Raw genomic sequence first — 56,535 nt, 5'->3', positions numbered from 1 at the left:
TACAAAGAGAATGTATAGACACATTATAGCACGCTGAAAATTACATAATATTTTCGATGTACAATATTCCAATTAATTACTAATTTAAAATATATAATATTTTTTTTTCGTACTATATAATCTCAGGCAGACATACATCGACACTTAATGATGTTCATTTTCACACCTATTTTAAATGTTTCTCAATTTTGGATAGAATTATATCAGAACGGTCTTCAAAACTGCTTTAGATAGTTTAAGTGAGTGTTAATCTACATTTCTGGCGCAAATAATACGCTAATAGTCTCAATTAAAGTACATAAATTTCGGAAAACAGTTTTAAAAATTTCAAATTATTTTCTACATTACCCCCTTCAATGAGAATATATAGACACGTCATAGCACGCTGAACCTTACATATTTTCGATGTACAACTTACCAATTAATCGCTAATTTAAAATATATAATGCTTATTTTTCGTACTATATAATCTCAGGCAGACATACAAAGACACCTGTTGATGTTCATTTTCACACCTATTTTATATGTTTCTCAATTTTGGATAGAATTATATCAGAACGGTCTTCAAAACTGCTTTAGATAGTTTAAGTGAGTGTTAATCTACATTTCTGGCACAAATAATAGGCAAATATTGACGATTTAAGTACTTCAATTCCGGAAAACAGTTTTGAAAATTTCAAAAATATTTTCTAAATTATAATGTACAAAGGCAATATATTTAAAGATCAAACCTAGCTCAACCATTCATGTTTTCAGTGTTCAACGTACCGAAAAAAAAATTAATCAAAAATATATTTTATTTCTTACTATAATCTCAGGCAGACATACATCGACACTTAATGATGTTCATTTTCACACCTATTTTAAATGTTTCTCAATTTTTAGGTAGAATAATATCAGAACGGTCTTCAAAACTGCTTTAGATAGTTTAATTAGGTGCTTATTTACATTTCTGGAACAAAAAATTTGCTAATATAACCGATTTAAGTACTTAAACTTCGAAAAACCGTTTTAAAAATTTCAAAAATATTTTCTACATTACAACCTACAAAGAGAATATATAGACACGTCATAGCACGCTGAACCTTACATATTTTCGATGTACAACTTACCAATTAATCGCTAATTTAAAATATATAATATTTATTTTTCGTACTATATAATCTCAGGCAGACATATATAGACACTTGTTGATGGTCATTTTCAAATCTATTTTTAATGTTTCTCAATTTTTAGGTAGAATTATATCAGAACGGTCTTCAAAACTGCTTTAGATAGTTTAAGTGAGTGTTAATCTACATTTCTGGCACAAATAATAGGCAAATATTAACGATTTAAGTACTTCAATTTCGGAAAACAATTTTAACGGTCTTCAAAACTGCTTTAGATAGTTTAATTAGGTGCTTATCTACATTTCTGGACAAATAATTTGCTAATATTACCGATTTAAGTACTTAAACTTCGAAAAACAATTTTAAAAATTTCAAAAATATTTTCTATATTACAACCTACAAAGAGAATATATAGACACGTCATAGCACGCTGAACCTTACATATTTTCGATGTACAACTTACCAATTAATCGCTAATTTAAAATATATAATATTTTTTTTTCGTACTATATAATCTCAGGCAGACATACATCGACACTTAATGATGTTCATTTTCACACCTATTTTAAATGTTTCTCAATTTTTAGGTAGAATAATATCAGAACGGTCTTCAAAACTGCTTTAGATAGTTTAATTAGGTGCTTATCTACATTTCTGGAACAAATAATTTGCTAATATAACCGATTTAAGTACTTAAACTTCGAAAAACAGTTTTAAAAATTTCAAAAATATTTTCTATATTACAACCTACAAAGAGAATATATAGACACGTCATAGCACGCTGAACCTTACATATTTTCGATGTACAACTTACCAAATAATCGCTAATTTAAAATATATAATATTTATTTTTCGTACTATATAATCTCAGGCAGACATACATAGACACTTGTTGATGGTCATTTTCAAATCTATTTTTAATATTTCTCAATTTTGGATAGAATTATATCAGAACGGTCTTCAAAACTGCTTTAGATAGTTTAAGTGAGTGTTAATCTACATTTCTGGCGCAAATAATACGCTAATAGTCTCAATTAAAGTACATAAATTTCGGAAAACAGTTTTAAAAATTTCAAATTATTTTCTACATTACCCCCTTCAATGAGAATATATAGACACGTCATAGCACGCTGGACCTTACATATTTTCGATGTACAAAATTCCAATTAATTACTAATTTAAAATATATAATATTTTTTTTTCGTACTATATAATCTCAGGCAGACATACATAGACACTTAATGATGTTCATTTTCACACCTATTTTAAATGTTTCTCAATTTTCAGGTAGAATAATATCAGAACGGTCTTCAAAACTGCTTTAGATAGTTTAATTAGGTGCTTATTTACATTTCTGGAACAAATAATTTGCTAATATAACCGATTTAAGTACTTAAACTTCGAAAAACCGTTTTAAAAATTTCAAAAATATTTTCTCTACTACAACCTACAAAGAGAATATATAGACACATTATAGCACGCTGAAAATTACATAATATTTTCGATGTACAATATTCCAATTAATTACTAATTTAAAATATATAATATTTTTTTTTCGTACTATATAATCTCAGGCAGACATATATAGACACTTGTTGATGGTCATTTTCAAATCTATTTTTAATGTTTCTCAATTTTTAGGTAGAATTATATCAGAACGGTCTTCAAAACTGCTTTAGATAGTTTAAGTGAGTGTTATTCTACATTTCTGGCACAAATAATAGGCAAATATTGACGATTTAAGTACTTCAATTCCGGAAAACAGTTTTGAAAATTTCAAAAATATTTTCTAAATTATAATGTACAAAGGCAATATATTTAAAGATCAAACCTAGCTCAACCATTCATGTTTTCAGTGTTCAACGTACCGAAAAAAAAATTAATCAAAAATATATTTTATTTCTTACTATAATCTCAGGCAGACATACATCGACACTTAATGATGTTCATTTTCACACCTATTTTAAATGTTTCTCAATTTTTAGGTAGAATAATATCAGAACGGTCTTCAAAACTGCTTTAGATAGTTTAATTAGGTGCTTATTTACATTTCTGGAACAAAAAATTTGCTAATATAACCGATTTAAGTACTTAAACTTCGAAAAACCGTTTTAAAAATTTCAAAAATATATTCTACATTACAACCTACAAAGAGAATATATAGACACGTCATAGCACGCTGAACCTTACATATTTTCGATGTACAACTTACCAATTAATCGCTAATTTAAAATATATAATATTTATTTTTCGTACTATATAATCTCAGGCAGACATATATAGACACTTGTTGATGGTCATTTTCAAATCTATTTTTAATGTTTCTCAATTTTTAGGTAGAATTATATCAGAACGGTCTTCAAAACTGCTTTAGATAGTTTAAGTGAGTGTTAATCTACATTTCTGGCACAAATAATAGGCAAATATTAACGATTTAAGTACTTCAATTTCGGAAAACAATTTTAACGGTCTTCAAAACTGCTTTAGATAGTTCAATTAGGTGCTTATCTACATTTCTGGACAAATAATTTGCTAATATTACCGATTTAAGTACTTAAACTTCGAAAAACAATTTTAAAAATTTCAAAAATATTTTCTATATTACAACCTACAAAGAGAATATATAGACACGTCATAGCACGCTGAACCTTACATATTTTCGATGTACAACTTACCAATTAATCGCTAATTTAAAATATATAATGTTTATTTTTCGTACTATATAATCTCAGGCAGACATACATAGACACTTGTTGATGGTCATTTTCAAATCAATTTTTAATATTTCTCAATTTTGGATAGAATTATATCAGAACGGTCTTCAAAACTGCTTTAGATAGTTTAAGTGAGTGTTAATCTACATTTCTGGCACAAATAATAGGCAAATATTGACGATTTAAGTACATTAATTTTGGAAAATAGTTTTAAAAATTTCAAAAATATTTTCTCTATTACAACCTACAAATAGAATGTATAGACACATTATAGCACGCTGAAATTTACATAATATTTTCGATGTACAATATTCCAATTAATTACTAATTTAAAATATATAATATTTTTTTTTCGTACTATATAATCTCAGGCAGACATACATCGACACTTAATGATGTTCATTTTCACACCTATTTTAAATGTTTCTCAATTTTGGATAGAATTATATCAGAACGGTCTTCAAAACTGCTTTAGATAGTTTAAGTGAGTGTTAATCTACATTTCTGGCGCAAATAATACGCTAATAGTCTCAATTAAAGTACATAAATTTCGGAAAACAGTTTTAAAAATTTCAAATTATTTTCTACATTACCCCCTTCAATGAGAATATATAGACACGTCATAGCACGCTGAACCTTACATATTTTCGATGTACAACTTACCAATTAATCGCTAATTTAAAATATATAATGCTTATTTTTCGTACTATATAATCTCAGGCAGACATACAAAGACACCTGTTGATGTTCATTTTCACACCTATTTTATATGTTTCTCAATTTTGGATAGAATTATATCAGAACGGTCTTCAAAACTGCTTTAGATAGTTTAAGTGAGTGTTAATCTACATTTCTGGCACAAATAATAGGCAAATATTGACGATTTAAGTACTTCAATTCCGGAAAACAGTTTTGAAAATTTCAAAAATATTTTCTAAATTATAATGTACAAAGGCAATATATTTGCCCTATGTTTTCTTAATTTTCAGGTAGAATTATATCAGAACGGTGTTCAAAACTGCTTTAGATAGTTTAAGTGAGTGTTAATCTACATTTCTGGCACAAATAATAGGCAAATATTGACGATTTAAGTACTTCAATTCCGGAAAACAGTTTTAAAAATTTCAAAAATATTTTCTCTATTACAACCTACAAAGAGAATGTATAGACACATTATAGCACGCTGAAAATTACATAATATTTTCGATGTACAATATTCCAATTAATTACTAATTTAAAATATATAATATTTTTTTTTCGTACTATATAATCTCAGGCAGACATATATAGACACTTGTTGATGGTCATTTTCAAATCTATTTTTAATGTTTCTCAATTTTTAGGTAGAATTATATCAGAACGGTCTTCAAAACTGCTTTAGATAGTTTAAGTGAGTGTTAATCTACATTTCTGGCACAAGTAATAGGCAAATATTAACGATTTAAGTACTTCAATTTCGGAAAACAGTTTTAAAAATTTCAAAAATATTTTCTCTACTACAACCTACAAAGAGAATATATAGACACGTCATAGCACGCTGAATCTTACATATTTTCGATGTACAAAATTCCAATTAATTACTAATTTAAAATATATAATATTTTTTTTTCGTACTATATAATCTAAGACAGACATACATAAACACTAGTTGATGTTCATTTTCACACCTATTTTATATGTTTCTCAATTTTCAGGTAGAATTATATCAGAACGGTCTTCAAAACTGCTTTAGATAGTTTAATTAGGTGCTTATCTACATTTCTGGAACAAATAATTTGCTAATATAACCGATTTAAGTACTTAAACTTCGAAAAACAGTTTTAAAAATTTCAAAAATATTTTCTATATTACAACCTACAAAGAGAATATATAGACACGTCATAGCACGCTGAACCTTACATATTTTCGATGTACAAAATTCCAATTAACTACTTATTTAAAATATATAATATTTTTTTTTCGTACTATATAATTTAAGGCAGACATACATAGACACTTGTTGATGTTCATTTTCACACCTATTTTATATGTTTCTCAATTTTCAGGTAGAATTATATCAGAACGGTCTTCAAAACTGCTTTAGATAGTTTAATTAGGTGCTTATCTACATTTCTGGAACAAATAATTTGCTAATATTACCGATTTAAGTACTTAAACTTCGAAAAACAATTTTAAAAATTTCAAAAATATTTTCTATATTACAACCTACAAAGAGAATATATAGACACGTCATACCACGCTGAACCTTACATATTTTCGATGTACAACTTACCAATTAATCGCTAATTTAAAATATATAATGTTTATTTTTCGTACTATATAATCTCAGGCAGACATACATAGACACTTGTTGATGGTCATTTTCAAATCTATTTTTAATGTTTCTCAATTTTGGATAGAATTATATCAGAACGGTCTTCAAAACTGCTTTAGATAGTTTAAGTGAGTGTTAATCTACATTTCTGGCACAAATAATAGGCAAATATTGACGATTTAAGTACATTAATTTTGGAAAATAGTTTTAAAAATTTCAAAAATATTTTCTCTATTACAACCTACAAAGAGAATGTATAGACACATTATAGCACGCTGAAAATTACATAATATTTTCGATGTACAATATTCCAATTAATTACTAATTTAAAATATATAATATTTTTTTTTCGTACTATATAATCTCAGGCAGACATACATCGACACTTAATGATGTTCATTTTCACACCTATTTTAAATGTTTCTCAATTTTGGATAGAATTATATCAGAACGGTCTTCAAAACTGCTTTAGATAGTTTAAGTGAGTGTTAATCTACATTTCTGGCGCAAATAATACGCTAATAGTCTCAATTAAAGTACATAAATTTCGGAAAACAGTTTTAAAAATTTCAAATTATTTTCTACATTACCCCCTTCAATGAGAATATATAGACACGTCATAGCACGCTGAACCTTACATATTTTCGATGTACAACTTACCAATTAATCGCTAATTTAAAATATATAATGCTTATTTTTCGTACTATATAATCTCAGGCAGACATACAAAGACACCTGTTGATGTTCATTTTCACACCTATTTTATATGTTTCTCAATTTTGGATAGAATTATATCAGAACGGTCTTCAAAACTGCTTTAGATAGTTTAAGTGAGTGTTAATCTACATTTCTGGCACAAATAATAGGCAAATATTGACGATTTAAGTACTTCAATTCCGGAAAACAGTTTTGAAAATTTCAAAAATATTTTCTAAATTATAATGTACAAAGGCAATATATTTGCCCTATGTTTTCTTAATTTTCAGGTAGAATTATATCAGAACGGTGTTCAAAACTGCTTTAGATAGTATAATTAGGTGCTTATCTACATTCCCGGAACAAATCATTTGCTAATATAACCGATTTAAGTACATAAATTTTGGAAAATAGTTTTAAAAATTTCAAAAATATTTTCTCTATTACAACCTACAAAGAGAATGTATAGACACATTATAGCACGCTGAAAATTACATAATATTTTCGATGTACAATATTCCAATTAATTACTAATTTAAAATATATAATATTTTTTTTTCGTACTATATAATCTCAGGCAGACATATATAGACACTTGTTGATGGTCATTTTCAAATCTATTTTTAATGTTTCTCAATTTTTAGGTAGAATTATATCAGAACGGTCTTCAAAACTGCTTTAGATAGTTTAAGTGAGTGTTAATCTACATTTCTGGCACAAATAATAGGCAAATATTAACGATTTAAGTACTTCAATTTCGGAAAACAGTTTTAAAAATTTCAAAAATATTTTCTCTACTACAACCTACAAAGAGAATATATAGACACGTCATAGCACGCTGAATCTTACATATTTTCGATGTACAAAATTCCAATTAATTACTAATTTAAAATATATAATATTTTTTTTTCGTACTATATAATCTAAGGCAGACATACATAAACACTAGTTGATGTTCATTTTCACACCTATTTTATATGTTTCTCAATTTTCAGGTAGAATTATATCAGAACGGTCTTCAAAACTGCTTTAGATAGTTTAATTAGGTGCTTATCTACATTTCTGGAACAAATAATTTGCTAATATAACCGATTTAAGTACTTAAACTTCGAAAAACAGTTTTAAAAATTTCAAAAATATTTTCTATATTACAACCTACAAAGAGAATATATAGACACGTCATAGCACGCTGAACCTTACATATTTTCGATGTACAAAATTCCAATTAACTACTTATTTAAAATATATAATATTTTTTTTTCGTACTATATAATTTAAGGCAGACATACATAGACACTTGTTGATGTTCATTTTCACACCTATTTTATATGTTTCTCAATTTTCAGGTAGAATTATATCAGAACGGTCTTCAAAACTGCTTTAGATAGTTTAATTAGGTGCTTATCTACATTTCTGGAACAAATAATTTGCTAATATTACCGATTTAAGTACTTAAACTTCGAAAAACAATTTTAAAAATTTCAAAAATATTTTCTATATTACAACCTACAAAGAGAATATATAGACACGTCATACCACGCTGAACCTTACATATTTTCGATGTACAACTTACCAATTAATCGCTAATTTAAAATATATAATGTTTATTTTTCGTACTATATAATCTCAGGCAGACATACATAGACACTTGTTGATGGTCATTTTCAAATCTATTTTTAATGTTTCTCAATTTTGGATAGAATTATATCAGAACGGTCTTCAAAACTGCTTTAGATAGTTTAAGTGAGTGTTAATCTACATTTCTGGCACAAATAATAGGCAAATATTGACGATTTAAGTACATTAATTTTGGAAAATAGTTTTAAAAATTTCAAAAATATTTTCTCTATTACAACCTACAAAGAGAATGTATAGACACATTATAGCACGCTGAAAATTACATAATATTTTCGATGTACAATATTCCAATTAATTACTAATTTAAAATATATAATATTTTTTTTTCGTACTATATAATCTCAGGCAGACATACATCGACACTTAATGATGTTCATTTTCACACCTATTTTAAATGTTTCTCAATTTTGGATAGAATTATATCAGAACGGTCTTCAAAACTGCTTTAGATAGTTTAAGTGAGTGTTAATCTACATTTCTGGCGCAAATAATACGCTAATAGTCTCAATTAAAGTACATAAATTTCGGAAAACAGTTTTAAAAATTTCAAATTATTTTCTACATTACCCCCTTCAATGAGAATATATAGACACGTCATAGCACGCTGAACCTTACATATTTTCGATGTACAACTTACCAATTAATCGCTAATTTAAAATATATAATGCTTATTTTTCGTACTATATAATCTCAGGCAGACATACAAAGACACCTGTTGATGTTCATTTTCACACCTATTTTATATGTTTCTCAATTTTGGATAGAATTATATCAGAACGGTCTTCAAAACTGCTTTAGATAGTTTAAGTGAGTGTTAATCTACATTTCTGGCACAAATAATAGGCAAATATTGACGATTTAAGTACTTCAATTCCGGAAAACAGTTTTGAAAATTTCAAAAATATTTTCTAAATTATAATGTACAAAGGCAATATATTTGCCCTATGTTTTCTTAATTTTCAGGTAGAATTATATCAGAACGGTGTTCAAAACTGCTTTAGATAGTATAATTAGGTGCTTATCTACATTCCCGGAACAAATCATTTGCTAATATAACCGATTTAAGTACATAAATTTTGGAAAATAGTTTTAAAAATTTCAAAAATATTTTCTCTATTACAACCTACAAAGAGAATGTATAGACACATTATAGCACGCTGAAAATTACATAATATTTTCGATGTACAATATTCCAATTAATTACTAATTTAAAATATATAATATTTTTTTTTCGTACTATATAATCTCAGGCAGACATATATAGACACTTGTTGATGGTCATTTTCAAATCTATTTTTAATGTTTCTCAATTTTTAGGTAGAATTATATCAGAACGGTCTTCAAAACTGCTTTAGATAGTTTAAGTGAGTGTTAATCTACATTTCTGGCACAAATAATAGGCAAATATTAACGATTTAAGTACTTCAATTTCGGAAAACAGTTTTAAAAATTTCAAAAATATTTTCTCTACTACAACCTACAAAGAGAATATATAGACACGTCATAGCACGCTGAATCTTACATATTTTCGATGTACAAAATTCCAATTAATTACTAATTTAAAATATATAATATTTTTTTTTCGTACTATATAATCTAAGGCAGACATACATAAACACTAGTTGATGTTCATTTTCACACCTATTTTATATGTTTCTCAATTTTCAGGTAGAATTATATCAGAACGGTCTTCAAAACTGCTTTAGATAGTTTAATTAGGTGCTTATCTACATTTCTGGAACAAATAATTTGCTAATATAACCGATTTAAGTACTTAAACTTCGAAAAACAGTTTTAAAAATTTCAAAAATATTTTCTATATTACAACATACAAAGAGAATATATAGACACGTCATAGCACGCTGAACCTTACATATTTTCGATGTACAAAATTCCAATTAATTACTTATTTAAAATATATAAAATTTTTTTTTCGTACTATATAATTTAAGGCAGACATACATAGACACTTGTTGATGTTCATTTTCACACCTATTTTATATGTTTCTCAATTTTCAGGTAGAATTATATCAGAACGGTCTTCAAAACTGCTTTAGATAGTTTAATTAGGTGCTTATCTACATTTCTGGAACAAATAATTTGCTAATATTACCGATTTAAGTACTTAAACTTCGAAAAACAATTTTAAAAATTTCAAAAATATTTTCTATATTACAACCTACAAAGAGAATATATAGACACGTCATAGCACGCTGAACCTTACATATTTTCGATGTACAACTTACCAATTAATTACTAATTTAAAATATATAATATTTTTTTTTCGTACTATATAATCTCAGGCAGACATACATCGACACTTAATGATGTTCATTTTCACACCTATTTTAAATGTTTCTCAATTTTTAGGTAGAATAATATCAGAACGGTCTTCAAAACTGCTTTAGATAGTTTAATTAAGTGCTTATCTACATTTCTGGAACAAATAATTTGCTAATATAACCAATTGAATTACATACATTTTGGAAAACAATTTTAAAAATTTCAAAAATATTTTCTACATTTCAACGTACAAAGAGAATATATAGTCACGTCATATCACGCTGAACCTTATATATTTTCGATGTACAATATACCAATTAATAATAATTTAAAATATATAATATTTTTTTATCGTACTATATAATCTTATGCAGACATACATAGACACTTGTTGATGGTCATTTTCACACCTATTTTAAATGTTTCTCAATTTTCAGGTAGAATTAAATCAGAACGGTTTTCAAAACTGCTTTAGATAGTTTAAGTGAGTGTTAATCTACATTTCTGGCGCAAATAATACGCTAATAGTCTCAATTCAAGTACATAAATTTCGGAAAACAGTTTTAAAAATTTCAAATTATTTTCTACATTACCCCCTTCAATGAGAATATATAGACACGTCATAGCACGCTGGACCTTACATATTTTCGATGTACAACATACCAATTAATTACTAATTTAAAATATATATTATTTTTTTTTCGTACTATATAATCTTAGGAAGACATACATCGAGACTTGTTGATGGTCATTTTCAAATCTATTTTTAATGTTTCTCAATTTTTAGGTAGAATTATATCAGAACGGTCTTCAAAACTGCTTTAGATAGTTGAAGTGAGTGTTAATTCACATTTCTGGCGCAATTTATAAATAGCTAATAGGTACGTATTATTTAAGTAGTTTGACTTAGTTTAATATACAAGGAAAATATTTTGATTGTTCAATTCTATTTCACATGTTTTCTATATACAACGTACTATTAAAATAATATTTTGGAATTTATGATATTAATTATTGTAATCTTTTGCATGGCTGGTATGGTTTGTGTTCTAACCAGTAATTGATCGGCTTTGGTGCATGGCTTTTATTATAATGGCATAGCACCCAAAATAAGTGTCGACCTATATGCCTGATAAACTAACCACATAATCTGCACTCAGATTTGATAATATCGAAGCATTGTTATAGAACTCAAAGAACTTTAGACAGCACACAAAACCACATGCACACACTGCACATTGTAACACCGATTATAGTTTCATTGCTTCGTTCGATCTAAGATAAAAATGTCGATTTTAAGATTATCGAGTGTGTCATTATTAAAATCTTACAATAACATTGAGCCCTTAAAAATAATAACTTCTAATGAATAATTAAAATGCAATTTTATGTGGCCTCCTAATAGGTTTTCGCAATGGAATCCACAAAACGTATTTGTTGCGCTACTGGTATATGGTTTTTTCCTTAGAATGCGACGGCCGCGACTCGCCGAATATAGAATTCTCAATATACAATAATTAATAAACATAATTTTAAAACTATCTAGTTGAAAGTAAATTTAAAGTAGTTAGAATTAATAAAGCTAATACTTTTTATACTTTATTTAAAATTTAAATGATTACATTTTCCAAAATCCTATACTAATGACATCATTTATATTGTAATGTTAGCTGAATGTTGTTTATTTTTAAAGATTTGATTTAACCTATTATAATATAACATGTACTTATATAGGTAGGTACGAAACTTATTAATTGAAAAATAGGTTACAATGTATGAACAATAATCTATAAATATGTTATTGTACAAATACATTTACTTTAATTGAAAATACATTTATATATAATTACAAATTGTTATAAGGGTGTTCTCTATTAAATTAAAATTGCTATAAAAAACAGCAATCGGAAAAATAGTGAAAATAAAAATAGCTAATATGAAGTAGATTGAAATTATAGTTAACGAATATTCCGGTACCGATAAATATTTCTATAATTTAGATTAATAAAATAATATTTCAAATTCTTTCTTAGATATATATAATTTGCACGATTGCTGTTATGGTTTGGAAGCTATTATTGGTAATATACGATTATTGGGAAGTTTATCACCAGTTTATAAGTGTAACCTAGTTGCGTTTTCTGATTTTGTACAAATATTTTCTTTTGTTATTACACATTTTCCACAAATAAAATATTGTAAAAATGTAAGGGGTAAATATTTGGTAGTAATCAATCTAATTTATTGCAAGGACTCGAATTTTTGTCACATAACTGCTAAACGTTTTATCACATTTAAAATTTAATAAGTCTAATACGATACTTATTAGTTATTGGTTGTAATGAATAGAGCCCATTCGTAAGTTTATATGCAATATGTATATAATGTGTCGTGATTATATCAAATATGTGTATAGTTAATGCTATCTTTGATTTTAAATTATGAAGAAGAACACTGTGTTTTAATTTGAAAGTTGAATTTGTGCATTTTCGTTGCGCTTCCTTCAAACAATTGATGCTGTTGTGAGTAAAGAAGACGGCAAGACGCTGCAGTTCATTAACCACAACATTTTTTGAATTTACTTAATCCTGCTGAGTTTCCACCACATAACATACAACTCACCCCTAGGCTTAAAAATTGTATTTAGCTCAATGTCAATTATTTAGAGATATAATGACATGTTTTGAAATTTATCTTGTAAATTTAATTTAAATATTATATTCATTTGTCAATTTTTAACACATGTTATTGTAATCTTAATTTCTGGACTTCCCTCGTAATTAGGGAAAATAAAAAAAAATCTATGGAAATGAATTGCCAAAGGATTTGGATTTTTTTTTACTATCATATGATTTATAGTAAATTAGATTTTCATGTTTTACTTAATTTTTTTAAAGAACAAGATGGTTAAATTTAATTTAATTAATAAAATTATAGATAGCACAATGTATAAGTGTATAATATTATGTGTATTATATTCACTACCGTTAAATAATTAATTATGCATTAATATCTTATAAAATTTTATACCCACCTACAACATGTAATATTGAAGTAGTATAATAGCTAATTATTTATTATTATTATTACCTAAATAATGTTTGTTACTTTGGACAGCTACCAGAAAGTGTTCAAAAAGGGTACTTAACATTTTCAATGTTGCAAAATTAATAAATATCAATGTAGTTATTCTCAATATTATAACGCAACAAAATGTTTTTTATTTTTTACTACAATTTTTTCAAAATAAAAATTATTTAGTATATTATATTTTGTTAAAAAAAAAAAAAAAACTATAATTTTTTCAACGCAGTAGTCTAACCATTTAGGTTGTTTTTTTTGGTTTTCTTGTCATCTTCGATGTCGGATTTAACACTAGCAGTGGACTTTTGAATAGCTTCATCGGTCAACCGAAACGATTCCATTAATAAATTAGTACCACGTTCAATAGCCGCAGTGGCTTCCTTGTTCCATTCATTGATTGGACTTTGGATCATGGTCTTAAAATTTGAATGGTCATCAAGCATGACGTTCGTTTTGCCCGCCATTAGATCCTCCAAATGATTTTTCATAACTCGAAATGTTTCAAGTTTTTGACAAATAGCATACTGAAATATAAACGAATAATGCGTCCACGTTAGAAGCAATAACCTTTATTATAATGCAAAATAAAATATTTAATTTTACAAATGTATTACGATCCGTTTATCATAGAATGCCAATTATTATAAATTATTATTATCTGCAAATAATGCAATACACAATTTTAAGATAGGTACCTATAACATACACGTAAGATTCATTTTGATATTATTAAAAAAAAAAAAAAAAAATTATCCGCTAATTAAATATACCAAATAATATTATTTATTCATTATTTGATTATTTAGAGATTTTACCTTTAACATCATTTAGAAATCTTCTTCCACACTGCATGAAAGTGATTAATGAAGATATAATGATAATTTTTTATAGTAAAGAGAATGTAAATTCTGTAGAAATAAGGAAAAAGTTAAAGGTTTTCCCCCAGTTTTACTTTGGTCATTAAAAAATAAAATAATTATTAATTAATATTATACGCTAGATAAGTACATTAAACACTGTAAAAACTCGTCGAAATCGAAGAATTTTACGTCGTGTATCAAATAAGATTTTACTATAATTATTAGTAATACATAACAAATTTATGTTCAACAGATCTCATTTAGCTTCGTTAGTTTTAAATTTTAATAATCAATTCGATAAATTTATTGATATTTATAGAGGACTTAAAGAGTTGTTATTTTTACTTTAGAACATACCATTCGCAAGTTTGAGTTGGTCTTATAATTAGTCGGGTTTAGGTATTATTAAACTTAAAGTTAACAACAATTCTGAGATTCATTGAGAGTGTTATTGCGATGTTTTAATTTTGAAGTGAGTCATAAGCGTGTATATTATTATTATTATATTATTATTCACATAACTCGTTTCAAAATCAAAATAAAACATTCCCAACATACCACAGAATATTATATTACCCATAAGTTTGATAATAATTAAATGCGATTTAATATTAAAACTAAGATAAAAATATAAGAATCATGAACATAAATCTGCAACATGGCAAATAATACATATTGCGCACTCGTAAGATTGAGACAACGCAATAAACGGCTGAGAAGTCTTCTTGTTACTCCATGAATTTTATTATTAGGTAGGTACCTAGCTATTTATCATAGTTTTTATCGATTGTATGTAAATGTAATCAACTATATATTATAGAATTATATTGAACTGTTAAAAAAATAACTTTATTTTTATGTCTCGCTCCATAATTGTTCACTGTTAGGTAAACGTACAAATAAATTCGTGTTATATAAGCATAAAATGATTCGTTTGACAAAATATATAGATTAACCTCATTTCTGAATATAATTATAGTTGGTCGAGTATTTTAATCGAATGTACCTGAATATATACATATATTTTTTCTAATTTATAGAAAAACAATACCGAAAATGACGATCATTGTATTTATATAATAAACAAACATATGTAACAACTTGTTAGCGCAATTCACTTACCATAAGTGTACCCAAGAACGATGCGTGGGAAATAATTCATATAACAACAATATTTGTTTTGATGTTTTGATCAAAATTTTCTTGATTCACGGTGCTGTTTAGAATGTTAAGATGTTTTCTAACTTCTGCAGTATGCAATTTGTCAGTTACATAATATAATCCGTAATGATTAGACGTGTATCACACGTGATAAGCGAGTGCAATAACTAAATCGAAGTAAAATTATATTATAACACTGAAGCGAATAGAAATAATGTAAATCTTATTTACTCCGTTACTTTCATTAGTATTACTAAGTGATATAATTAATAAAAAAGTTACTCTACTCAATATTCAAATAAAACTGTAATGAAACTCCTTTACTTTTTCAATATTAAAAGAAACTTTGTTGTTATTTTAGCGTTTCAAAATAAAAATCAGTAAACGAGTTTCTATAATTTTTAATTAATCTTCAATCGATTATCAACTTTTTACTATGTGGAAATAATGTATTAGTAATTGAACTAGATTTAAGATTCCAAAAAATGCATTTTGAGCAGATAATTAAATAAATTTAGTATGTTGTCTAAAACATCGAAAAGAGAATTTTAAGGACTGACAAATTAAACTAAGTAAACAATTACCTTTTATTTTTTTTCCAAATTATAAGATTTTTTTTCTTCTTTCTACTATAAACAGTAAGGCGTTATATTTTTATAATCACTTACTAAAAAAAATGTCCATTACATTATCATTACTTAGAAAAATATTTAACATGTTCATTACTTCCGTTACGTTACTAACCAGCAGGGCCTTGGTCACAGGCCATAAGGGATGAGAGTGTCATCATATCCCCCCACCTGTTTCCCAATTTTTTCTTATATTTTGTCGAAGCGATGAAGGTATATTTATCATTTTATAACGGTGGGTCTCAGAATAATCAGAAATACAATATGTATCATATTTAATTAAAGCTGAAACAGCACTGGTAAATGATATGTAAAACACTACAATAACTATGTATATATCCAAGTGTAATAAACGTTCACCTGCAAATTTTTAAGTTTGTCGTTGAATATCTAATCCTCATGTTCCATTATTAGTTAAAATTTTGATTCAATAGAAGAGTGAAAATCGAATAAAATCATAATATGTGATACGCAGAACCGGATTAAGAGTTTACCTGGCCTGGAGCCTAGTAATTCAAAGGGCCCTTAGTCCTTACAATATTTATTATCAATAACTGAATTTTATTTATTTAAAAAAAAAAATGATACAAGGTAATTGATTGCATAGAAATATCTTTAACAATTTTTAATATTTGTCAATTTTCATTACATAATATGCTATTATACAATATTTATTCTTTAAATGTCAAAATATAAATGTAATATTTTAAACCTAACTTTATCATCTTATTTTCTCTTAGTATTCTGAAACTCATGGCGTAATACAAATAATACAATTATGAAAATTAAAAAAATTAAAAAAATTAAAAAAATGTGTAACCAAAATAAAATTTAAGCATAAAATATTTTGAACTTGGTTTCAGATAGAAGGCCCCTTCAAGACCTTCAATATTTTAGGGCTTGGAGCCCGGGCTCCTAGGCTCCGTGCTTGGCGTACTTAATCCGGCCGTAGTGATACATGCTGTTGTATTATATTATCAAAAATGTAGTTATAGACTTATTAGTAACGGTAATATATCAAATAGACATTTGATCAAATTAGTTGTATAATTCATAAATTGTGGTGAATAAACCATAAAGTCAGTACGTTATTTTGAATTGAACCGCATAAAACAATATATAAGTCATATGATGCATTGCAGATATCTGATTTGAACCTAGATATACACCCACTAGTGGGTGTGATTTGGTAAGTTCTTTTTAATTTTAATACGCTTTGTATGAATATTGTGAGACAATGGCTAAACAGTATATTGTACCACCGTATTATATTATTATTATTGTTATTATCTTCATTGGTGGTGTTTAAAATTTAAATAAAAATATTATACCTCCAAAGTAAAATAGAATATTACATTATATCATACGGGTATGCTAGATACAGGGCTTTAATGAGAAGTCACAAATATTCACAGAAATAATATATTAGGTATCATACAAAAATATTGTAAATTATTAATAATTATTAATTACTAAACGTACAATTATTACTATAGACCACAGAAAATTTCTATAATAATAACAATTAATAATGATAGGTAATAATAATACCAATATTATTAATGGCGTTTGATTGCGAACAGTGTGAAATGGGTAACACGAAATGATTAATATTATGTTATTATATCATCATTGTTGGCTCGGCCGTCGCAGTGGCTTTTGTTGTTGTTGGGCTTTGTCGACAGCTGCCTTGGCCCGGTCGGCCGTCTCGTTGATGACGTCGGACGCGTACTCGAACACCGCCTTGCCCTCCGTGCCGACGGCTCGGAGCAGGCTGTCCATCGCGTTGCTGATCCTCCGGTCGCCACCGACGTCGTCCCGGTCATTACCGCTGATCGTGAGCCGTATGTCGTTCACGGTCGACTGCAGCTTCTGTATGGTCTCGTCCATCACCTTCTTGGCCGCGGCCACGGTGCGACCCCTGGTCTCTTGCAGCCGCCCCAGCGCGTTGTCACTCGACTGCAGTTTTTTCTCAGTCACGTGCAATCCACCGCTGCCGCCGAATTCTGACATCGGTTTGGTGACGCTCGGCTGGAGGCGGCTGAGCACAGACGCCGCGTTACCGGCCGCGGCCCCCGCCCCGTCGAGCGTCTCGGACGCCTGCAACTTGACGCTGTCCACTACGCCCGACATTCGGTCCATGAGCGACGGCGATGACGTTACGCCTTCACCACCGTCAACGACACTGCCTCTAACACCACGACTGCTGATGCCACCATCTTCGTCATAGTTTCCACTGGCGGATGCGGCCGTCGCATTCTAAGGAAAAAACCATATAACAGTAGTGCCACAAATACGTTTTGTGGACTCCATTGCGAAACACCATTAGGAGGCCACGTAAGATTGCATTTTAATTATTCATTAGAAGTTATTATTTTTATCAGCTCAATAATATTTTAAGATTTTAATAATGGCACATTCGATAATCTTAAAGTTGACATTTTTATTTCAGATCTGAACGAAGCGATGAAACTATAATCGGTGTTACGATGTGCAGTGTGTGCATGTAGTTTTGTGTGTCTGTCTTCACCTTTTTGAGTTCTATAATAATGCTTCGATATCATCAACTCTGAGTGCAGTTTATGTGGTCAGTCATATAGGTCGACACTTATTTAGGGTGCTATGCCATTATAATAAAAGCCATGCACCAAAGCCCGTTAATTTCTGGTTGGCTCATACCACTTTCCGTGCAAACAATTAAGCACGATTTAGGGACCTTGGGATTTGATATTTTTTGTTATTGTTTTTATAATGATCTTAAAAAATGCAGTGATTTCATCATTAATTATTGGATCGGATCAAATTGTTCTACACAACACAATTTTTGATATGAGTTGCTGTTGCTGTTTTCTTAACAAAATAGTGGTCTGTACCTACGTTTTTAGATTCTAAGTGAAATTATGAATGTATTGATTTTAATATTATGTGTGTTTTATTCCGCCATTTGTCATCACTATTTGTGACAGTTAAATTTTAGGTCAACTTAAAAAGCGATTTCTAGTAAAATACTGTATCTAATTGATACTCGATAACAAACAAAATTCCTATTTTTTAAACCAGAAGGGAAAAATAAAGTTTAGAAAAATACAGAAGTTTATGTTCAAACTAGTATTCGATGAAATCGGTTTTGTGTTTTTGGTGTAACTCAAATATAAATTGCCGTAGATATTTGAAATTTCCATCAAAGATTTATATATTTGTTTCTCAACCTTTTTGATATCACGGAACACCAAATAATAATATTTTTTTCACGCAGAACCCCTTTGAAAATTATCTTTAGAGTACCGGTTAGGTTTTAAAAATTATGTAGCTATAGTAAGGTTAAAGTTTTATTCGTGCTGACTACTTGAATATTTTAAAGTGTATTATTATATTTTAAACACACAATAATATTTTCGAATGCAATGTTTTCAGCAAAAATAATTCAAACTATACTACATAATATTTTTAATAAAAAAAAACTTTGATATAAAAATATAAATATATACATAGAAATATAGGTTGAAAATCAATTCTCGATCGTTTTTCGTATATTTGATGATTTATTTTATTATTTTAATAATACATTTTTATTATTTTATTAAATTTAATACATACAAATGACGGTGACTTACTTAATGACGAAATACATTCAAGTACTTATACTTTACATCAATGCCAGACGCCAGTGTGGTTACCTACTTTTCCTCTTGTTAAAATATAATTTATTTAATCAATAACAAATGAGAGATTAGTTACAATGAGGCTAAGTGCATAATATACCTATATATTGCAGGTGTATAAATAATATCAAAAATTACGAATTTTAATTATTAATGTTCATGTACTTCTCATGACAGACGATTTAAATGTCTAAAAAAAAAATAAGGGGATTTACAAATAAACTCTATTCATGATTTATTTTGTTAAGGTTGGATTCCCGGATACTTTTTACATATTAACAACCTTGATAGAAATTAATAGTCAATAATAATTGGTGTGCGGTAAACGTTAGTGGTGTTTTTGTATTCCAATTTATAATATTTCATTGCACATTTGCATATACAATTTTTATATATACCTATCAAAAAAGCCTTGACCAAGTATAATAATAAATATTTATTAAATTAAAATAATAATATTTGTGGTTAAAAATAATTTCATGAATCCGTTAGAAACATTAAAATGCTTAAATTAAGAGGACGTGATACCTACACGTGTTTTCTCCGTCTTACAATTGCGTAACATAGTACATTTTACACTCAGCAGTTCACTTTACTTAAAAAATTAGAGAGAATTGACCTCTTATAAAAATTAAAAGTAAGAGTATTATTTGGACGACTTTATGGGCTTTTATTATATTTTAATTTTGACATGAGTTATAAATATTAGAAAAAAAATGTACAGTTAAAAAATTCTTGTAACTTGGTTCAAAATTAAAATATAATAAAAAGCCTATAACGTCGTCTAAAGACGAAGCTAAACGTAATATACTGAGCATAAAACTTGATATGTTATACAATTGTAAGATATACACGGGTATAACGTCCTCTTAATAGTAATTTGTATAGTATATAGACTTTAATGTTTCACAATGTTTATAAATCCATAATAATAATTAAAAGTATTGCATAATATACTAGCATGAACTGAACCGTATCCAATAACTTATAAATCAAAAGTGATAATTTTAACAAACGTGCAATATTTATAACTCAATTTTATAGAAATACCTGTATTTGGCTTAAAACTATTCTTATTTTTTAGTCAATAATTTTTTCAAACATCATGCATAATGTTCCATTAATAACGACGTTTTTGACTTTTGTTATTTAATTTGATCAATGTATTTTATTTTATCATACGCTGCGATAAATTATAATAACCAACAACTATTGTTTAGTTGTATTGTCAAACTGAGAGTTACGAGTAAATACATTTAAGTGGCCGTAAAAGGGAAGAGAACTCTGTCCGTAAATTGATTTGTTTGTTACCGTTATTTCAAATATGATTGTCCTTAATTGAATGTAAACGTGTTACAGATACAACTACGGGAGCCCGTTGTATTCAGTTGTTGCTTTTGTATACATATTGCATATGCGCAAATTATGATATTAATAAGTGATAATAACCTTCTTGCCATCACGATGTTTGCATTTTGCGATTTTGAATCATAAATCGTTTTACGATTGTACACGTACTTTATCATGGTTGATAAAATTATATTCCAAAAACGCCTACCTGACAATTACCTACTAAGCATACATTTTAACTAACCCCACTACCATAGACACCACATCGGATGGTTAGAACAAATCATATCATTTATCACTACATAGAAAATATATTATAAAGGTATACCCAACCTACAATCCATGTTTAAACCAGAAGTATTTAAAAAGTGTAGGTAGGTACGTTGTATTTTAATTTTTAATAAGTTTAACGCACAATAAAAACCGAATGAAAAAATATACATAAAAATAAATAGTAAAATATTGTTTCATCCGGATTATTATTATTATTATTATATGCGACTACATGCTTGGCACTATAGCTATATTATGCACGGTGATTCTATTTGTATAAATAACGTATATAACATGAATAATAAAGTGATTTGAAGTTATGTTATTATTATTTTTCTCCTTGCATGTTCTAACTTAACAATACGTCAATACAATTTCGTGATAATTTAATATTTTGGTTTTAAACAATCATAATATATTAAATCGACAATAATAAAGTCCTTTGTATGTTTGAGTTTGACGAAAAAATATTGTTGAAGTAAAGCATAAGTTTCAGTTATTATATAATCGTTGAGTGTTTTACGCGTAGATTATTTCTTTTATTGAACATTTGCAGTTAACACAAAATTGAAGGCATACATATTAAAATAATAAACAATTAGCTTAATCATTATAGAAGCCTTAACAGATAACAATAATAAAAAAAACTTAAAAATAATATTTGGATATTCTACATTTCCATGCAATGGTATGTTTAAGAACAAACAATAATTTAATACATTATAATATAGCTAAAATAAATTATAAACATAAATGTTTGTGTGTAATACCTACAATATATTATGATACACACTATAATATTGATTTAATAATCAATGATCTAATGATCATGATAAACGCCCATCATAAGTATGATAATATAATAATTTAATATACAAAGGAACCAATGTAAATTTCATTGCAAACATTTTAACCCGAACACTACAATGTTCCATTTATACATTTAAAGCATCACGAGAACCATTACTCATTACTTTTTATAATACTATATTGATAATACTGTTGATGAATAATTTGAGGATTCCGTCAATGTGTAAAGGTCTTAAATCCTTCGTCTCAAGGCGTTTAATCGTTTCCTCATCAAACGCATTCTAGCCAGGTTTCTTCTTCTGGAGCCGTTCAACATAGGGTTGAATCTAATGTTTCTCGTGCTTCCTAAAACGTTATTCGGTATCATCAGCCTCGGTTTGAAAAGTAAATCTAATGTCTGTTTTCCAATGGCCAATGCTTGCTGCAATACATTCTGTATCAGTGAAGGTAGTTGCACATCAGTCGAACTTTCCACTTGCTGCAAACAATATAATTTAACGTCGTCATAACACAATAACGCCACGACACAACAACTTCTGAACGGCGGCTCCCTTTAAAACCTCCCTCGTCAACGGAACTAAACCTTTGTCATTAAGTATAGGTACCACTAAACTATTTATCTACCATTTATCTACCACTAAACTATCCCTGTTATGGTGTAACATTTTTAACATAATTGTAATATAGATATACATTGGTCAGTGACACCAGCCTAACCTAACTCGACAAGCAGGCAGTGGCCAGGATTTCTACAAGGGGGGGGGGGGCAAAAAAAAATTAAATAAATATCATTCAAATAACAGTGTTTTTAATTTTCCAAACACTTGGAAAATATTGATGATAATTACACGCTTATCAATCTACGGTGTTTTGATAAACAATAAACATTACATTTTTTTAAATTTTAACTACCAACCGGTACATAGTCAAAATTAATAAATTTACTATTATTTTTTTTAATACTATATGATATTATATGATAAGGCCCATGGGAAGGGGCATAGCCCCTGTGCCTCCCTGGCTACGTCACTGCAAACAGGTGGAGGTATGAGAGAAGTTAGGAAACCACTTTTCTAAGAACATAACATTTGATTCAAAAGTTCCAAATGCCTAATTTTGTTTAATAGTACGGTATTAAACATTCAAACCTTCGGAAATATATAAATTAAAACGCTAGATTATTAGCACAGTATAGTTTTATAATTGCACACACCGTGAAGTTAACGGCAAAATCGAACTTTGATAACAAAAGACGCAGTTATTCGTAGTTGGTATTCGATTTTTACATAATGTGATTATTGATTAGTTTATTGAAAATTACTAATCGTTATTCGTTTTATTGTGAAGTTATCACTGCTGACCTAATTATATGTGTAAATGTGTTACAATTAAAATACTACTGCAGGTACTTTTTATAGGTAAGTAAAGTTAGCTTCGAATAAGAACTAAGAAGTAAGTTTTGAAATCGAGAACTATGAAAACTTCCAACTAAAAAATCGTTAATCTTTTAAACATAAATAATCGGATGTAAGCACAACTGCACAAGCATAACCATGCAATTATTTAAATGAGTTTAATTCTAAAATAATAATTTTAAATTTTATTAAACCTTGAGAAAATAGCAAAAACAAAATGTCGAAAGATTTTAATTACTGGATAATTATTATTTTAAATAGGTATAAGTATTTATAAATAATATTTTTAGAGAAAGTGTTCAAATAAATGATTGAATGGAACAAATGACAATATTGTGTTACACCTATCAAGTTTATTTATATCTAACGTTGCTTATAATTTATATATAGGTAGTAACATATCAAGGGCATGTTCGTTACGGTTAACGTAAAGCGCAATAGGAATTTTGTTTTTGTTTAATGTGCAATATACATTTACACGTTATCTAACGATATAATATTACAATTTCATAATTTTTTTTATGAAAATTGTAAAATTGTAATAGATGAATATTATATTTTCATGCACATAAGTATAATTAGAGTATATTCTACAAGTGTCCTATTTTTATTAAAATATGAAATATTCTGCGTACGGCAGTTCAAAAAAGCGAATGCGTTAGTCCAATATGTATACATTGTACCTAAATCATGTTTCTACGTTGCACTGCTTAACATACGATGACGGTCATATTTCATATGCATGCCTGTTTTTCAGTATTTAGTGTGTTGTCTATAGCTGACAAAATGTGATAAATGTGATAACAATAATGATAAATAATGATAAATAGTTTGTCCTAATATAACAAAACACTGAATAATAATATACATTGTTACAATGCATTATCTTAAACAATTATTATATAGGTACATGAATATTGGACGTAATGTTGATATAATATTATTATGTTTTGTGATACGAGTTTTGATACATTTACGAGTTCAGATTAATAATAACCTATATAAGTTACAAGCATGTTTGAATCCTATAATAATTAAACGATACACTTTTATAATCATACACCTGCTTAAAAATAATGTAGTACGGCCAATCGGGAGCTGGTTCAAGAATGCTGTTGAAATAGGTGACTTCTGATTCGAAAGTTTAAGTTTAACAATTGTTTAGAAATAATGGCTTAAATAAACCAAAGTTAATTTTATATCAATGTATAAAAAAAAAAGCATTCGAAAATCGATTTCCGATATTATTTTAATACTATTTTTTGATGATTCGTTAAAATACTATGTTGAAGTAATTGTTCATTAATACCTAAAAAATATTTAATATAGGTATGTTATCGCTTATAATAATATAATCTATCGAAAACGAAGATTCTATTAGTGGGCTCTTGATCTTTGAGGTAGGTTTACTTTAGCTAGGTAGTCTTATATATGACGGGTGCAAAACCGTTAAAAACGAAATGTATTAAACATGTATGATTATTTTTGTGATATATTGTCAAAATATAATGGGACCGATATTAATATATTATACAGTCTCGTTCAATTGATATATTCTATATATATATATATATATATATAGTTAAAATGAAACTCACATACGTGAAATTTCGTATACAGCATAAATTGACAACCATCAACTCATACAACATTGCTGTAAATGAACACAAATATAACGCCATAAATTATGCAATATTTTTATTCATAATGGAATTCTGAGAAATAAATTTAATGGTTGTATTATCTAGAGTGTGTGTACCTATAAACATAATATTTTAATTCGTTTGCAACTTTTCACCATAAAATATTTAATGAGTTCTTAAATAAATAATAATATTCCATTATATAAATTAATCCAACGCTAATGGCCCATAGTTGTCGAAGCAGAAATTCTTTGTAAATTTCAAGACCAATAAGAAAAATAAAAAAATAATATTCCACCGTAGACAAAGGGCGTCGAAAGAGAAAAGTCAGAAACTTTATGTATAAGTATAATAAATAATAAGTATAATAACACAATAGATTTATTGTAATTTTTAGTTGCGCTTACTTGTAGGATGGACATGGTTAAGGCGATCACCAGGAAACCACTTAGCAAACGACGGGAAGCGATCATAGTTTTTTTCTTCTTCTGAGGGCGGGTGTAAAAAAATAAATAGAACCAATTGTTATTTCATTTACGTTACCTATCAACTGTGCGTGCCGACTGAAGACTAAATAGATCTCTTGCTGACTATTTGATGGATTTCGTTATAATTTTATAAATATTTTATAGATTGCTTTAAGCGCCTATCGTCATTCGACTATATGACGGGATTAGATAAAACACAAAAAAAAAACGATTTATCACTGTATAATATTATATATATTATACCGATATAACATGTTGTTTGTTAAACAATATCCAATTGTTTTTTTGTTTGTACGGTGATTTCAACAGTGGCTGGTACATATTGATTGTGTGAATTATAATCAATGCTGGTATGATAATATTATATATTATAATACAGATACGTATTGTGATTTGTGGATGAATGTGTAGGAATAACTATGATTGCACTCTGATCAACATTTTTTTTATATATATGCAATATGCAATAATCTTATTGAAAAAGTACATAAAAAACAATAATAATTTCATCTTATTTAAGATTTAACATTGTATATATTGATACCTGATGTTTATAGTATATGCTTATTGCTTATAATATATATATAACCTACCATGAGTGCACTAACTGGCAATAATTGCATTATTGATTCAAACCTGCGTGTATAGTAATGATTATAGTAGTTATAATTAATTATACGTATGCTATTAAAATAACAGACTTTATTTGTGAATATCGTGATGTGGTGCCAAATTTGACAGTGTGATTATAGAGTTTAAGATTTAAACATTAAAATAATTGGATATTATTACCTACTTTTAGAAGTTCTAGCTACTGATAAGTACGATGAGGTACTGATGAGGTGCGTATTTAAAAAATGTTGCCTTATTAAGAGAGATTCATACTTAAATGAAATAACAGTATTAAAAAATGTCTATTGTTTTATTTATGTATAGTATTTTATTTATTTTATTATATTATTGTAATGTACTGTGCACGTATTGTATTTTTGGAATTTGTTCGTTGACCTGATTTGTAAATATTGGATTATGTTTACAGTATTATTCTCCACAGCTAAAAGTGAAATGTTAAGTGTGTCATGACAGCTGTATAGCTTGACATAGGATGTATAAAACTATAATTAATGATGATTTTTGTAAAATACTAAATATTTTTGACGAATATTATAAATATATGTTTGTCGTTTATTCAATGTACATTTATAGGAAGTAAAAAATTTATATGGTTTATACAAAAATATTGTTTGAAAATTAATAACCAATTGGTTATTTTATATAATATACAGCAATCTCTATAATGCGAAACAAAGTATAGGATCGTATTGTAGACGTATAGTCTAATTATCAGAACTAATAAATAAAAGCTTAGATTGCATTCATGCCTTTGCCTATGTATTGTTTTTAATTGCATAATATTGCATAGAAATAAACTGCAACTAATCATTATCCCACAAGGTCACAATTTTTCAAAAAGAAGACCGTTAACTGATTTTTAACGTTCGTTTCTACCATTTAATTGTAGTCAGTGGTGCTAAATTCTCAGGTATACCGATTGGGGTAAATGACCAGGAAGTTTTTTTTAATGAGTAAGTAGGTCGATGAGTGGTTATAAGAGATTTATAGTATTCTTTCATGATTATAATACTTGAGAATGATGCTATAAAATATATTATAATATAATAATAATATGGCTGGCCACAAAAATTATTTTTAAATTTCTGGGGGTCCACTAACATTTTTTTCTCTAGAAAATGAAATATAGATCAGTGTTACTGAATGCTACTGAACTTTAAAGGCTCTTTATAAAAACAGTATAATTTAAATCAATTGATTTGGTGTTTAAGTTGTGTGAACAAAATCAAAATACATTTCAATATTGTGTATAAAAGTACAATGATTACATAATAATATATCAACTAAATGATTAAAATGAAACATAGGTATAGATATAAAAAAATATACTTCAAATTTGTGGATATTGATAGTCTAATTAGTCTGTAGACTATCTCTAAGGACTTTAGACCTTTTTATTTCTTGTTTTGCTATTAATATTATGACGTAATACGAAATGAGTCATACATTATCGATTTAGATGTTTATACCGAATTATATGACATAATATCCATTTCATACATATTATATATTATTATTAGACGTTTTCGTATGTACCTACTATACTAACGGTTCGTTTTTTTTTTTTTAAAAGGCCTATGTCGAAATATAAAACCACTTTTGAATTTTTATAGAAATAAATACGTAAATATATTTTGGTAAAAAAACAATGTAATGTTGTATCAAATTGAATGAATAGGTACGCATATTATAGTAATAGTGTAAAACTAAGTAGAGAGTAGTGTTAATATTAATAATAACAGTATTAATATTGTCGGATCTTATACTTATTTGCTAACATATAATACGTTTAAAGTTTAAATGTACTGGAGAGGTATTATAATTTTATATAAGTTAAAATGGAAAACGGCCCACCACAGAACGCTTATTACATGTTTACAAGACGATCAATGTAAATACATCCGTCCAAGTTTCAATATTGTTTACAAATGTCTAATTATATTATAACACGCGTGTATGGCGGTGATGGGGGACAAAACATTGTCTAGGATGTTTAAGGAAGCTCACAGTTTAATACATGAAAAATTTAATGTGATTATTTTACGATAGGTATAATATATAATTATAGCATATGAAGTGTGATCGGAGAGGTATCGTAACGGATCATCAATTGAGCTTTTCGGATTTCATGAAGTCTTGGGTCTTGTCAACGACAGCGTCCTTGGCCTTGTTGGCTGCGTCCTTGGCCTTGTCGGCGGCATCCTTGATGTGCTCTTCCGACGATGATTCCGGATGCCTAGGCTGGTCCTCCTCCGAGCTGGCTTTGTTGAACGTGGTCTTGACCTTCTCGATGACTCCGTTCACCAGCTTTTTGGTGCCAGCATACGCCTCCTTGCGTTTCTCGTTCAAGCTGTCCAGCGTGTCCGAAGCTCCCTCCTTGACGCTGCTCACGAAACCCTTGAACTTGTCTTTGAATGAGCTGGATGATGTAGATGTCTCGGGTGTGTCCTTGTCAGCCGTCGCGTGTCCGACGATCTGCTGGTGCACGTCCTCTGCTCCGTGTTGCTGATGATTCTCATCGGACGCGGCCAACTGCACAAAACAATAAATCAACCTCATAGATACACTGGTCATATATATCATAGCACTGATGTGACGGACGTGGTGCTCGTCGTACACATAAATCTTTATTGTTATTGTTATTTTAAAATAAGTACAATACACCCACGGCCCATTTATTATATCTGCAGTAATCCACAGAGTCATGATCATATTAATATTGTTACATATATTATTTCTCTCAATTCTTTTTAGTTGCAAAGAGTATGCGTGAGGTTCTCACTTGGAGGTGGCAAAACATTTTTACAAAATAATTAGAGTTTGAGAAAACTATATAATTATTAGATATTATTTTTTTTTCAAAGATTCTTAATGAATGTTAAATGGCTTAAATCAATTTATTTATTGTTAGAATACTCGTAACATACTAATAATACGAGTTGAACAAATATCAAGAAAATGTAGAAGATTCTCATCGCTCTTACGATCGTGGATGAATTAATTAATGTAGGACGAACATTTAAGTGTGCCATTAATATGCCACATGTGAACTGTAAACTGCTCGGGATCCAAAAAACTCAGTCCACTGTGCATACACGGATTAATATATTATATTAATTGTAACTTACTACACACACCATACAGACTTAATATATAGACAGCTGCAATTGTAGTAATCAGCAGTGTTATTAGTTAATTATTATAGAAACGTAGATAAAATAAACTAGAATATGCCTGAACAAGACGATTATTATGACGAATGCGGATAGTTCATCGACATGGTTACAGCAAGACGCAAGTGCATGATATTAGAGTCTTACGACGTGCGATAGTTACAGTAAAGGTTTTTTAGTGTTATTAAAATATTATATTAGTGGGCTTCATGTACGTGTTGAATCTCTACGTCTATAAGAGCGCCGTTGTATGTCTCGTTTGACGCGTGTGAAAAATGAAAATCGCCAATGTTTTTTTTTTATTTGCGGTAAAGTTGTAGTATTGGCATTCACGGTCAGTACACATATAATAATAATATACTGTTTTAATATACTTTTTCTCTGGTTCCATCCATAGTAAGTACTATAATAAGGTTAGATTAGGACTAGACTATTAGAATTCCACGACGTTTTGATTCGAAATACGTAAACCTAACCTACGCGTATATACCTACTTCATTTGTATCATTATATTCTAGTAATATATTATAGCAATGTTGTTTGCTCGCATTCGTTATTCTATATCGTACACAATATCACGTGTAATCCATTTAATATTATGTATAATATGGTAAAAATTTAAAATATTATAAAATTATTGTAATATTATTTACGCAATAATTACATTCAGACAAAGAAAATATGAATTAATCTACATTCTGCACATGATTTATGTACCTACCTATTGAGCGATTAATATTATAGTGTTTCTAGTGGATGGTTAAAAGTGATCATTAGTAACTATGTACAATTATCGTTGATACATCAATACGCATATATGGAATACTATAAACATTTTTATTCAATATCACTATTTTTTTTTTCTTTACCATCAAATCCGTAAAATAATATTTCGATATTAATTTCAAATATTATGATGAACGTATTAGTTGAATTAGGAAAAAGTGCAATTCTCTGATACACGATTAAACAGGACCTAAAACATATGTATATAGATAAAAACCAATAAGTGTGTGAATTTCTTTGTTATAAAATTATTGATGCAAAGAAACAAAGCACACTATTTTACATTTATAATACAAAATATTAAAATGAACTAGATTATTTGTGTGCATTCTAAAATGAACTAGTTGGCGTTCAACGATTTTTTCACTATCTACAGTAATGACTCTTATGAAATTATTTTTTTGTATAAATAATTATAATAGTAAATTAGAATGATATCTGTAGATATAACCATTGTATGTTCTTCTCTTCGTAAGACTTTCATTTAATTACCTATTTAAATCATTATTATTTAGAAACTAATCAGAATGACAGGAATGTACATCAAATTTGGCGGTGTGCACTTTTTTACATGACTATACTGACTAATGCACCAAACTTATGATTGGAACGATATTATCTTTAATAATATAATAAACAATTAATAATTAAACGATTATATTTTTATTAGGGTTACGAGTATTTATAATAATTTATCAGGGTTTACTAAAACGTGCATAATACAATATTCATATAATAGTACAGTCGACTCTCGATAATTCAAACCTTCAATAATTCGAAACCTTTGGTAATTCGAAGTAAATACTCGGTTCCTTGAAAATCATGCGGTAATTCGAACAAAAACAATGCATTTTAAGTACATTCGGTAATTCGAAATTTTTCGCTCCAGTCAAAAGTTACTGTTGAGGTTTTTGATGCTTTATTTACAATAGAAAATACTATTGAAAAAATGAAACTAAATTCAATGAAGCAGAAAACCATTGCAGATTTCTTCAAAAAATAATAATCTTTTATAATAATAATAAATAATTAAAAATTTTAAAATTAATAATAAATAACTCTATCATGTATCAACTAATTTACTGAAATAATTAATATGTATGTATGTACAATAATAAAAAACAAAATTTTTTTCTCAACTCTCTATAGTTCGAATTTTTTTTTGCCCTCTCGTTATTTTAAACTACTCGACAATTCGAATTCTTGGTAATTCGAAGTTTTTCAACAGTCCCGTCAATTTCGAATTATCGAGAGTCGACTTTATATTGTATTAAAGGCATCGGAGCTGATGCGTTTTTAATACTAAAACTTGCTTTTTTGGTAACAAGAAAAGCTCTCATGCAGTCATGTCTTGAAAAATGTAAAATAGAAAGATTTCGATAATATTTTCTTTTTATTTGACAAAAAGGACTTTATACTCGGACTGATAAAATTTAATTTAGATTAAAAAAAATATGTATTTTATATAATTTAATCCTTTCCCTTTCAGATTAAAAATTGAATAAGAAATATTACATCAAATTCAATCATAATATTTCCTCTTATATTTTATATTTTTAAAAGAAGACAATTAATTACTCTAATTATATTGTATTACAGTAAGTTATGATAATTTGTGGATTTTATTAATTTAACTAAAAATTTAGTTACATAACACTTTCATAAGCCAGTAAGCCACATTATATGCTTTGAACAAAACGTCTAGGTTAGGTTATGTTATGTTAGATTATCGTCTCCGCGATATATGTATCTACTCGTAAGTCGTAAACTATTGTAACTATTCCTTTTGTTGGTACCTATAGGCATACACTAAATACTTTGGAAGATATTTGAGTTTTAAAATATGAATTTGAGTTAATTTAAATATATAATATAATAATATATAATATCATCAATTTGTTATGAATACACTGAATCGTGATTCATATTTAAAATACGCAGATGAAATGCCTAACACTGTTTATATATATTGTTAACAGTTTTTCACAATTAATATACGTTATTAATATAACAGTATATTATTATATACTATCGTTCTATATAATGAATTACCTATTAATTTTTGTCACTTGTAAGTATAACGTATATGAACAGAATATCAGCAACAACAACAAAAATAGCAACAACAACAACAACAACAACAGCAACAAACATAGCATCATTAACAAAAACATCGATAAAATTAGACTAAATACCGATTTTATTGACAATATTTTCGATTTACAACGAAATATACTTATATTTATATATAGCGATCACCGTACAATTATGTACTGTAACTTTGTACACATGATGGGAAATTGAAAAATATAAAATTCCTAACCTAATTCGATGGTATACAACGTATAATATTAGGCAAATAAAATATTAAAAACAGTGTTAATGAAAATCGGTCATATTATATTCTGGTCGTTGACATATTATTATTATCATCTGGCCGTCGTTTTTCAGGCTGATTTCGGATGTTTCACCGCGTAATCGTCAAACGCTTTGATAGCTTCCTGTTTAGTTACATCGTCCGGATTGGTCTTGGTTGAGCTGAACGTGTTCTTCAGCTTAGAGAAAGCGCTGCTGAAGAAGTTGTTCAGCTGCGACTCGACCTTTTTGGTGTTCTCCGGCTCTTTGATCGCTTCCTGCACTTTGTTGTACGTTTCCGACGCGGTTTGCTTGAACGAATTCATGAACTCGGTCATCTTGCCCTTAGCCACCTCCTGCAAACTATCCATCCCCTGTTGTTGCGTGGTGTCTGTCGCGCGGCTACACTAAATAATCAAAACAAACCACACGGTTTTTTGTTTTTGTTTTTTAATATTCAAATTTTGGAAAAAACCCCCAACCCTTGGTTAAATTTCGTATACACGTATAATATTTTTGCTATATAGATTTATGGGTTCAAAAATAAACCACAGTAATATAATTGTGTATTATTGTGTATAGCGTTATATGCGTGACACAGACACTCGCATGATATAATAATCGTCAAAGTTTAATGCATAAAAAAATATTATGGGAACATTTATCTATAAAACTATGAATATTACATCATAATAATATATTATATATAATTACGAGGCACACGACGAGATAGTTAGGTTTTGCGAACCTCGCACGCCGCCGTGCGTGGGATTTCGGTCATCGCGATTTTTCGGCGTACATAATATATTATTATCGCCATGTCTCGAATTTGTCGTTCGCCATGAACGCATTTTAATAATCCTATCGGAGTATATATTCATTTGGAATTATATTATTTAAATGTACGTATAAAATATTATATTGAATTATAATATCTTGGTGAATATGTTAAACAATAACGCTCTCCTCGACATGTACACCTATATTATACTATATTACATTTCGACACGTCTTATTAAATTCGAGTATGCCGAATAATCGAAAAAAAGGAACCAATACCGAAGAAACATTTTTTTTTTTTTTGTATTTTTAATAATGTTATACAACGCGTTAGCATCCATTGTTTTTTATGGTATACGACAAAAGTCATACCACAAATCTCAGCCACATTTTATACTATAATATTAATATTGTATCGCATCATAATATTAATATTGTGATTTTATTTTTTTTAGTATAATGTTAGTGTTGTTATTGATTATTATTTTACTTGGATACCAATAAGTATACAATAATAGTTGTTGGTTGTTGTATTACTAACATAACACGGGTACATAAATGTGAATTATATAATCGTTGAGCTCTTGCCTCTTGAAGAGTTTAATTTGCATTCAATTTATGGAATGCGATTATGATAATAATGTCTTGTTTGATACCAATATCTATTTGTGTTTGAACGGTTTAAGTAGATATTTTGATTTTGCACCAAACGATGTTAAGTATTCTAGGTATCTACTCATTTTATTATCTCTAACTAATTACTGTAACATGATAAAATATTTTTTTGCTAAATCACTAGACTGCAGATGTAGGACTACAGTAGATAACAGTTGAATTTGAAGACGATAGTAATTTAGTACTATTTGAGTGAGAGTAGATTGAGTTCCGAAAAATCTGTCTCCCCTCACATTATTAACACCAATTTTAGTCTAAAATATATACTTACAGGTATAGGTACTTATTTTTATATCTAACTGTTAGACTGTAATAAGCGACGAAAAATTGTATCTCGGGAAAATAAATGTATAACATGAGAAAGAAGAATGATATTATTATTTGGTGCCAATTTAAATCATGAAATTCCCCAAAAAAGCCAAGAAAATAAAAACGGTGAATTCTTTAACAGAGTAAATAACATTAGAAAAAAAATTTGAATTTAACTTGTTATGAATGTTATGTATATTAAAATTGTATTAAATTAAAAAAGTAACTCGATTGTATGAACACTTGAACTAGGTACTTTATCCTTAATATTCAATTGCCTTTTTGTGGTATCCAGTCCACTGATGCACTACTTACTACTAGTAAGTTACTAGGTAATTCAGATTACATATCTGATTTCAAATCTGCAATTATTTTGGGTAAAATTAACAAAGGTAACGAAGTGGAGCAATTTATAAAATCAATTAAAGTCAAAATAATTGAAGTATATACGTCATAAATGGGCTACGCTTTTACGTTGTTTTTATATGATCGAGATCGAAGCAATTTAGATTTTAAGATTTTAAGTTGCATACATTTTTTTTTTTCAATAAACTTATACATTTTTATACGAAAAAAAAAAATATCCAGACAATTTCATCGATTTCATTGTGATCAATTTTTCGTTTTGTTTTATATGCATCAAATGAATTAATTCCAACCGATTTACTATGCGCCGTTCCGATCAACTACGTATTATTATAATACCAGCTCATCGAAACATTTTGCAAATCTCACCACATCTGTACATCATTTATTTCAATGTATAATTCATGAATGACAAAATTTGACTTTTTTGCAGATGATAAAATTATGAATAGAGATAAATCGCAGCCATCGTCGCCCTTCGTCGACTGACATAATAATATATAACATTTTGCTTCGTTGTTGAAATCGTTGGCCATTGTTGCCGTTCGAAACGCCGCGCTGCACCGAATAAAAATTATGTGGAGATGAATTATTATTTTCTTTTTACTTGGTTATTATTATACATTTGACTGATTTGGGAAGTATACGTTGAATTAATATTATTATTACATAGATGGCCAATATTACATTCACTCTCAAGTCATACATATAACATTATTGCTACACACAGTACACACTTCATATCATGATCTTTGATGTATAGATTTTTTTTTATCTTTTGTTTGTATTTCCGTAACGGTTAACCACTTAATCTGATTTCTATATTATACGAATATGATTTAATTATTTGATTTATGCGCACAGTTACGAGTTTAAAATTTAACGCACAACGTAAATAGTATTATAGGTATATATTATATTATAAAAGAATTATTTGATATATTAAAGAACACAGCAGTAAATGAATATGTTATGTTATATATACAAAATAGGTATCATACATTGTTGTACCTAAATGATTTATATTTGTATATAAAAGTGTATGTACAGAAATACTGAGAAACACAGATACACACACTGATGTTTAGTATTAAATGATTAATTTAATGTATGTCTATGTATGTACCTACAAATCATATTATAAGTGACGGCTATTATTTAGGCACTATTAAATATTTAAATGTGTCATTATATGATAATTTTTTTTTATTGGTAATGATAAATTTACTTTTAATATACCATCACAAAAACAATCTTAATAGAATAGTCCATAATATGCTGTTTGCATGCAAACATTTAAAAAAATTAAATAATATGTAAAAACATGCATTGTAAATTTTTACTTATTTTGTGTGATGACCAAATTATTGTTATAAATTAACCACATCAAAAGATGATGACGTGCATGTTGTATTAAATCTTTAACGACTGTGTATTAAAATAATTAATAAATAGTTTACTATTATAAAAAACCTTCTTCTGTTTTTTTTTGTAGATTTCAAAATGTTCCTTATGATTTCAAAAGTATTCAAAGTTCTAATCACGGTGTTAATTTTCAATTTGTTAGGTATAATTTTACGTTATATCAAGTATTTAAGTATAGTGTATGAGACATTGAGGCTATGAAATGCTATATATAAGTATACTTATTTTTGTTTAGTATAATTTTTGAATAACAGAAAAAGTAAAATTTGCGGTCATAAATATTTACTATAAATTCATATCGTTGAAACATTGTTCTAATGTGAAAAATCGAATGGCAAGGTCGAAAAATTTAAATAAGTTGTTGTTGGAGGTATTATAAATTATTTTATGATTGTTTAAAAGTAATGATTTATTTAACGAATGTATATACTATAAACTGTTAATAAAACCCGTACCATAATATTACAATTTATAATCTACATTTTAGTATTATAATATTTAAATTTAAACCATAATTTAAGATATTTTGGATCATTGTAATCTATATATTGATTATAAACTCGTTTAAGGAATTAAAATAAGAATTGGTTTAATACGATTATTAATTTTTTTTCTTAAACCCGTACGATAAATCTAGTAAAAAATAATGTAATATAATAGTCATATTTAAAATAATAATAATTATCATGATAGATCCAATCTATCAAATACAATTACTATATTATTATTATTATTATTATTTGGCCTAACTCATAGTATAATATAAAGTACCATCAAAATTATCACGAGCTGAATACACACCTTATGTGTATGTAATATACTTTATATATTTATAATAATAATATTTAAATATTGGTATTTATATAGGAATAGATTAGGTATATTTTTTCAATAAATTAATATTTTTGCAAAGTATCTATTATGTGAGTTGTTGTGTTGATATATTTTATCATTTTTGAGTACTTATTTGAAAATAATGCACACCTTGTTTTATATTATTAACACATGCGAGTTGAAATCGAAGAATGGGCTTTTTGTATGGTTTGAAGCTGAAACGTATGCATGTATAATAGAGCCAATCGATAGAAAGAAAACTTAAATTTAAACCAGAACGAACGATAAAAAAAATAATAATAATGAGTTCATCTTCGTGCAATAATGTTTGCACATTTACAGACTCGAGGATGTGTCCACGTGATGATGGTAGCTCGATGTTCGTTTAATATTGGTTCATGTATATGTTAAACGAACACAAATATAATGCCATAAATTGTAGAATATTATTATTCAATGAAGTTCGAAAATAAATTGAATATTATGGTCAAATTATGTAGAATTTAATATTATTATATACAGAATTTTAAGTGTATTCACTTATTTGCACAACGTACCTATCTATAAATGTATTTCTGATACATTTAGTGCATTTTAATAATAAAGATCATCTTCAAACATACAAAAAGACCATTGGAAAAATAATTTAATATTATGTACGTTTGTGGAACTGTTATAAAACATTATGGCGCATTATAGTTATTCTTTCGTCGATATATCGAAACATTATTATTGTGCACCGCAATAATAATGATAATTACGACGATAAAATAGTATAATATTATATCATAGGATGCCTATTAATATACACTTTGATATTCAATACTCACGTCAAAAACAAGGCACACCAGTGCCGTGACGACGAGGGCTTTGATCGCGAATCTTGCCATTATTTCGATTGTTGAAAATCAAAAAAAAATAAAAATGAGAAATCTAAACTGTAGTTGTGCAGTCGAAAGTTAATAGTACACACACGTTTGTACGTCTCAGGAGCAACAGAATACACTAGTACACTACTACGATTAATTGCGAGCCGAGGACGGATAGTATGTGGGTTAGTGATAGAGCGTGCGCGCGTGCTTGATGCGTGCGTGCGTTAGAGTTGTATGTGAGAGGAGGTGTGTGTGTGTGTGGTTTTTCAAGAAGTGTAGGCATGTATGTGTGTTAGAGTTGGTGCATGTGTGCGTGTGTTTTTGTGAACCCTAACACCAGGATCACGGCGGTCACGCGATTAGACATCAATACTGAAGACTATAATGTTATTATTTATTTTATTAACGCGTAAATCGACTGCTAGCGCGTTTGGTTAAGTATCACTCATTATAGACTGTTGGCGTCAAATATAAAAAAAAATCACATCGCTACACTAAAAAATTAATAGGTAACAATAACAACAATAATAACTAACTCTATTGTATGCGCGCGGCGGAAGAGAATGTATTTTTTACAATTTTCGTTTGTATATGATAATAACAATATTATAATCTCTATGATTCTACCTATATATTGTATGTTATTATATTTATATTATAATAATATATATTCTGTGTGTGTGTGTGGGTGTTTTTATTTGATTTGATTAGTTAAACCTTGAACATCGGCGGCCGACATAAGAATAATATTTGTGCGTAAAAAATAGTCTCTGATCCGATATTATCTGTACGTATGTACACGTCCGTTTGCTGTTCGTATGTTATACAATAAATTAATATTATATTATTTATGACTCATCGTATAATTTATTAATTTGACTCTACCATCGGGGAAGGTCTCTCGTTAGTGCTAGGTATAATACAATAATTGTGTATTATACACCGCTATTTCAGTTCCCATTATTCTCTCACCTTTTGTGTTCGTCTTCGTCGACGTTCCGATCAGTAAAACAATGATCGTTTACAATAATATGAAAACAGGCCAATGTATGATGTATAGTATAGGTAGGTACCTATGTTTGTATATGACGTATCGATGATGAGAAGAATCGAAGGTCTCCGTCAGAATCTCAATATAATACGAGTTTTATAATCACACAGATACATGTATAAAGGAACCCAACACGTATTATATTACATGACTAGGATTTATGTATGCAATATAAAATAGTAAAATGTGCATTTTCTTTTGTTGAAGTATGCTAAAATATGCAATAAGAATATGTAAAATAATCAATGAATAATTATATCAATCATTTCCAAATTGTCATTTAATTTTAAAATGTTGATAGTTATGGTAAGAAAATCAATGTTGGTTTTTATATAAGCTGATATTATTTTAGATTTCTTACTTTGAAATAAAATATAAATCTATATTAATTTTAATAGATTTTAAATTGTTATCGTTCGAAGACAAAATCAATGGTCTTATAGAATTGAATATTACGTTGATTAACGCGGTATGATACAGCAATGTAGCATCTGCCTAAGTATATACACCACAAGCGTAGCATAATTCATTTTTATAGGGAAGCTATAGCCTACAATGTTTCGGGTATCTATATAAAATCAACGGAGTGGACTAAACTAAATTCCAGGGTAGCTATAGCCAACTTATCCCCTCTCCCCTATGATGTGTACTAATTTTAAGCTATTTTGAGCCTCATTGGTATTTTTTGAAAAGTTAAAATATTCTTAGTTTTTTTCTTTAATTATTTATATTGGTAACAACCTATCAATTTAAAATAAATTATATTCTCAATTAAAAAGCTTGAAAATGTAATAGGTAGGTACATGGTTTCTTAATATAAATTGTTGATAATTACTAATATAGTAACATCATAAGCAAATATTGAATATAAATATTCAAAATTGTTGCTATAGATGTTTTAAGTACTTATTCTGCATGATATTTAATCGTAAGGACTATAAAAACTAAACACTTTAAAGAACTTTACAAAGCATATTAATAATTAATAGTCCAATCGATTAAAGAATTTTGGTGTGAACAGTAGATTATTCATTTAATAATGACTTATACTTATTTATCTCAATACAAGTATTTAATAAATAATTATACTTATAAGATAACCAATATAACTATAGGTGTTGAGATTTGAGTCATAGTAAATATATCTACGTATACATTTATTGCATTATTATTTTGAAAGCATGTATTTAACATTTTAAAAATATGAATTTGAATAATACAAGTTATTTTATCCCTTGGTAGTCAGAACTCTTTGCTTTTTTAGAAATTGTTTACGTGTTTAATGTTTATAATAACTTAATAATACACGATTTATTGTGATATTGTTTTAAGTTTTAAACATATCAAATTGAATAAAATTGAATTTATAAATTAATAACTATCAGACAGTACCTAATCAGTGACAAGGCGGATAACTGAAGTAGTGCTAAAAAATTACCCACAATGTTATTTTTAAATTTAAAAATATTATAAATTCTTAAAATATATATGTATACAACACAACGCTACTGTATATTAAAGTAATCTAACTAATAATGATTACTTTGCAGTTATTTTATATTTGTTTTGTAGTTTTGTACCTATGTATATTAGAATAACTGTGTATCATACCTATTTATACATTTTTATATGCTTTTTATGTTAATTTCATATTATAGTATACTACAGGGTTACCGGTTACCAATGTGGAAATTACGCTCGATGGATATGACTAACTGCAATGATTATCGGCTAATATAAGTAATTACTAATTAGTAATAACTGATAATAAATTGAAAAAATAAAAAATAATGAGAATGCCGCACTCGAATTACAATAGTGATATTGTATTATATATTTATATCATATTATTATTTGTTTGATAAAATAATCTTGTATTGTTTTATATGATTTAAGTATTTCGATATCGAGAAATTATTTATTACAGACTATTCAGTTTGATATAGTTTCCATTTTACCAATCGATTTTCATTAGTATATGCAATGTTGTGTGCATAGTATTCTATTTTATTCATGGCTTCGTGCGTTAATGTCTCTTGATAACATTTTAATAATATATAATTATTAAAAAATGCACTATTATATAATAATTATACTCGTATGTATACATAAAGTAATACTAAGTATATTATATCTTCATAATGCTATTTAATAATCTATAAAATATGTTTTATGGTTTTTCATATTATTATTATTTTTTATGTTTAAACTATTTATCAATAGCTTATTGGTTCAGCCTAAATACGTTTATATGATTCACGAAAATGTGACAAAACATTTTTTTCATAGACAATGGAAAGTGACGTTTCAATTGTTTTATAATAACACGACCGCATTGAATTAAGTTGAACAATTTTTTTTTTTTGAACTTAATTAAATAATGACTGTCATTATTAATGCGGATGTTTAACAGTTTTCAAATAATCATTTTGTATAAGCCCCATAAGTCATAATGACATATATAAATTTAAATTATCTTTTTTTTCTTTTGTATCGAGAGCCAGAGAAGGAACCGCGTTAGCATTACTTCTCCTCTGACTCCCATCGTTTATTGATTACAATAACATCGACAATTATTAGCGGTGGGACAATCCCCCACTCACTAATATTACAACAATATTTCTAAAGTTGTGCGTAAAATACTGGGAGGCCCTGCCTCCCTAGGTGCCTTCGGCATTGGCTACAGTAAATTGCTTATCAACTAAATTGGTGTCTGGATTCTGCGTCAGGATCTCACCGCCGCACCTCCGCAGCCTGGTGGACTCGCTCCTCTTCTTCTTTGAATGAGAAGATGCGTTCGACCATTCCATAGAACAGCCGAAATGACTCCTTCGCATACCTTAATATACCTGACTTTTCATCCGAGTCTGCTGGAAGCTGGTCAAATGGCGGCCCGCAAATTATGTCCTGGATGTCGGCTGTACACGGTTTACGCCCCAGCTGCAGTGTGGTCAGAGGGTCACGGAGGGCGTCCCAGTAGTAGCACTCTAATAGAGTATGCTCCACCGTGTACTCGACGCCCCTGTACTGTAGACACATCGGACTAGCGGCCCTGGCTCTTCTGTAAAGATATTACTGGAAACAGCCGTGTCCCGTTAGAGCCTGTGACACGTGGAACGTCAGGGGCACTAGCGGGACCAAAATTTAAATTATCTAGGAAAATTTTAAGATAATAGCTAAATCTTGTTCGTATTTTTCAGAATGGAAATTTTGTTTTCTATAAAATCGTTTATATTATATAAGATATAACATATAACAAGTTGACTGCCCAGAAAAAGTTGAATTTGTGAATTATGTGCGTGACAACACGTCAAACTTTAAATTCTATCGTCCTTTATTTATAATTTCCAATTTTGTCTAAAGTATCATATATTTATGTGGCTAAAAATCTTTAAATAAAAAGTAATACACTTAAAACTAAATCCTAACCTATACGCGTACCTATCTCTTAAATTGGAAATACCCATGGACAAATGTTAGCGTTAATATACGAAATTCTGTAATTTAATTACAAGTACTTTCAAATATAATCATCTGGTACGTCACTGAGTGCAATACACTTTTTTGCACACAAACTAAATTGTCGAATGGTATGGTATGGTATGGTATGGTATGGTCAATATTATCTTATCTTATTATTTTTCTTTAAAATTATTAAAAATAAAATTTATTTTAAATTCACTGTAGTCTTCAATGGCCTATTGAATCATATTTCAGTCATTCGCTCAATATCTCACAATAATTTATTAATGCCAACTTACACAAAAACACCTTAATTAACTATTTTGCTAAGCAACGTTCAACTTATCTCCTATAATGGCTCTAAAATTGTATAAATACAATGTTATTAATTATTGTTCTTACACTATCATTGTAAAAGAAACAAGTCAGTTAATGAATTACAGTTAGATTTTTGGCTATCGTCATCAAACTTATTATTAGTTACTTATTATAAAAGTGCTTTGTTTTAGTATAGCTAGTGTTACTTTTAACAAAAGCTAAATATAGGAAAAATTTCACCATTTTGAGTCATAGATCATTGTAATCTTTTTATGTATAGTAAATAGCATCAAAAGTCATAACTATAAGTTTCATCATCTAATTAATATATTTTATGATAAATATTAGGTTAACACACATGCGTAATCTGTAAGGTACCTACTTTACAGCATGTAAGTAAATATGAATATTTTTCAATAAGAAGTGATTTTTCATCAGACGAACATACTAAATATTACATATATTATACATATATTATTACATATATATACTTATATATATATATATTTGCGTGAACTGTTTACTTGATGACTCATTTAATTCTACTAGGCTTACAAAATAATAACTTTTATTTTTGAGTTGAGATCACTACAATAATGGATCAAAAAATGGTCCAAAGTCCTTTGCGGTTGAAAATTTTAGTAGGTAAGTTTAGTATGATAACACACGAATACAAACGAAATAAGACTACAGATTGATCAATTAATATATCATTGCAAAAAATTATAATGATTTATAAGATATGCTAATTATAAGAAATCCATAGTTTAATGATACTTTTTACTAATAAAAAAACATTTTTTTAATTTTTTTTTTATTTTACTAGAACAATTGGTCCATTACCAGTTTGGAGTGTTCATTGATCCAATGGTAATTTATAAAATAAAATATGATTAAACACGATCGTTTATAAATAATTGTGGTTACAATTATTAGCTGTGGACTTTTTTAATTGCCTACTGCAGTTGTATGGTGCAAGATCACGTTAGTTTTGTGTGACCTTTTTGTGTGCCGCAATTATACTTTATATGAGCAATATTAAACAAAACAAAATTAGGTTTTTCGTGAATATTCTAACTCTCCAAGGTCATTAAGACACATTACAATTATTATTATTTGTGTTCAAGATAGAAACTCTAAAGTTTGAATATAAATGTTTTGATTTTCATACATTTGTAATGAAACTGGTGATATACCTACGTAATATTTAAAATACTTTATTTTCAAAATATACCAATGCATTTTTCAAGTATCTATAATATATATATATATAGATTCTATATAATTCAATATTACAGTTTTTCAAGACTTATTATTGTAGTACACAATTTCAATAAAACATGACATTATTGTGGTTTTAACAGAACCTTATATAAACCAAATGTAACAATAGATATTAGATACATATTTATAATATTATGTATTCTGTAGGATAGATGTTCTCAAGAAATGTGAATATATTATAAAAATACGAAACATACTATAGGTAAGTAGTAGGTACCTACACATTAATGAGAATCGTATAACAACACAATTTATTTAGTAAACACATATTGATTTATTATTATATAATTGGTAATCGATGATAGACTTGAAATATGGGCATACTAAATTTATGATATTTTTAGTATTAAAAATGTATACGAGATTTATATAAATAGGTTGTGTTATATTTTAAGCTGTATGAGAAATAAAACAGTTAAAACACCATTTATTTATCATGTACAAAATATTTAAAACAAATTAGTATGGTGGATATAATATCATGTGGAACGCAGGTTATATATTTATGTTATTTTTTTAGAAGGAAACCTGTGCATTTTTAATCGGGAAAGATTTAAAAAATCTTATAGCTTTTATTGCTGAATGCCTGCACTTAAAAAAAATACTCAAAGTAACGCAATCTTATTATTTGGTTATATAGTACATAATTATAACAATTGTATTTTGATTATAATAGCATTGTACGTTATTTTTGGTTTTCATCAAGTAAAAGTCACGTACTCATTCAACCAATTCTGACGCTGATTAGACGAATAATAAGAGTAAAACTAATAATAATAATTAATAAGATAAGTTTATGTGGTTTTTACGTTGGGCACTAAATACTTGTAGATAATATAAATACTGATTTTAAATTATCAATCTAGTTATTTATTGCAATTATAATTTAAATGATTTAAAATATGAAACTGACTTTCATATATATACGTATTATATAATTTGCACTGGACTATATCAATTGTCAAACAATAAAGTATATGTATTAAATTATTACGTAGCCAGAAAAATAAAAATGTTTAACATTATATCCAGTAAGTTATGAAAATTATAGATTGTTGGAGTATTTAATTAACTTATTGTTATACATTTACAATAAATTAAAATGTGATTTTAAATTTTCATGTTTTTTACAAAATCATTTCTATTATCTTTTATTCCAGCTTGTAAGTAAACTATAAGACTCTTCTAACTTTAAAATACAAATTTGGAACCTAATCGGAACATATATACGAGTACATGAAGTCCATACTGATAATATATACATATTTAAAACATGATATTATTTTTACTATCCTAAAATATATAATAATTGTACATTTATAATAAAAATAAAAATATTTTGACATACAGTGTATTTAGACTATTTAATTTATATTAAAATGATTCTCGTTAATGCTTATCAATATTACAATTAGTTATATTTTTATTTTTATTATCTCATATAATGAACATCGGTATACAAAAGCTAAAAAAAATGTTTCATTCAAGCCAATGCAAAATGGAAATCTATTGCTGTAGTAAAAATGAAATAAAAATTAGTTAAAAGTTTTAGTTCATATTTTTAACCTCTATGCAACGGTCGTGCAAATTTAAATATAATCATTCAGTATAACCAGTATAATAGAGTTATTCAGCTTCATTCATCAACTAAACAAAAAAACACATTTAAAATAGTAAGGTATATAGATCTAAAATTGGATAAATTTATTAATAGAGGCCCAAAATATTATGATTGTCAGTATTGAATCATACCTACCAAGGAAGTCACTTTGATGTATAATTTAGGTTTTTTGTGTACCTCGCATTGTCATTCGGTAAGCATATTGTACATTGTAAAGGATATTATATTAAATATTAGAACTCAATAATATATTATATAAACTGTAACTCGATCGTATTTTTTTCAGAAATAAAATTGGTTATAACTTATAACATGTACTTTGACATACAAATATCGAACATATTATATACTTAATAAATTAATTTTAATTATTATTTATTAAAATATTTTATCTTAAATATTATTGATTTTTAAGTCAATGCCGTACTATTGAACGGGTGTAAATAGTTTCGAGGTATAAAAGAAATAATGTTATTTTTAAATAGTCTAAATATGTAGAAAGTTGAATTCTGTGTAGAAAAAATTAACTTACATAACGGTGAATACCTAGTGATATAGTCTTAAGGCTTAAGATAAATAATAATTTGAACTACAACAGAATAACTAAAATCTTTTGATCAAACGTTGTTAATCTTACGTTGAATATCAAATTTGAACTTTATTAAGAATATATTCAAAAAATGGTATTTATATACATTTGATATTTTTAAATTTCTAAAAGAACTAAGAATTTTAAATTACCATGGCAGAGGTTTATTTATTTTTAATGCTTATAAGGAGCTTAAAATTAGTCGATACATTTTTTTTGTGCATAGAAATTTATAATCTAAGTAAAAATAAAATATTTTAAGTTTTTACGAATAATATTTTTTGAATTAAAAAGAGTAAAAAAAAAATGTATTGTTTTGCATTTGAACATCATCTGTTCAAACTTCAAGTGGTCCAGTGGTCATACAAAATGTATTTGGCTTTACTCCATAAACTTTTTTTTTTAATCCCAGTTAGAATAATCTTAAATCTTGTACTAAATAAAAGAAATTGGGAATATATGTATATTTTTTTGACATTCCAAAGTACCAACAATACTTTATTCTTAAAGAGAATAATTAGTTTGGCTGACCGAATTGACCGATTTTGATGTCAAGTGTAACCATCCATTGAGTAGGCTGCAGTAGTGGATTACTCACTCTAATGGATGTATTGAATTTAATGATAAATTATTAAATATGATGAAAAAACTGTTCCGAATGAAGACGGTATAACGTTTTGATTACCAAAGTAAGCAGTTATTTTAATCATGATATTAATATTTCGACAAATTGTCGAATTTGTTTTTTAAATTTTACTAAATATGTTTGTAAGTACTGAGAATTTTCAATTTGAATTCCCAAAAGTACCTACTAGATCAAATTGTCTTCAAGAAAATTCTATAGAAATCGACAGTTAAAGAATTTTCTTCACTTAAAGAGGGTCTTTTGACACAAAAAACACACATCATTGTTAAATAAAATATTCTTTGCTTTGCTCAGAAGTTAAAATAAGCCAATTATAGTGAGACAACATTATTATAATCTAGACGAAATCTTTATAATTCATGCTGCTTTAATAATTATATTTTGGCGTTTGATCCAAAATAAACTTATGGCCTATCGACTCTATCGACGTTAATGTTCGTTAATTGCATCGAATGATTTAGACTATCTACTTGATTTGTGCACCTACTACTTTTGCACCAGCTTATAATATACCGTACGATAAATTAAAATCAGGAAGGTACACATTGATAAATTTCGTCATAAAAAAAAATATAGGCAGATAATATAATATAATTAATTATAAATTAACTATTTGTATAATTTACATTTTATATAATATAAACATTGATGGACAGTAAAAGCTAAAAATCGAATGATATGCACTAAGTAAAAATACGTTTCCGTTAATTAAAAAAAAATAATGATAACTGATAAGGTACAACATTACTTTTGATAAAACTAAAGAACTTAATAATACATACTCATATATTAGTGTATTATTATTCCGAGTCTCGCCTACGTATAAGGTTACTACATATATACGATATACCTATAAACCTACTTAAACCAACTTATCTTACTAACCTTTTCAAAACATAAACGTGTTGTATTAATTTATATATTAAGCATGCATTTTGATATTTATTTATGCATATTATATATTAGCAATTTTTAATACATAATCTTATTTATACATAAATTATTTACTACATACATTAATATATATATATTATTATTATTTTATTACCTAAACAGAAGCTTTTTGTCGGTGGCGTCTTGACAAAATTACAATGACAATATCGGATATCTTTTTTTTTAATTTGACTAGATTCCAGGTTGGTATATAATATACTGGAGTACAGGTCTTAGTTCTTATTAAGTAGGAATGTAGGAATTACATATAGGAGTGTAACTTAAAAAAATCTGATTTTATTCATTAAATATGTGTGTGTGTACATCGTTCTCCACAGTCATAACTTATATAATACAATAGTCAATAATCACAAAACACATAATATAATATATTTAATATATACTCATAACTCGTGAATGATTGATAATAGGATTTTTTTTAAGACGTAATAATAATAAGCATTATGGTAACGTTGACTTTGAATACATTGTTCATAATATCAATAAATACACGTTTTCTACAATATATACTCGTTGAAATTAAATCACAATAGGTTATATTGTACTTACTCATGCGTATGGAGTTAAAAATGTACAATTTTATCTTAATGATACCAAAATATATCCCACAAAATATATTACAATATTATACTTTTATTTTGGTATCGTTATGATGGTTCATAAATTATATTCTCACATTCATACTCTAGAAGAATAATGATATATAACAATACCATTATAAACGTCGACCTAAACGAGAATCATCACCACATGAAATAATGAATTCGAAAATCATACATTTGCCTCCGAGTTTCACAAATGGTACTTAACAACCAAAACACAATGAACATTATACGTTTTGACATTCGAAACTATCAATACAGTTTTTTTATGATTACATTTTTTTATTGGAGTGACAAATAATAAAAGAACGATTTACATTTTGTACACATCTGAATCAAATAATCAATATAAATTATAAAATACATAGGTACATGCAACAAACGTATGGATTGGACACTTCCATTGAAAAATAACACCTTTAAACACCTCCTTCACCCTATGGGCTACTATGTCATTAGGATGAGCTTAGTTTGCTGTAACTATAAATGCACTAAAAGTAAAGAAAAATAGCTTAAAAAAAATTGTATGCACTAATCAACAAATTTGTTAAAAATGCGTTAAAAAAAATTGATCTCGCGCAGTTATCGCTACATTTTTTGTAAATAGGAACGCACGTGATTAATCGCTTAGTATGTAAGCTACTTAATAACATTTAAAAATAGAAATATGAATTGATTTCTTTTAGAAGGAAATCAAAATAAATTTAATCCAGGAAGCTTAAAAATGAGTGTAATTTGACCTATTATAAAACTTGATGGTAAGAACATTATCTGTGTTGGGTTGTATGTGGGTTTTTTAAGACAACTTAGTTTTTAAGTGAGTTATGAGCATTTTTAATTTACGCTTTTGTATATACACATAACTTGCTATAAAATTGAATTATCGTAAAAAACCCACATACAAACACAGATAATGTTCTTACCATCAAGTTTCATAATAAATCGATTCACTCTAATTTAAACTAATCATGTTAAACGTGATCGGCTGAGCGTAAATTTGTTATGTTATGCAGTTATTATAGACTGAGACAACAAATAGTTGTGTAGTGTTCTCTTAACTCTAATTTTTCAATTATTTATTGAAAACCCAATATTCCAAAATATGTTTTTAAGATATTGGTGGTTACAAATTTTTATTGAAATATAACAGTTTTACATAAAATAATCATCTCAATATGCACATACATATGGTAGAATCTTTGAAACTATCTCACAAACCCTTATAGGTTCAAAGGAACACACTTTAGAAATTGCTGCCCACACGGCCACACATAATATATGTTGTGTGTAGGACAACCTACTAAATTTTGGACGTAAATGGTAGTTTGAATAATAAATCTATAATCCTAGGACCTTTGAACTATAATAAGAAGTCTTTTAATGGTTAGGAAAATGCCGAATTCAGTGGTTGTCGATGCCGTTGCCATTATTTTGCTGATTTGAAAATTCAATATCTAGTGGTTTTAAGTAAAAATTCCCATTAAAAACACATTTTTTATATAATTTTTCTTGATTATTTAAGTACTGAAATTTTTGCTTTTGTCTCTATAAACTACAAACTAGTTTTCTACTGTAAAAAGTGTACATGGACGCAATAACAAAAAATAAAATATACCAATAACACCAACACATGTTTTACTCCTTTTGAAATTTAAAAGTATGAAAATCATGCACATTTAACATACATTTTAGAATAGAAAAAAATAACTTAATATTTTTTTGATAAAAAATAATTCTGCAACCATCTATAGTTATTTTATAAGTATATTTTATAAAAATACCACACTTAAAATTATTTCTGAATTATCAAAATTATTTTGTATGTCTATTGTCTACTATACACAAACCAAAGTAGTTTTTTGAACCTTTATAGGTTAAAATTTTAAGAAATATTTTAAAGCCATAGTCGTTTTAGGTAAAATATAAGCTTTCAGCACTAATAGTTCACGTAATGGTGACGTGATTGGGAATTGTGCGCTGGGATTGGGATTGATGATATTCTCATTTATTTTCTATGGGTTTCCATTAAGTAGTCACATAATGATAATAATATATAAATATTTATAAAAGCAATATTATACTATTGAATAAAATGAGATTGTAAGATTAATATGGTGTAATCCTGAATTGAAAATGGGTAATAATGATCATGATTCATGACACAGATTCCATGGTACAAAATCTACTCTATTTTACTTTTTCTCAGAAAATTCAACATTATCAGATCACCAAAGCTATATCCTATAAGTTTACAAAACGGTTGAACGTGGTCATTGACAACTCGGTGGTTATTCATCGATGTATACAGGATAAATCCAATCAACTTACAAACAGTTGACATAGTCAACACGCTCCTAAAAATTGATGTTGACACGTTATTATAGATATTTTTTTATTTTTTTTTTTTTTGATAAAAGTAGACACACTTATGATAAATCTTAAATTATATTTTAAATTCTTAGATTCAAATAGAAAATGATTTATGAATTTCTAACTCAAAATAATTTGCAAATGTTCGTCATTTTTATGTATTTTGTAAAAATTTGAACTTTAAATGCTTAGAAAAAAAATTGTGATTACAGATTTTTAATATTTTTCATTTTCCTTTGAAACAATATATTAGGAGCTATATATTGATATTTATGAATATACAAAAAAAAAAAAATTGAAATGTGAAACTGTCATTAAACAGCTCAAAATAAATCAAATTAATTTGTAAATGTTATAGTGTGTATAAAATGCTAATATAAATATTCAGTCGAAATTCTATGGATCTACTGTCATTTCTTTTAAAGTTACACTAAAAACAAAATCGATTTTTTCGAAAATCGGGTTTACGTAAAAATTCCCGTTTTTTCCTTAATTTTTCATTTGTTATTCGCGGCGCTTATGAAAACTGCTGGGAAATTTTTACTTTAGACCACCCAAAGTACCAACTAGATTCACATTCCTATCAGAAGATACTGTTGAAGAAAATCTAAGCACTTTTACTGTCCAAAAAGGTGACGACAGACACAAAAAAAACACATCAATGTAAAATCATTAAAATCAATATATTCATTGGTCCGCTCAGAATCTAAAATACGAATTGCACAATAAAATAACAACTTTTAAAGTTCGAATTTGCTCTTACAAATACTTCCTAGGTAATGGATTACTTTGCAAGGGTTGAAAAAATTATAGAATAATAAAATTAATAGCCCATCACATAACCCTCAACCTGGAGGACCAGACTACTCCAATCAGTTAAAATCAGAGTAGAGCTATTGCAATGTACCTAAGTGCATTGGACGATGGGAGCGCTACTTTCCCTACGCCGAATTACATTCGAATACATAACATAATATACTTTAGCACGGTTATTACCATCGATGGTTTAATGTCGATGTAAATAATATATGAATTTCAAAAAAAAAGTAACATTGAACCTCAAGCAGTTTTTAAATAACTACAAATTGTATTACATACGTAATACATATATTATATATTGTACATTTATATAGAGATAGTCAAATTAGCCGATTAGTACCGTTTACATGTAACAAGATACAACACGCAATGTATTTTAACAAATAATTGAAACTAATATCAACAACCAAACAGTTTCCAAGAATATGCAATTTTCATTTCAGGGCCTAACTTGGCTATCACCCCCCCCCCCCCCCCCACCAAAAAAAAAATTTCTTCATCGCAACTTTACCTGTCCATTTAGACTATAAAAGTCGTAAATTGAATAGTGAAGAGATTGTTTTAAGTTAGTAATATATTGTTCTGTAGTATATATATCGGAATATTAGGTTTATAGGTTTACTAAATACCTATAGCTATATAGATATATATAAATATATGCTATATATTACACAAAATCAAATTACAACATAATATAGAAATTGTTATCACTTGGTATGGTTTCATGCCTCCATTTATAAAAAATGTTTATTTTTTCATGTCACATTACATTAGATAGGTAGGTATAGTCTAAATTTCCATTCTAATAAGTGCATAAAATTTAATAAATAAGTGTAGTAGTACCAAAAAATCAGCTAACCTAACTCATTTTATTGACTTTCTTAATTTGTTTTTTATTCAAAATATTGTGGCTATGCAATAACGCATTAGATTAAAATATTGTTTAAGACATTCATGTAGGTATTAAATGCGTGAAAATGATAAAATGTGCTATTAATTAAACTGGTTTTTGCATAGATAAATCACGCTATACTTTTAAAAACTGTTTTTGTAAGTATTACAAACAGATTCCTACCGAATATGATATACGAGTTAATGTTATTATGTAGTGTGTATTATTTTTACACACACTTAAAACGAATATAATAATAGTTCAATTCAAAACAAAATTTTATGAAAACTAAAGCAAAACAAATGCAAACGTTCGCTAAATTATTGTTTATTATATGTTTGAAAACAAACATTGTTTAAATAAAATTGGGATCCATGTTGTATACCATGTTATACTTTCACTTAATCATCACGTTAAAAACAAATTTCAATTCAAATACATAGTATGTATATACTAATGTAATATGTACATACTAAATAACTAGATAACTGATTTACGTAATCATACGAATGTCTTATTATAGGTAGGTATACCTATTGAACGGAATGATGAATTTATTGATTTTACAATGGAGTGTTTTTTTAAATTATTTTTGTACATCAGTGTACACGATTAATAATCGAAATAGTGTTTTGATTTTTAACTTCAGTATCTTTTCTGATGGGAAAGTTAATCTAATTGGTGCATTTGGTAGGTCAACATTTAAAATTAAGGAAAATGGGAATTTTTACACAAAAACGATTTTGATTTTTAGTATAACTCTATAAGAAAAATTATCATTTTCAAAGTATTTAACTCATGTTGAGCTATTATATTTTATACGCACAATGACACTTTAAAATGAATTTTTTTCGATAAAAATGTATTAAACCTATAATACAGTAAATCTAAAGCCTAATAGTAAAATGAAATACTTTAATTGCAATCATATCATAAAATATACTTCTAGGTCATAATATATTAGGCTAACAGACTGTCTTCACCAATAATACCATATCGTCCATGTCATTGAATTACAATTTAAGGCATCCTTTATAATAATTCTCTAGGTCTTGATATCCACTTTACCCGCTTTTTGTTGGACATAAATATTTCGGATACTCTTTTTTTTTTTATAAACGATTTTTCGTAAGATTTCCTCTATAATAGTTAATTATTACTTTATTAGTTATTAACAATAGCATAATATGTATGATTCTTAAATATTCGTTGTATAGAGAAAAATATCTTTATATAGGTATTGATATAAACCATTTATATAAAAATATTCATAGCGTAGAATAGAAAACATCACCGGAAAAGCTACTCATTACTGACCTTATTATGGGAGGTCACAACACCATGTCTTTTTTCGTTTATGTCGGGGGTTGCCCGGTTACAGAATGAATTACAATTACTTATGAATTTATAGGTACTTTTATAGGAACTTTTAGGTAATATAACTCAATAATTATCTTTATTATCGCTTCGTTTATTATTTACATTCTAATGTTCTATATTTCTATGTATACCTTTAGTTATATAGATATATATATACATATATACATTTAGTTCTGCACACTATATATGTAGGTACTTCAGCCTTTGGCGCTTCGGCGATCCAGTTCATCAAGTACATGAATAACATTCGATTATTGTTATATACTTTACTATATAAGTTTGGACTATATTATCCTTATACATTCATACCGTAATAATAGCAATTAGTATACTATTAATTAAAAAATATAATAATGTACCGCCTATAATCTATAATTACGATATAATCTGAAGTGATTCCTGAAGAGTGTTTAAACCCATAAAAATATTTTAAATACAAAATAAATACCTCGAAATAAGAATTTCTTTGGGAAAAAATAATTATTAATAACTGAAGAATCTAACACAATTTTATGGTACATTTATAGTAATTTATTTTACTAGATATTAATATTACGGTGGTCAGTAAGTTGAATACATTTTTGCCAAAAACATTTATTTTATTTTATTATTATAAATATTTAATTATTACAACAGTAAATATTTAGATCATAATTATTGTTATTGATACTTTTGTGTCTACACTTACTTACCATGGAATAAGTGCGTGGTATAAACAGAAAATAACTTTAAAATAATCTAAATGCTTTAAAAATATCATTAATATTTACAAACAGAGAGAATTAATAGTTATTGTAATCGCAATGTGTATAAAAATAATATTTATGTATATCATAAAATGACTTGGATAATAATATTGATTATACCTAACTAATAAATGATTTAAAAAAATTTGAAATCTGAAATATCAATTAGTAGTTATAGCCTTATAGGTAGATACCCAAAGCTTTTTTTTGATCTTTTGCTATTATACTAAAATGTTTTTAACTTATAATCTATTTCGTATTTAGGGTGATTGTATTTTTATACGAAAATAGAATGTTAACATTATACCTAATATGACATTAATTAATATTTAATTTTTATCTCAAAATTAAATTATTTATTTGTTTTATTACACGTGTTGTATGTGTATAAAATATATACTCTCACTCTCATACACAATAAACATAATTTTTTCCTTTCCAGTACTTATTTATGTTGTTCCACTGAAAAAGTGTAGAAAGTATTTCGTTATAAATAGATCCATTAAACGAACGATTATGTATTCAAATTGCGTAACTTTAAATGACCATTGTATACAAATGCCTTTTATCGAGATTTTGTATTTGATATTATAATACTTACAGAGTGATTCATATACAAGTAGATATAAATTTGATGATCCACATTATTAAAATTAAATAACATACTAATTAAATTTTATCAACGTCTTAGCCCTTAGAAAAGTAAGTAGCCACTGTCCACTATTTTTAGGTTTAATCGAAAAACACAATTTTGTTCAAATTAAAATATTATGACAAATCTCATTATAATATTACATACATTTATTAGCTATTACATAATATATTTACTTATTATTCCTTTATATTTATATAAAATATAATATAAAAGCTAACAATAATTAAATGACTTTGTTTTATGTTAATGTGATTAATCTTAGTATTAAACATTTCAAAATTATAGTAACTCCACTCACATATCTCTTATCAACAGTTCCCCACACCCATTTAAAATACTTAACAACCCATTTACTCTGTTATTATCCTCCTTATGAACTTAGAGACACTCTAAATCACACCAAAACTTAATTACCTAACAAACTTACAACAATTAAAAGTCTACATTTTTGAAAGATGGACAAATGAGTATCACTCAGCTGTGCCAAGGTTTTTCGAGCATGTCGTTTTTTTTGTATGTGTTATATTTGAATTCAATAATAAATTATTGCATACAAAAACCAATCTGAGCAGGAATGTTGTGTCATATAAGCATATTTGAATAAATAATCAAAATTTTGTTTTTATTTAAGTACAAAACTAGTTGGAAATCTTCTATTAGAATTTTTAATGTTATCTATAGAAAAAGAATAACTTTTATGAATTTGAGAATTTCTATCTGAAAATAATTTACAAAATTTGAACATTCTGTCATGTCTTTAAATAGCTCTAAAAATATAACTTTATAAAATTATTAGTTTTTGAGTT

The 56,535-nt window shown here is 27.4% G+C and overlaps 2 protein-coding genes and 1 long non-coding RNA gene across 3 annotated transcripts; all 3 read right to left on the bottom strand.

Annotated features, from left to right (window-relative positions):
• Window positions 1-13,955: 13,955 nt before the first annotated feature.
• On the bottom strand, window positions 13,956-15,980 carry LOC149058462 (uncharacterized). Its single transcript, XR_016190635.1, has 2 exons — window positions 15,824-15,980; window positions 13,956-14,365 (listed from the first exon to the last, which is right to left on the bottom strand). It is a non-coding gene; the product is annotated as an uncharacterized LOC149058462 (long non-coding RNA).
• Window positions 15,981-17,897: 1,917 nt separating this feature from the next.
• On the bottom strand, window positions 17,898-26,315 carry LOC107170644 (uncharacterized). Its single transcript, XM_015520809.2, has 2 exons — window positions 26,052-26,315; window positions 17,898-18,750 (listed from the first exon to the last, which is right to left on the bottom strand). Exons 1-2 carry the CDS (start codon window positions 26,115-26,117, stop codon window positions 18,121-18,123), a joined length of 696 nt encoding a protein of 231 aa, XP_015376295.1. The 5' UTR covers window positions 26,118-26,315; the 3' UTR covers window positions 17,898-18,120.
• Window positions 26,316-28,774: 2,459 nt separating this feature from the next.
• Window positions 28,775-38,589, bottom strand: LOC107170646 (uncharacterized). The gene is made up of 2 exons (XM_015520810.2): window positions 38,299-38,589; window positions 28,775-29,297 (listed from the first exon to the last, which is right to left on the bottom strand). Exons 1-2 carry the CDS (start codon window positions 38,356-38,358, stop codon window positions 28,872-28,874), a joined length of 486 nt encoding a protein of 161 aa, XP_015376296.1. The 5' UTR covers window positions 38,359-38,589; the 3' UTR covers window positions 28,775-28,871.
• Window positions 38,590-56,535: the final 17,946 nt, after the last annotated feature.

The sequence above is a fragment of the Diuraphis noxia genome, unplaced genomic scaffold (genome assembly GCF_037042655.1).
Source record: "Diuraphis noxia isolate RWA-SAM2 unplaced genomic scaffold, SU_Dnox_SAM2 contig0002, whole genome shotgun sequence".
Classification (NCBI taxonomy): domain Eukaryota; kingdom Metazoa; phylum Arthropoda; class Insecta; order Hemiptera; family Aphididae; genus Diuraphis; species Diuraphis noxia.
This window is presented reverse-complemented; position numbering and strand designations above follow the sequence as displayed.

What these genes read in the sequence shown, in the direction of transcription:
- LOC107170644 (XM_015520809.2), bottom strand. Translation starts at nt 26,117, where the DNA reads ATGATCGCTTCCCGTCGTTTGCTAAGTGGTTTCCTGGTGATCGCCTTA. An exon ending in TAACCATGTCCATCCTACAA is followed by an intron (nt 18,751 to 26,051) that starts GTAAGCGCAACT and finishes TTTTTTCCTTAG; the next exon opens with AATGCGACGGCCGCATCCGC.
- LOC107170646 (XM_015520810.2), bottom strand. Translation starts at nt 38,358, where the DNA reads ATGGCAAGATTCGCGATCAAAGCCCTCGTCGTCACGGCACTGGTGTGC. An exon ending in TGGTGTGCCTTGTTTTTGAC is followed by an intron (nt 29,298 to 38,298) that starts GTGAGTATTGAA and finishes TGTTTTGTGCAG; the next exon opens with TTGGCCGCGTCCGATGAGAA.